General features: G+C 30.7%; 1 protein-coding gene across 1 annotated transcript; it reads right to left on the reverse strand.

Annotated features, from left to right (window-relative positions):
* Positions 1-30,385: 30,385 nt before the first annotated feature.
* Positions 30,386-60,229, reverse strand: LOC129961893 (gamma-aminobutyric acid receptor subunit rho-3-like). Its single transcript, XM_056075513.1, has 6 exons — positions 60,162-60,229; positions 56,422-56,642; positions 36,929-37,011; positions 35,294-35,455; positions 32,620-32,939; positions 30,386-30,650 (listed from the first exon to the last, which is right to left on the reverse strand). The coding sequence occupies exons 1-6, from the start codon at positions 60,192-60,194 to the stop codon at positions 30,393-30,395; spliced, it is 1,077 nt and encodes a 358-aa protein (XP_055931488.1). The 5' UTR covers positions 60,195-60,229; the 3' UTR covers positions 30,386-30,392.
* Positions 60,230-60,948: the final 719 nt, after the last annotated feature.

The raw sequence follows: 60,948 nt of genomic DNA on the forward strand, positions 1-60,948 counted from the left end.
TGGTCTCAAACCATTTATTGACGGAAGAAACACCTTCTGACGTATGCACAAAAGCGCGAAAAGTTTCCAAATTCGAGAATGAACAGTAGTAAAATAATTCTACGATTTCTTTACTGTACTTATATGTTTACTATCCACTGGAATCATTGCGTTACAATAGCATCCAAAAGAATTTAAATGACACTAGTTGAAATTATCTGCATAGTTTTGGTTTAAAAGGCTTTTCTGTATTATGTATTTAACGTAAAATATTATGACGTATAAAATATTTCATTTTTGACTAAAGATACTTTCACATATAAAATCCTTTTATGATCTGCTTTTAATTTAAATTAGAATATCAATTGAACCAGACCATATTTATATATCACCACTCACTAAATTTCCCCATATGTTATTAGCCTGTGTTACATTAATACGGCAAATTTTATTCACAAATGCTGATGAAAAAGAAAGATTGCCTCATTTGGGCAATTTATTAAAGTTTGGTAAACACCATTACAATAGTTGTTAAGTATAAATAGGTATCCATGGCATTTGTACCACAACAAACTACTTTTGTTTACTTTTGAGGTACAAATTTTAAAAGATAAAGCAAAATAACCAGGAAATCAAAATTATTCTCTTTTCAACAAAATAGGAATGGGAATGATGAGCAATCTTTTGCAGAAAGAAGTTATTTGCTTTATTCCCTTCAAAATGTTCAATATTTCAATTCTTTTCCCGCAAAGGAAAAAATGTGTTTTAAGTGAAGGTCCATTAATAAAATGCTTTCTAATTTTAATTCCTTTCATTCCATATTTAAAAAAATGAAATATACAAGTGCTTCAATCTGAAAAACAATTATTTTTTAATACCCATATTAAAAATTCTAGGAATGAACCAAATTTATAAATTATTAAAATATTCCAGACAATCCTATTGTGAGTAATATAAGAAATATAATTATGCAACGAAAGAAATTTCAAATCTAAATATGACCAATAGATTCAAACAACAAAGAATTTGTTTTCATCATCATAGCAAGCAATTACAAGATATAAAATAGGCAACAGATTTTGATTGGTTCTGGGCAATTTGTTTGCAATATTAAGTCAGCAAATATTGTCTACATTAAAAAAAAATTTTACTTCTAAAAAAAACATATAATTTTTGGAAAAAAATACAGCATTAGCTTTCTAAAGTAACATCAAACAATAAATATAATTTTAAAAATATTAAGTATCAGTTTTTGTTCAACTTTCCAATATAAATATCAATTAGTATGAAATATAAAGGATCTTTTATACTTTTAAAGCAAACATAGTTGAAAAAAGGTCTTTCACTCTAAACTATTAACCGATATTATTTTTAAATTCAAAAGTGCTCATTGATTCAAAATGTAAGAGTTCTTCTTGCTTTTCTTTTGAAATTTGAAGTGAATACTACATTTATTGTTGAATATCTTATTCTGTCTCTACTATTCTTTAGCTAGAAACTTGCAAATCCTGGAACCCATTTCAGGGCCTTTATTAATATTTTCAGTAATTGACCTCTTCGGCATCTATTCCTTTGATATTATTATCAGAAATGTTTTCGTTATAGATTTTTCTTTCAAAACATCAAATAAAGTTCCACAAAAGGAATAAAAAAATAGATGCAGAAAGAAACGCCTCCTAAAAATAAATTCTTGATCCATAAAAGATAAAACGATATTAAATTTATGAAACATTTTTGAAAACGCTTTTCGGCGTGAAATAAGACATAAGCCTTCAAATACAAGGAAACAAAGCATTGAATACACGAAACAAAAGTAATGAAGGCTTTCATTGAGAGATTGAAATCATTGTATCAGAAAATGTTGGAGGCATGAATTTAAAACCGCAGAAGACTTTTGTAAGTGAGTTCAATGAAGAATTTTATTTTAAGGTATCAATCATTAGAGTTTTGAAATTCGAAGCATACTTTGTACTCTCCTAAACATAGATTTCAATCCATTCTTCCCAAATGAATAAAATCGAAAACTTATTGTTTTTCGTCGGTTTGGATGTTAGAAAAAAACAAAATACAACTAACTTTAAAACAATACTCTCCTATGTATATCAAAGGTTTACGGTTCTTTAGTGGCTCGTTTTTATATTGCAGAAAATAATCAAAACAATATGGAGCCCTGGAAAAGGATTTGGAATTTCAAGACTGGATTTAATTCAATATTCCCAACAATTAATCTTTTTTGTGATCTGGTTTGTAATGACAAAGAGAAGAAAGAAGATCACCATTTTAATGCATTGCATGAAAAATCTAGCACGAAATTTCAATGGAAAAATTAACAGATCATGGATAAAATTTGCTACAATTGTTATAATATCTCTTTGTTTAATAGGTTCACTAGCAATCACACTGCCATTTAAAGAAAAAATTTGCCGAGAGATGTTAACATACTACAGTCTCAGTCTAACCAATATATCTGAAGGAACCAGTTGCAAGATCTGGTACATAGTGGGACCTTTTATTATTATTCCTAGGTATATTTTTTGTAGCGTGATAGGTATTTTTTACATAATTATCTGTCTTTTCTTTAGAAAACTTCTTCTGTCACATTCGAAAGTCGAGTTAAGGAAGCAACAACTAAACTTCAATGAATTCAGAGGCTACTTATTAAGGTACGAACAGATTATTAAAGGTCTAAAAGAGTTTGAAAATGCTATGTCTCTACCAATTTTTATCATTTTAATGAATGATTGTGTGCAAATGTTTCATGGTTTCATATATTTAGATCCTTTCAAAAAATTTCAAACTAATGAGAAGAAGGGAGCTTCATTTTGGATTAATGTGTTTATATTTTTAAGGGCACTGATTTCTTTGCTGTGCGTCTGTCAATTAGCTGCAAGCGTTGCAAGTGAAAGCAAAAATGCTAAAGACAATGAACAGGAAATTAGAAAACATGTTCACATTTCAACATTGCAAGAAAAAAGAGAACTCTTACTTTCAATCAAAATGCACAAATCGCCGGCTTTCGTTTTGTCCGCTGGGGATTTTTTTCTATTTCACCAAGGGCCTGTGCCTAGTAATTATTGGAAATGTCTTGACTTTCTCTCTACTAATATTACAATTAACAGTTTAAAGTGCCATTTTTTTCTAGTCATATTATGTTAAAATATTTTTAGGCTTGAAATTAGAATAAGAAAAGGGATTCATTTTGCTTACCAGATAAATTTAATTTGCTTAATTAATTAATTTGGTTAATTAATAATTAAGTAACAAATCAAGACACATCATTTTGTCTGAGATAAAGAACTGAAGCATCTAAGTTTCTGATTTACTAAAAAAATTTTTCAGAACTTAGGCCAACCTGCATAATTTCATATAAAGATTGATAAATTTGGTGGGAAGCATACTTCCTACGACCCTAGAAAGGGTTCATTTCAAAATAACCTATAAATGTCCTCATGATCCAGAGATGATCAAATGTGTTGAAAATAATGTTCAACTTCAGCTCCTTTTCTCTTTTAACATCAGCTACTTATCGATTTCAAATTAATTCCTTCAGACTACTATTGTCATTGCAAATTAAATTAAAGTTGTGTGTTTCAGGAATTTAATTTAATTTTTGTTTTGGTCTTTCGTTTAATTCATATACCCGACGTTGCTCGGGACAAAATACTTTCAATTATAACATTCTGTACGTAATAATTACTTTTGCATAAAATATTGTAATGTACAAAACCTTTTCCAAGACATGTACTGAAATAAAAAAGAAATTTTATTATAATAGTTAAAGATTAGTTGAAAGTCTTAACATTGCACAACAAAGGAGTATTTAGAAACTGCCTTATTTCAATATCAGACGTTAAATTTTCTGAAAAATTAATAATAATTCAATACAAAATTGCTCAAAAATGAAATTGACACTATTGAAAGGGTAAAATATTTAATTTTAAGATGATGTTAACTTTTTCCGAAATAATTTCCTACTTTTCTGAGAGAAAATTCAAAATATTTTTTTTTCATAGGCTGAAGTCGCTGCCGCCGTTGAACAGCTGTTTAAATTGCTATGACTATGAGCCAACAAAATTTTGACTTTTAAATATTAATAAAAACTTTTGTTTATATCTCTAAAAATAATATACTTATTGACCTCAACTCATATTGTCAATATAAGGTATCCAACGCATTTTGCACGCAAATTTATCATAAAAAAAATTAAAAATTATTAAAAATAATTTTTAATACACGAAAAATTCCAAAAGTAAATAAAAAAATTTTTAAATGGCAAAACATTTAAATTTGGGCATAGTTCGAAAAAAATCTTGCTTTTTTATGGGCGCATGCAAAATTTCTGCTCATTTTTACTATTTCTTATTCATTCCTCCACTACATTAACATTTCTGTTTTGATACTTAAGCAATCCACATAGGAGCGAGAAAGCATTAATATACAAATTTCAAAATGTCGATGGCATTTTATTTATCATTCAAATTCATACTGATCATGCATTTCTTGAATCAAATATGATTTTCCTCCATTGTTTTAATGAAAAAATATGTAAATAAATTTCATCAGTTTCAAATTATATGAACGAAAGTTTAAAAGAAAATGGTTTCCATTGCCATAATATTTTATTAATAATCGCTGCTTCTGATTTCGCTGCGCTGAGGATTGTCATCTCTGTCCTTGAGGTATACTTAAATTTTTGCTCTTCGTTTCATATAATGTAACTTACAAAATATAAGAATTTATTGAAATTTTATTTCCTAATAAGTGCTATACAGGATTATAATCATTTAATTTTACAAACATTCCGACGAAATTATTTCTTTTTATAATTAATATATAACGAACCACATATTCCGCAGCAATATACGTGTTAATTTTTTTTAATTTATTGAATAATATATGTCTGTTTACGTGCTCTATACTTCAGAAAAATATTAAAATTCATAAAATTAATCTACAATAATTGTAATTATCACATACAATCAAAAATGTAATTTTTAAAAATCGGATTTCAAAAATATATTATTAAATAACAGGTTTAGTTAGAGCTTAACAGAAGGTTAGCAGATGTAATTTTTTTTAAAGCAAAATATGTTTTTAATGTACTGCTTACACTCAAAATCCAATGATTTCAATGAATATCGAAATATAGTTAAGTTTAGCATTAATTTTCTAAGTATAAAATTACAGAGTTTTTGCTTAACATTTAAACAGAAGTAATCGGATTAAATGAAATTTTAAAACAATAAACTTCAGTTTACTTGAAAGACGAAATGAGTATACTTTTTAAAAAATAAATAATTTCTAAAATATTTTCCAGTTTCAAAGATTACAAATTCAAATATTTTACTTTTTTTAAATATTTATTTCCTTTTAAAAATGCTTGTTTTCGTACAATTTTATTATTTTTTTATCCAAATTTTTTTAAAGGGACATCACACTGTATTTAACAGAATTAGGGATCCTATTTTTGATATCTATATGTAATGATATTTTTATTAAATGATATTTTAATTTAAATTTAACTAAGCTTAATTTTAAGCTTAATTAAATTTTAAGCTTAATTTTGCCCATATTAACTTCATTCTAAAATATTCTCTTATATCATGATCCCATTCCACTTTTTCTATTTGCTAAATTCAGCATGAGTTCTAAAAATTCTGAATTGGCTAAAAGCCAACACGTTCCCGCACTCCGAGTGAAGGGATAAAATATTGCTGATATAAACAAATTCCCCTAAAAGATCCCTGTGTTTATCATACTTGTGTTTGACACATGTTAGAAATCTCTGTTAAAATCTCACATTATATATTCACAGGGATAAAATTTTCATTAGCTTTTCCTTATTTCGTTTTGTGTCGTTCTGTGTTGTGCTCGTCGCTTCTTCTTGCTTTAAATCATGTCTCCCGAGATGGAAATAAAACTAAGTTAAAAAATCTCTTCACTTTCTACGAAACAGCCTTCTGCTTCAAAAATTATGCTTAAATATATCAGTATCTAAAAAAAGTTGATCAAAATTTTTTGGAAAATATGAGATTTTTTCATTTTTGGACATTTTAAAAAAAAATTCTAATCAAAGGTTTTACAAATTATCCCTAATTCTATTAAGCATGTCATTTAAGAGTGAGCAGGAAAAAAAGTAATGCAATTGCAATAAAATGTGATTGACTTTTAACATTTTGTAGCAAACAGAATTTTATAAAAATGCAAACCGAGATAAACAGCTTTAAACTTTTCTACACAAAAAAATTATATTAAAATAAGCTGATATCAAGATGGGGGGTTTTCTCAGAGCTATAATGTGGCTTTTGTAAATATTTCTAAGATATCAGTTTTATTAACATATATTTTTATCATATTTATTAACGACCATTGTCATATATAGGGATTATTAGAAAAAAAAATTAGAAAATTCTCACTTTTTTTGTCCGATAAAAATTTTTTTATCAAAATATTTACTAAATGCTCTGCTGTTCTTTTTATCACATATCTATTAATGCACAGCAAAAATTAGAATGAAATTAGTAATATTGAAGAAAATTATAATACCCAATGAGAAATCTAATCGAAAAGAACAGTGGAAGCTGTAAAACTATAAAAAAAACAAAGATTTTATCGTTACAGTATAAAACCACTGGCCCGCTTTTTATTTGAAGGAGAAAATTAAGCGCCTTGGCTACTTGCACATGAAATATATTTGATGCAAACATTGGAAGTAGGCGTGGCACCTGATACCGAATTAGACAAAATTATTCCATATCACACTAAATACTTGTCCAATTTTTTTGAGATTTTCAGATTAATAAGTCAAAGGTTCAAACATCATTTTTCACTCAAAATTGGAAAATCGGTATAATCGTCGATTTTCCTACATTCTCAGGGTACCGAGTCCCCTGGTGTTCATATGATAATGGAGGGCAAAATGGGGCATTTTTCAATCGCCCTGCTTTTAATAGGGAAGTGTTCGCTGCCTATTCTATAATACTACCGCACTAAGCGTGCGCCATCAACGTGTTTAATGCTGTCGTTTCTTTTCCTTTATATATATTCTTTCAATATTCCAGAGAATTCATTTCCACTTTATACATTTTTCCAAAGCTATCCTTTAAATAATGAACAGTTATTTTCAATTAATATCATAGTCTTTAAGAATTTTTAATATTAATTCTTCATTTCAACATGCAAGTCCATCTTTCTAATTAATTTTTGAATATTCGAAATCTCAAAATTATGAATTACTTAATTGTTTTCGTTAGTTGAATACTTCTAAATTTTCGTCCTCAGTAATCAACAAGTAAATTACTTTTAAAACTCTTCGAATTTCTCTGTTGCGCAATTTGTTCAATAGGAAAGGTCATAAATATTAATCTCATTTTAAAAACTTTGATAACATTTATGTATATTCTATTGCTTATTTTAAGAAATTTTCTGTTTAATTTTAATTTTAAAAATATTATTATATTTACTGGAATATTTCTAATTAGAACTTCTTATCTATACTTATATAAAGCTCAATGTGTGTGTGTGTGTGTGTGTGTTGGCCCTCTACAGGCCGTTGACCTACAGCTACCAATTTTGGTACGTGTATACCTTGGAGGTCGGAAATGTGCACCTAAGGTCCTTTTTTTTTGAAATTTTATTTATTAATTAAAAACTAACTTTCCCGCCAAAAAAAATCATTTCTTTCCTCACCGCAAAATATGTAAGGCTTCAGCATTTTTTCCTAACAGTAGTGAGGCTTAGGCTTAACATTTTTCGGCCGATTATTTTCTTAACGTTTCAAACGATTCTGTTTATTTTCTTAACGTTTGATGCATTTAAAATTAAACGTTGTTAATTAATCGATCTCTCAGATTCATTCTGAACTACTTTTGAATTAAAATAAAACAGAATAAAGGAAATAAAAAATTTCCAATCTTCATAGCGTTATCCCAACTTGCGTAGAAAAATTCACGCATTTGCGTTACCATAACTGGCGTTAAAAATTCACGCACGCTCAATGTGTTCAGATTGTTTAAATCCATTTTCAACGGTAGCATACCACAGAGAGGAGATCTCTTTCTCTGTGAAGCGGACTTGATTTAAATTATTTTTAGGTTAGTTGTATGCTTTTGTAATTAAATTGTATTTATGTGAGTTTAAATTCCTCGTTTTGTAAGTAATTTTTTTTTACCTGTTTTCGACCGATTATTTGAAAAAAAAACTGTTTATTTTCTTAGTGTTTGATGCATTTAAAATTAAACATTGTTAATTAATAGACCTGCTCATGATGAATCTGAAAAAATTTTGTTGACAAATACTTGAGTTATTACATAAATTAAGAAAGATATTATTTACTGCCCATAAGATTTAAATGCTCAGTGACTCTGTTTTCAGTAATCATATTACAAAAAAATGCTTTGTTTCAGTAAAAAATATATTTATATTAATTGCAGAGTAATCCTTTCCACTTTAATTTAAAACATAAATTCTACGGGAGCTAACAGAAAATTAGAGAAATACAGATTACGTTATGACTAAAGGCCTTTATAATATTATGAGAGAATTGAAATTTTAAGTTTTAAAATATTTTAATGATGAAGCTATTAAAGTAGGAATTGCATAAAATATTTAATTATTAAAATTTTAACGAGTATTAAGATTGGCGAACCGGCTGGTAGCCAAAGGCGGCTAGTTTATAATAAACAAAGATTATTAAAATGAAATTTAGATTATTTTATCCAGAAATAACAACAGAGATTCATTAATGATAGTTATCATAAAAAGTCATTTATTATAAATAAAAAAATGGAATAAGTGTTATAAAAAATATTCAAATTATTAATCTTTTTTGAACTGAATATCTGATAACACATAACACGTCAATTCCCTAATGAGTGCGGAGATTGAGTTTTGTAGTCGAATTTATGGTAGAAATTCCTGAGTTTTAAGGTGACAGTTAATAATTGCCTTTTAATAAATAGACTAGAGGTAAGATCTTTTGATTGATTTGGTTACTTGTTTGAACGCCCAATTGTCAAGCTGGGTGTGTATATCTCCATCTTGATCCTATAGACTTTCGATATTGAACTAAATAGTTGAACGATTAAAAAGACGCATTTATACGGCTGCTTATATATTCCTTCGGGTATTAGATTGTCATATGATGTTATAATTTTTTATTTGCAAAATGGAGTCCATAAATCAAATAAATAAGAAATAGAGTTTTCGTTTTTTCCGTAGAGATAAACATTTCTATTCATTTATTCAAGAACACTTAGACAAGAACACAAAAACAATTTTTATCTTTCCAATATAAAATTAATTAATGGTGCATGAAGATTTGTGCAAGCAGGCGGGGAAAAACATCTATGATAATTTGATAAAATTTTATCATTATAAAATTTAAGATTTAGAATGAAAGCTCTAGAATTATAAAATAAAACTATATGCAGAAAAATCCGTTTATATTATGTCAAAGTCGTTCAAATATTGCTTGAGCAATATCTCTAATTTAACATTAAAATTACTTTTTCAGACAACTCATTTGGAAATGAATAATTTTTCAGAATCACTGATCGGTGAACTAAGTAATCCGTGGTTTTAGTTTGGATAGATCGATTTCTACCTTTGTTGTGCAAAACTTTATGTCATATTATTTGAAATTAATTCCTCACAGAAAATCTTAGCAAATGAACAGATTTCAAACAGCAATCTATATCCAAACAAACTGTTTTACATATTTTTCTAAATTTGTCATGTATCTAAAGAAATTTTTTCACATAAGTAATTTTTACTTATTGTTTTAAATAATAATTTTTAGAAAATCCTTAGGTGCCTAATGATTTTTACAAAATTTTCTCCATTATATATATGGAGAAAATAATAAGAAAATATTACAATAATAAATAATATAATAATAAGAAAAATAATCAAAATTATAAGAAACAATATAATAATAAGAAAATATCACAATAAAAATAAATAATAAGAGATAAAAATAAGAAAATATCAAAATAAAAATAAATAATAAGAGATAATTATAAGAAAATATCACAATATTTCTCTTTAAAACAATAAACTTAGAACTAAAGACATTTTTCAAAGCCTTATCATTGATCTCTTGCACACATAAGTTATTTCTCACGAACATTAGTGCAATGTAATTTGGAAACAAAATATTCTTTCCTTTTTCAGTGTATTTGTCATATTTACTTATCTGCTAAAGTATTTTTTTTTTTTTTTGAAAAATGCATTTATTCTAACATTTACATTTACGACTCAAATAAAAAATTGCGAGTCACTTTTTTTCAAGCGTATCATTATGTTTTTTCTTTATTCTTTAAATATTCAACTTCACTTATTGTTCAGACAGCAAATAACGTATCATAATGATGAATTTGAATACAAAATTTGTAAGTTTTAAGAATTTTCCATTCATTTATTATCATTTTGTTCAATTCATGAATTCAAACTTCTTTTCATTGTTAAATGCATATTTTACTTACCTCAGCTGTCATTGTTTACTTTTCCGTCCATATTTTATCGTGGTGACAAATAGAAAAACTTTGTAACTAAAATTTATACCGTCTTTCTTTTTAGATATACATGAAAAATCAATAAACAAACGCAGAATTGTCACGATATTTTCGGTATATTTACGTGGTCAAAACAGAAAGAATCTTAAATTTATTCCTCCCTTAAATCACTGGAAAGCATGTTTATAATTATATGTTTCAGAGCAATTTTTGTGATAAAAGAAAGTACACCGATGCTTTTTTTTATTAATGAAATTGGATTTTAGACGAAAACAAATAAATTTACATTCTGTAGGAATTTTCTGCAAAAACAAACTTTAAGGGTTTTTTAGTTTACTTATACTGCAGTTTTAGTATTTCATTAAACATTATTTTAAAATTTCATCAGATATTAGGCAATATGTATGAATAAAATGACATGAAAATAAATTAAAATTTCATTCACGCACTCCTATATGAATAGAATTTATCATTATGAAGATATGTTTTCCTCCCGCATATCGAATTATTATAGAACGTCGTCAGTTCATGGGTAATTATCGAATCAGTATAAAAGTCATGTTATAACTAGAAGAACAAATGCAGGAACAAATACTAAAAAATACAGGAATGGTGAAAAATTACGCAACAAAAAGTTGTAGTTTTATGGCAAAAGCTATAACTTTTCTACTATTCAAATTGTATTTTTTTTTTTTTTTTGCATATATTTATATGAAGTTACTGTTCGTTGCTGGTTTAGAAACTAGTACTTTTCATCGATTGCACATCACTAAGGGACGACAAATTTTGTTCACAAATGCTGATGAGAATGAAAAGTTGCCTCATTTAAGCAATTTATTAAAATTTGGTAAACATCATTACCATAGTTGTTTCGTAAAAATAGGTATCCATGGTATTTGAACCAGAACAAGCTACTTTTGTTTACTTTTTTTTAGATAAAACTTTTAAAAGACAAAGCAAAATAAACATGAATTCAAAATTATTCTCTTTTCAACAAAATAGGAATGAGAATGATGAGCAATCTTTTGCAGAAAAAAGTTGTTTGCTTTATTTCCCTTCAACTCCTTCAAAATGTTCAATATTTCAATACTTTTCTCACAGACGAATAAAGATGTTTTAAGTGAAGTTCCATTAATAAAACGCTTTCTAATTTTAATTCTTTTCATTCCATATTTAAAAAATTCAAATATACAAGGACATGCGCTTCAATCTGAAAAAAAAAATTATTTCTTAATACCCATATTAAAAATTCTAGGAATGAACCAAATTTATAAATTATTAAAATATTCCAAACAATCCTATTGCGAGTAATATAATAAATATAACTATACAAAGAAAGAAATTTCAAATATAAATATATTAAATCAGCAAATATTGTCTACATTAAAAACCAAGTTTGTTTTTTCAAAAAACTTATAATTTTTGGGAAAAGAATACAGAATAAGCTTTCTAAAGTAACATCAAAAAATAAATATAATTTTAAAAATATTAAACATCGATTTTTGTTCAGCTTTCCAATATAAATATCAATTAGTATGAAATATAAAGAATCTTTTATACTTTTAAAGGAAACATAGTTAAAAAAAAGTCTTTCACTTTAAATTATTAACCGATATTATTTTTAAATTCAAAAGTGCTCATTGATTCAAAATGTAAGAGTTCATCTTGCTTTTCTTTTGAAATTTGAAGACATTTATTGTTAATATTTTATTCTGTTTCTACTATTCTTTACCTATAACATTAGCAAATCTTGGAATCCATTTCAGGGCCTATATTAATATTTTCCGTAATTGACCTCTGAGGCATCTATTCATTCGACATTATTATGAGAAATGTTTTAGTTATAGATTTTTCTTTCAAAACATCAAATGCAATTTCATAAAGGAATAAAAAAAATTAATGCAGAAAGAAACGCCTCCTAAAAGTAAATTCGTGATAAATAAAGGATAAAACGATATTAAATTTATGCAACATTTTTTGAAAATGCTTTTCAGTGTGAAATAAAACACAAGCCTTGAAGTACATGGAAACAAAGCATTCAATACACTCAACAACAGTAATGAAGGCGTTCATTGAGAGATTGAAATCATTGTATCAGAAAAACGTAGAGGCGGGAATTTAAAACCCCAGAAGACTTTTGTAAGTGAGTTCAATGAAGAATTTTATTTTAAAGTATCAATCATTAGAGTTTTGTGATTTGAAGCATACTTTGTACTCTCCTAAACATAGATTTCAATCCATTCTTCCCCAAATGAATAAAATCGAAAACTTATTGTTTTTCGTAGGTTTGGATGTTAGAAAAAAACAAAATACAACTAACTTCAAAACAATACTCTCCTATGTATATCAAAAGTTTACAGTTCTTTGGTGGCTCGTTTTTATATTGTCCATAATAATCAAAACAATATGGAGCCCTGTAAAAGGATTCAGAATTTCAAAATTAAAATTATTTACATCCCATTTCATTTTCTTTGTGATCTGGTGTGTAATGATTAGAAGAAGAAAGAAAATTGCCATTTTAATGCATTGCATAAAAAATTTAGCACGAAATTTCAATGAACAAATTAACAGATCATGGATAAAATTTGCTTCAACTTTTATCGTAGGTCTTTATTTAATTGGTTCACTAGCAATCACATTGCCATATGAAGAAAAGTTTTGCGGAGATTTGCGAAGATCCTATAGTTCCAGTTTAATCAACATATCTCTAGGTTCCAGCTGTAAGATCTGGTACATACTGGGACCTTTTATTGTTATTCCGAAATATGTTTTTTGTAGCGCGATATGTATTTTTTACATAATTATATGTCTTTTCTTTAGAAATCTTCTTCTGTCACATTCGAAAGTCGAGTTAAGGAAGCAACAACTAAACTTCAATGAATTCAGAGGCTACTTATTAAGGTACGAACAGATTATTAAAGGTCTAAAAGAGTTTGAAAATGTTATGTCTCTACCAATTTTTATCATTTTAATGAATGATTGTATACAAATGTTTCATGGAAAAATTTGTTCACATTTTTAAGGGCACTGATTTCTTTGCTGTGCGTCTGTCTAGTAGCTGCAAGCGTTGCTAGCGCAAGCAAAAATGCTAAAGACAATGAACAGGAAATTAGAAAACATGTTCACATTTCAACATTGCAAGAAAAAACAGAACTCTTACTTTCAATCAAAATGCACGAATCGCCTGCTTTCGTTTTGTCCGCTGGTGATTTTTTCTATTTCACCAAGGGCCTGTGCCTCGTAATTATTGGAAATGTCTTGACTTTCTCTCTACTAATATTACAATTAACAGTTTAAAGTGCCATTTTTTTCTAGTCATATTATGTTAAAATATTTTTAGGCTTGAAATTAGAATAGGAAAAGGGAATCATTTAGCTTATTAGATAAATTTAATTTGATTGATTAATTAATTTGGTTAATTAATAATTAAGTAACAAACCAAGACACATCATTTTGTATGAGATAAAGAACTGAAGCATCTAAGTTTATGACTTACTAAAAAAATTTTGTCAGAAAGTAGGCCAACCTACATAATTTCATACAAAGATTGATAAATTTATTGGGAAGCATACTTACCACGGCCCTTGAAAGGGTTCATTTCAAAATATCCTATAAATGTCCTCATGATCCAGAGATGATCAAATGTGTTCAAAATGATTTTCAACTTCTGCTCCTTTTCTCTTTTAACTTCAGCTACTTATCGATTTCAAATTAATTCTTTCAGACTTTTATTGTCATTGCAAATTAAATAAAAGTTGTGTGTTACAGAAATTTAATTTAATTTTTGTTTGGGTCTGTCGTTTAGTATTAAATTACTCAGTTTTTGTTTAATATTTAACAGAAGAAAATGGATCAAACGAAATTTTAAAACAATAAATTTCAATTTACTTGAAAGTCGAAATGAGTGTACTTCTTTAAAAAAATAAAGTTTTGCAAGCCTTTATCTTGATAATTAAATATTATTACAAAATTTTATATAATTAATTTTGTGAAAAAATATTTACATAAAAATTTAAATGAAACTACCTTTTAGGTTAATTAAGGACTCCTTTTTAGGTTAATTAGATTTTTTTAAGGATTTGATGATTATAAAAAAGTAAAGAGATTATAAATGGCCTTTTTATAAAAAAAATTCATGACATTTTTTTATTTATTTCAATTATATAAAAAAAAAATTCTAATTTGTCGAATGATTGCATTAAAGCGTTAAGCGTGAAGATATTTAAAATTTGTAAGACGAATGCAAAAATTACACACATATTACACAAACAATACACATTCTAATAGAAAATTTTTATTATTAAATTGCACACTTCTTATAGACATCCTATAAAATAACCACTCATAAAATTATATAAATATAATAATTATTCCTACATCTACTTTTAGATTTCTATTCATATCAAAAGCAGCAAAATATCGGATGAATAATAGATTTAAAAAGTGAAACAATTTTGGACATTAAATATATGTAGAATTAATGACTGAACATTCAGAATGGGGTTCTGCGATTTGAGTTCCACGTCTGTAAGAACCATACATCCTGTAAACATGCTTTCAAATAATGAATTCTTCTGCAATCAAAACGCTTTGGTATAGATTTAGTTTAGTTATATTAACGTCCTGTTGTAAAGCAACACGAGGGCTATTTTGGGACGGACCTCGTGCGGTCAGATGACGAGGATGACACCTGAGCTGGCACCCCCTCTCCACACCACACCAGCGGGAGGACGTTTGGCATGACGGATTTAACGTGCAACAGACCCCCTTACATGACGGTTCTTCGGTGGAATCGGGGCTCGAACCTTCACAAGCTGAGACCTTACCACCAGGCCACCGCGGTCCTCTTTGGTATAGAAGGCTAAGTTGTCGGCAAACTACGGAAGAAAACTGATTGATATCTGTCAACGAATAATACCATTACTTTTTTATAACTTCTGCAGTAAAATGGTATATCATTTAAATTCTATTTATAAATAATAACAGATGACGATGAGAGTTAATAAAAGGTGTCCAAAAATTAACGCAAGATTTGAATTTGCTACCATTGGCGCAAGAAAGTGTTGGCAACCCTATTTTTAAAAATTGACGATTGACAGTTTAGTGTTGGTAAAAATGGAGTGTTACTCGATAAAACAACGTGTTTTCATTGCAGAGCAATATTTAAATAATAAGGAAAATCTGCCGCCCAGAGTTCGTTTCATAATTGGCCCCCTAGATCGTAAGATTTAAAACCTTTGCATTTCTTTTTATGAAGTCAAAGGTCTATGTCAATAAGCCAAGAGCACGAGTGCATTGAAGGAGCAAATTCAGCACTTCCTCAACGAAATTAGGTCACTTTTATGCAAAATGGTCATGGAAAATTTCGAAAAAAGAGTGCGTGTGTGTAAGAAAAACCATGGAGGTCATTTTCCTTATATGTTATTCCTTGCATAACCTTACCTAATGTTCTTTTTAATTCAATAAAAGCATAATAACTTAAAAAGGAAGAAAACTGTGATTTTTTAATTTAATTCTAACCTTGAACTAACACTTTGTTCTATCTTGTACCGCTCCATCTTTTCTAACTCTAAACTATCAGCTGTGAAACTGTTTTTTAATGTGGTTGCAAACACTTTACTGCACGGATGGTGGAAAATTCAAATCTTATTTTAATTTTGGGATAAAATTCTTGGACATCCTGCATCTCTGATAATGAAATGCAGGAATAAAGCTCAAAACGAATAAAAGTTAATTAATTTTTATCTATATAAGCAGCAATCAGAATCTGGAAACCTATATTAAATTTATATATTATAATATAATAAAAAAAATCCATGGCTATCTTTCAAAGAGAAGATTTCATCGTTTTCATAACCAAAATTCAGAGTTTAAGAGCATTAAATGAAATTACTTCCACTAGTTTTTCTTTTTAAATATAAAATCAATTTTATTCCATAATATCTTATTTTTAAACATCTTTTGATATATGGAAATTTCATAAAGCTTTGAAGTCAACGACACTCTACACTTCCAAATATTTACTGAAACTGTCTTCTTCAAATTTTTCTGAAATAAAATATGGACAATTTTCATTATAGATTATTTTTCCAATACGTACAATGGAACTGTACAAAAGAGGCAAAAAAATCGATGATTAAAGATAAATCACTTGCAAATGTTGATCTTCAATAATTGTTTCGAGTTATTTGAAATTCTACTGTTATTTTATTAAGGTTTTATACAGACGAGCATCATTACATATATAAAGACCTGATATATGCAAGTGTATATACTAGTTACTATGTCGAACAAGAAAGGAGCTCGCATTTGTTTTTTAAAAATAAGATAATAAAAAAAGTAGACATTCAAACTTTGTGGCACAAAAGCGTTTTGTGCAAAAATTATCAGAATAATTCATACCTTTAAGGTATAAAGTGCTTTTATTTTAAGGTTATTGAACTCTCATTAGTTCAATAACCTTCGATTTTATCCTATTTCGCGGCCAAATATATACAGCAGAAATAATTTTATTTCTTGTTGGCTTGGATGGTGAGAAAGGGATAAATATATATAGATTTATATCAGAGCTATCCTATTACCAGAAATTTACAGTTCTATGTTGGGCGGTTTCTACTATATTAGGCACAATCACTGTACGAATATCGATCCCAAAAATTAATAACTTGATTGCAGAAGACGAATTAATTAGAAATTTGTTCACAAACTCTTTCTTCGCGAAATGGTACGCTATAATGAAAGGAAAAACGTCATTCTCTGTTTTAAAGCATGATAGTTTAGTTTAGTTATATTAACGTCCCGTTGTAAAGCAACACTAAGGCTATTTTAGGACAGACCTCGTAACTTTGAACCGCGGTCAGATGACGAGGACGACACCTGAGCTGGCACCCCCCTCTCTACACCACACCAGTGGGAGGACGTTTAGCATGCAACAGACCCCTTTACACGACGGTTCTTCGGTGGAATCGGGTCTCGAACCTGAAACTCTACGGTTCACAAGCCGAGACCTAACCACCAGGCTACCGCGGTCTCTTTAAAGCCTGATGTAAAATAACAAGCACAAAACAGAGGGGAAGGCTCAGTAAGTCACTGATGACAAATACTATGACTGTCTTCATTGCTCTTACCTTATAAGATTGGTTTATTATCAATCACATTATCATTTCAAGAGATGTTTTGCAAAGGGAGGCTAATATCTAAGAGTACCAGTCTAATAGATGCATTTGAAGGACACGGCTGCAAAATCTGGTACATATCTGGTACCTTTCTTATTTGTTCCTAAATATATATTTTTTACTACAAAATATATCATTTAGATATATATCTACAGAAATCTTCTAATTATGCACTAATGAAGGAACAGTTATGTTGCAAAGATTTTTAATGGCTGTTTATTAATACAAAAATTAATTGTGGCCAGGATAGCCTGGTTGATAGAGCGTCGGATTCGCGTCACTTCGGCTGCGAGTTCGAACCCCGCCGGCCGAAACTTCCCCGCATGCTTGGTGGCTGACGCACGTTAAATCTGTCGTGGCCACAAAGGCCTTCATGTCGAGAGTAATACCACTGGGGGTACTGGATCAGGGGTGATCGTTCTCTGATTCAGGTCTAAATTACGATCTGTGAATGAAACGCGTGAATGAAGTCAGCCTTGCAAAAAGGGTTGTGTCGTGTGTGTAGCTAAGTCGTTCTCTTGGCCCTAGATGGCTCTAATATAGAAACAAGAAGCGCTCCCGCTCAGGCTTAAATCGGCTGTCTTCGAACAGCGGGCTTATCCATGGCAAGTGTCATAAGAAACAACAACAGAATTAATTGTTAAAGTTATGCCATTCATTGAAAAAGTTATGTCCTAACCAATTTTTTTGTCATTTCAATGAATAATTTTATGATGATACTTTTTGGTAACATGGCTCTAAATCCTTCCGATTAGTCCTCCATTATTCTGTCGAAGTGAAATTCCATATGGATATATTTATTCACATCTCTGAAGGCATTGATTTCTTTTTTATATGCTTCTTTGGTAGATTGAAGCATCGCTGAAGCAATAAAAAATGCTCAAGAAATTCTGGAACAAGTCCCTGCTATAATAATGCAGGACAAAATGGAATTACTATTTATTCTAGAGACGAACGAGTCTCTTCCTTTTACGCCATGGGCGGGCGGTTGTTTTTAATTTACCAAGGGTTTTATGATTATAACTAACAGCATTGTTTATCTGTACTAATCTGTACTACATTATCTGTACTAATATTACAATTAACATCGAAATAAAATCCATGGTCTATCAATGTGGACAACCAAGCCGACCTATCTCACCTAAAATGGGTTTAGGGAAAAGATGGCAGGCCAGGAAAGGATTGCTCAAACAGCACTCCGGAAGTCCGCCAGCCCAGCCTCTAGGGCAGAGCAACACACACCCTCTAACAACCAGCCAGCGAGTGAGGGGCACTAGCGCCCAGAGGAAACCCGGACCCACCGTCACTCCTCCCGTGCGGGTTTCTTGAAAATTCCTTTCTTTACAAGCATTGCCAGGACAGTGGCAATTTTTAACTACATTGACATGGCTGCAAGATTCAACCCACGACCGGGAGGAGAGGATAAATATATTTAGCTCGACCCTCGGTGGGAAGATATTCACATATGTATTTGATCCCATATAATAAATCGACACTATCATTTTCATTTCGCGCATGGTATGGTTTGTTATTCATTACAGAAGTCCTTTAAACTAATGAGGGGAAGATTTTCGTAAATTTCGTCAAGGTCGTCTCAATAAACTAATGGGGCAGTAATTGGGAATTTAAGAGGCTTGTCCAGAGTTTTCTTAACATATGAATGCGTGCTATTTTCCATGAATGGGAGGGTAGTGTTGCTGTTGGTATTCATTGCATATTTTGGTGATACAAGTTTTCACAATTATAGGTAGTGTTTTGAGTGCTTTATTGGGAATGACATCTGGTAAAGTTGATTTTTTTTTCTTGACCTGTTTGAGAAGGCGAAGATTTCATGAAGGGATGCGAGCTTAATATTTCTGTTCGTTTCCAACTTTTAATGAATTGCTGACAGCGTGATTTATTTTTTAGACATAGTTGGCTTTGGAAGAATCTGGAATAAGCTGAAAGCAATTTTCAAAGGAGAACTCGGAAACAATAGCTCTACATACGGATATATATCTCAGAGGTCTGTATCAATAATATGAAATTTTATCAAAAATCTTTTGGTATCTTCTTAAATCTTCCTTGTTTTGAAATTAATTAAATACAAGTGGATCAAGTTTTAATAATTTAAGGGAATCGTTTAAATAATCAGCAAGCTTGATCCACTCGAAACTTTCTCGCATACTCTCTAATAGAGTTTGTAGTGAATAGCTTATAAGACAGTTAACAGCTACGCTACCCTCGCAATTGCTTTTGTATCGTGGTCATGTTACTGGACTGTGAACCACAAAGTCCCAGATTCTATCCTCATCATCTCAATTCGCCACATTGGTGACCTCGGAAGATGAAACTTCAACCTTCGTACAGCTGTTGTGACGCTATCTACCCGCAACCAAAGTCGTCAGGCTCACTTGACGCAGCAACATCAAACACTCACTCACACAAGCTCGTCATAATGCTTGGTCCCTATTCAAATGGGTACAGGCACATTAGAATCAACAGCTAATACATAAACAGTCACATCGTTCGACTCACTGGAGGGAGAGTTTGTAGTAAATAGCTTATAAGCCAGTTAACAGCTACACTACCCGAGCAATTGCTTTTGTATCGTGGTCATGTTACTGGACTGCTAACCACAAGGTCACAGATTCTATCCTCCCTCATCCCAATCCGCCACAAGTTATTATCCTTGAGAATAACTTGCATGGTATTGGAGTATAATTGTCCCGAAATATTAAGCTTTGGCATGAATTTAGCATTTTTGTTGAGTCAATCGTGTGATCCTTTGCGAGTTTCGTTTGTTGATAAATCCCTTGAAAGTGATTAATGCTATCCGAATATCAAATTTGTGTTTTAGAATCTTTTAACCAAACGATTGAAAAAAGTTGACACAAAACCACATTTGTAATCCCAAATTAGATATGCTTAAATCAATAAATTTTTGAATTATCGCTCATACATGTTTCTGAGAGCGAAGATCAACATATCCCTGTTGGAAATGGTTCAAAATCTGACATGTTTCTGGACTGTTGTTGTTGTTTCTGATGGCACTTGCCATGGACAAGCCCACTGTTTCGAAGTCAGCGATTTAAGCCAATAGAAAGCGTCATTTGTTTTTAGTAGCGCCAACTAGGGCCAAGAGTACGATTTTGCTACTCACGCATCACTCATTCGCTTGCACAACCCATTTTTACATGGGGGGGGGCACAATCACACATCTCACAGATAGAACAAAGGAAGGCCAAGCCCGATGCGCGGACCGGGACTTGAACGCAGAAAGCCCAGATCAGAGGGAAGACGCGCTACCCCTATGCCAGGACGCCGGCGTTTCTAGGTCACAAATGTTAAATCTGTGTACCGAATTTTATTCATCTAGCTCTCTTCGTTTTGTAATTATTGTGTTAACTTATATTCGGACAGACAGAAAGGATTTTGTTCAAAATTTGACAGGAATCCACAATTTTGATGCAAAGACGGCAAATTTCATCGGGAAAGCTCAATACGTTTATGAGTCATTTTTCTCACAGGCAGGCATACATTTTCCAAAAATGTGCTTTTTTAACTCAAAACGGTATAAAACCTGGAGATTTATCAAAATATCAAGTTCGAATTTTTTAATTATTTCTATACTTTCACTATGCTTCTTATACGAGAAAGTAAAATTTCTTTAAGTAATTGTAAGTAAGTTTCTTTAAGTAAGTGATTGTTTCTTTGGTCTCCAGTGGCAGGTAGAACTCCAAAAATGACCATTTTTAATGTTTCTCGTAGATATAATAAGAAAGCTTCATCAGAACATCGAGGTCGATTTTTTTTTTTCATCTTTATTAATCGAAATAATTTTTTGCGGTTTGATTGTGTGTAGTATAAAAATTTTTAAAATTTCCACCTACTTAAAAAATCAGTTTTACAAGTGCTGTTGATAGTTCTGATTTATTTTTATCGTTATTGATAATTCGTTACTACCAATTATTATTAGTTGCAATTGAACAAATAACGAATTGTTGCTGAAATGAGTAAAAAAATCCATAATTTATTTGAAGGAATGAAACTATATTAAATGACTAGTAAATTTTATTAGTATGTTTATGTTTTGTAATATTGTTATATCTGATATATTTATATTTATACAATTGCTGACTGAATTTGTTTATACAGAGACATAACTTAAAAGAGTTACTTAAAATGTTACAATTGTAGAATCTTTGCATGCTACTTCTATATATAATGTTCTTGTTAAACGTAGGATACGGATTTATTTTTCTATAAATCTTATGCAATACTTGCAATACTGCCGTGTTCATTTTCCAATGTCACTGTGAAACTACAATTTACTGTTTGAAACACTTTACTATTTTTTTCATGCCGTGCAATAACAGTTGACATTGAACATGAATAAATTATGATTGTTGTTTAGTTCAAAATATCAAAGTTACAGAATCCAGTTTTAAATCAAGCGTTATCAAACTAGTATATGTCTCTAACAAAGGATGTTTTACATAAAATAAAAGTGAAAATAAATGCTACATATTAGAGAAGAATACATTTTCCTTTCTAAATCTTTAGCATTTTAGAAAAAAGAAACGTGTGCAACAGTTTGAAATATTCATTTCTTGTGTGCCTACCTTTTAAAACTTTATTCATTGCATCAAAAAACGTTTCATTTTTCTTTTCATTTTTCGATGACATTTATGTATGTTTTTTTCCTTAACTTAATAAAAGTGAACTTAATATTATTAAAATTCTAGAGACCCGTTATTTTATAGATGAATATATATTGTAATTACTGGATAATTTCGTGTATGATCAAGTGTAATCAGTTGAACCAATATATCGATGAAGAATACAGAAAGAAAATATTTAAAAAAGTTAACAAGCAGAATAATTGGAGGGAAAAACTTGCGAATAAAAAGATAACCTCTGAAGTGAAAAGCGAAGATGGAAAGTATCAATCAAATCTTCTAATTTGAAAGAAATTAAATTTAAAAACTCTTTATTAACATACTTCCTGCAATCATTATTATTCCTTTCCTGTTAAGAAAAATGTTTGTTACAAATATTCATATTAAAATTTTGTTTGAAAAATAACGAAAATAAATTAATCTGGAATTTAGATTTAAAATCATAATTGTATTGTTAAAATTGTTATTCATTGTACCACTTTCATATAATCACTGCTTACCCCTTGAGAGGTATTGTAATTTAAAAAATTTACTTCACAAAACGCATGAATGACGCTGCATACCCTGATAATAAAATATTTCACAGCAAAAAAATAATCCTGCCTTTCGTTTCCTCACTAAGGAGTGGAAAAATATGTCCCACTTGCCTTCAAGAGACTTGGGTATTCTCCGAAGTCCTTCCGTGACTCGTGTTGCCATTTGTTACCTCTCATTTATGCATGGAACATGAAACTTATTTCCTGGTCCATTATCTTCAAATACTTAAAATGTATTTGTTACTTTGATTATTGTAGAAAACTTTTCCCACAATCAACTCTCCAATGATATACTTTGCTAGAGAATTTTGACTGATGTCATCTTCTTTGAAAGCTTCAGAAAAAACTGGCCATCTGCATTCTATAAATAAAATCTTATGAACTTCTATGCTTCATTCTTGCCATTATATATGTTTGTAATTATTTAGTTCCAGAAAAGAAAAGAATCCAGATTCATTCCATTCAAAAAAAATCAATTCCATTGGTCGATGCTACGTTCAACGGAAACTATCGCTTGAAATAACTCCCCACCCACGCACATACACACTTGTAAATCATCTACTACAAAAAAAGACACAGCTGACTTTTCCGTGAATGGCATTCAGCAACTCGCATATGTTATGTTCAATAGGTAATGTCACGAGAAAGATGGGAGTAGGTTTTCAAAAGCAACAGGAAATGGAAAGTGAAAGGGACATTCTGATATTTCGTGAAACGAAATAAGTTTTGTTTAAAAAAAAGAGAATGAAAAACTAAAAGCGTACTTTGTAATCAATGTTAAATCAGAAAATGAATTGTGAAATTTCAGTAGTGAGGCCAAATATATATTATTTTTGAAGAGTATACTCACAGCAAACATACTCTTCTGTAAAAACGTTTTTAAAAACTTATTAATTTATTATTATAAAAAATAAATTTATTGTGTATGAGGATTTAGCAGTTTTTGCAATAAATGACCTTTCAGCTAAGTTGCTGAATTACTCCAACATTCACGTAAAAAAATTTATATGTGAATATGATAAATAATATTAAGCGAATAGATTTTAAGATAACAATTTACTTTCCTTCATTATAAATGTTTTATTGCAATTAGAGTTTAATAGACACTTTTTACTGTTTTTGAAATGGCTATAAACTTTTCATTAACTAACGATATTGCTTTAAAAGCGGCCATTTTGTCAGTTAGAAATAATTGAAAATTTTTTTCACTTCTTGAGTTTTATAAATCCAACATTTGAAATATTTTTATTACACTAAGAGTGCTTGTTATTCTTTTAGCATAACGTGAAGCCATTTTTGTAATTTAGAGAAAAAATCACATTATATTGATTTTCGTAATTCCTTTAAATCGACTTACCAAATTTTATTTTCATATTTACAATCGACTTGTAGTCAGAATAATTCTTCAACCCATTAAGTTAACACTCTAAAAACGTTTTAAGAATCATCCATATAAAAATTAATAGCGTGAGATTAAAAATGAAATCCCAAGAAAAACAGTTTAGAGGAGTAAAATATAAGCACAGCATTTATCTAAATAACATATTTATTTAATTTAGTTTCAAGACTACAAGTTAAAATATGAAAACAAGTTAAAACAAAATGAGACTTTTATAAAGTAAAATGTTGATAACAGATGTACTCTTCTTGATTTTGAATACAAGCATGCACAGCTTTACGCACTATGGTATATTTGTCAAGTGCATTTTGTATATCCCCAGTTTTGTTGGATGGAATTCTATATCTTTGTAATACATTAGTGAAACCGTCAATTGCCCATGCTAATTTTGTATGGTGCAAGATTTACCCACCCCTAAACATTCCAAAGGCACTTGATGGAGAAAAGATCTCGTCAACGTGTCGACACTCTCTGGATTATTCATAACAGCGTTATAAGAACGATTGTTAGCCTATTTGGAGAGATCCCCAGGAATAATGATCAAAGATTGCAGCGCAACCAGTTTAGTCACTAGTCTGATGTAAAAAAATTGATGTTAGCATGCGTAGAATAACTACGAGAATACTTTAAAAAATTCCACCCAAGAATATAATTACTGCTGTAGCCCAGAGTATTTTCATCGCATGCAACTTCATTCCATTGCTTATCACACTTTTTTCTAACCAACATATAGCCATCATTGGCACCAAAATAGATAGGAATCTTATCTTAGAGAATAAGAGGAAGATCTTGTCAATATGTCGACTCTGTAGAACAAGTTGGATGATAAGAGCGGTATAAGGAGAGTGTTATCCTATTTAGAAAGAATCCCTGGAATAACAATCAAAGATAGCAGCAGAACCAGTTAATTCACCAGTATGACGTACAACTTTGCTGTCAAGGTGTACAATATACCGACAAGAATGCTTTTTTATTTCCCTAAGAAATTGCTCACAAGAATATAACTATTGATGTGCGTCCAGTTTGTTTTCATCGCATGCAGTTTTGTTCCATTATCTTATAAACAACAGATGGCCAGCATTGGCACCAAGATAGATAGTATTTATAACTTAGAGAAAGTAGGAAAATTTGATGATCTCGCCAATGTATCGACATTCTCTAGAGTACATTGTTTCATAAGAATGGTAAAGGGGTGAGCATTATCTTATTCGAAAATATTCCCTGGAATAATGATCAAAGATGACAACACAACCAGTTTAGTCATCAGCTTGATGTACAAATTCGCAGTCAAGCTGCTTATGATAATGAAGATAGTTCTTTTCTGGTCTCAAGAAATTGCTCCCAAGAATATAACTACTGCTATAGGTCCAGAGCATTGTTGTTGTTGTTTATAATGGTACTTGCCATGCTTAAGCTCACTGACGAAGTCAGCGATTTTAAGCCAAGGGAGCGTCTCTTGTTTCAGTAGGGCCAAGAGTACGTCTTAGCTACTCACGTATCACATTCGCTTGCACAGCCCCTTTTTACAGGGGGTACATTCACACATCTCACAGATAGAACGGATGAAGAATAACCATGCCCGAACCGAGTCTCGAACCCAGGACGCCCAGATCGCGGGGAAGACGCGCTACCCCTATGCCAGGACGCCGGCTGTCCAGAGTATTTATCGCAAGTATCTTGATTTCATTTCTAACCAGATATTTTTGTTACCAGCATATGGCCATCATTGGCACCAAGGCAGATAGGATCTTAGAGAATACCACAATTCTCCATTCCGCTGACAAATGAGTATAGGATAACGACACGAGTGCTTTTATTATAATAAGAAATTTCACGCAAGAATATAATTACTTCCGTAAGTACAGTGTGTTTTTATCGCGTGAATTGTGGTTTCATTTTTTATCAGACTTTATTCTAACCAATATAAAGCCATCATTGGCACCAAGGCATATAAGATTCTTACTTTACATAGTACCACAGCTCTCTACTGCTCTCACCATTTAGCGCTAAGACCACATGAAGCTTTTAAATTATTTTATTAATTTAAGTGGGTCAAGTTTCTGTTATAAGTTTATACATACAAATATCAGATAGAAAAATAAAATGATAATATAAAATAAGTGTAAAAAATCTAAGATTATGTTAAAGTTGTTCAAGAACTAAATCGGGGGAAAATATCTATAATTTTGCTTAAAATTATATTTTCTGAAATCTGATTTAAAAACGATTTATTTCTTAGAATTTCTTATGAGCTGTAAGCTCAACGCAGTAGAAAGTAAACTATGCTTTTAGGTTGATTAAACTTAAATATACTTTAAACGTTCAAAGTACATGAAAGAAATTCAGTATAAAGACTTTTAATGAATGAAAAACTTCATTTACAACCTTTCGCAGTTTACATTCCCTTATAGATAAGCCATGGATCCAAATAACTTTCAAAAAAACATAATTTTAGGTTACTATCATAAATTATCAAGTTTCTTTTAAAAAAACAATATATAAAGAATTTTACAGAATTTTTCTATCATATATATTTAATGAATTGTAAAAAATATCGCCCTATTCCTCGTTATAATGATACCATCGGTGCTAAAGACATGTTCAAGGTCATGTCATTGATCTCTTACAGAGATCGTTATTCGCATATACATTCATGGAATGTAATTTAAATATAAAATATATTTTATTTTAGTTTATCTGAATATTTACTTCCTTGGTAAAGTAATTTTTAAAAGAATGTATTTACTCTTGCATTTACGTTCATATTTCAAATAAAAACTGGTGAATTGCCTTTTTTTATTTTTTATTTTTGATAAAAATTGCTATGTTGTTATTTCTATTCTTTAAATATTTAACTTGATTTTTTGTATAGGTAGCAAATGACGGGTCATAATGTAGAATTTAAATACAAAATCGTAAGTGTTAAGTTTTTCATTCACTATCTTGTTTTCATTTGAAAAAATTCACTTCTGAATTCAAAAACCTTTTTGTTGTTGAAAGTTTACTTTTTCTGTCAATATTTTGCAGTTGAAATAAATAAAACTCCCTTGGAAAGTAAGGAAGAAAGGCCTTTCTTTCCGCGATTATTAAAAAGTCGATAAACAGAGGTCGAATTTCCATGATGTTATCGATATGTTTGCATTACCAAAACAGAAAGAATCCTATATTAACTTCTCCTTTAAAACAGTGAAAAACATGCTTTCTTGTTTACGCCTGAAAGCAATTTTCGAGTAAAATAAAAACGTCAAAGCCTTTTCTTTATTAATGAAACTAAATTTGGGATGCAAGGAGCATATAGTTGCGGTGAAAGCTTATAAACCAGTTAACAACTGCGTTACCAAAGCAATTGCTTTTGTATTGTTACTGGGCTACGAACCACAAGGTGCCAGGTTCTATCCTCGCTCATACCAATCCGCCACGTTGGTGACCTCAGATGATGAACCTTCGTACAGCTGTTGTGGCGCCATCTACCCTCAGCAGCCCAAAGCCGTCAGACTCACTTGACGCAACAGCAACCATTCACCCACACACGCTCGCCATAATGCTTGGCGCTACTGAAATGGATACAGGTGCATTAGACTCAACAGCTAATAAATACAACAGCCATAGCGTTCGTCTCACCTCTGATTCACTGGAGGGAGAGTATGTGGTGAAAGCTTATAAGCCAGTTAACAACTACGCTACCCAAGCAGTTCCTTTTGTATTGTGGTCATGTTACTGGGCTGTGAACCACAAGGTTCCAGGTTGTATTCTCACTCATACCAATCCGCTACAGAGTTAAGCCTTTTGAATTTCATTATATGTGAAATTTATGCGAACAACAAGCCTTAAATATTTTTTAGTTTAGTTGTACACCATTTTTAATATTTTGTAGATATGCATGTGTTAAATAAAATGTATAGAATGAAATAAGATTAGAATATATACAAACTCTATCTACGTGAACTAATACTAATAACATCTTATACAATATAGATTATGAACACCATAAGTTATGGGTTAGAATAGTATTTATCGTTATGAACATTTAATGTTTATATTTTTTTTTATTTTCTCGTATAAAGTATTGTAACTGTCAAACAATTCGAACTCTATAATTAGTGTTTAGATAATCCCCCTGCGTTTTAGACCTTCCTAAGTTGGAGAAACACATTTTTGGCATTATGTCAAAATCTATCTGCCTGTGACAATGATATTCAAAAATGCCTTCAACTACAAGCATACAATTTAGTATATAATCTTTACATCAGAGTTTTGGATTTCAGCAAAATTTTTAGCAAAATCCGTTCCGAGGAAGTTTGTCTGTCCGGCAATTCGAATATAAGTTTACCAGAAAATGAAGAAAGTTAGACAGATACAATTATGTATGCAGATTCAGCATATGTCTGTAGTGTCTGTCAAATTTTAAGTTATATCCAAGTAGTGGTCGGCCGTCTGTTGGCCATTACTTTCAGAAACATGTAAACCCGATACCTTAAAAATGCAACCACTTAAATATATTAAATTTTGTATGTGATTTCTGCGATTGCAGGTCTAGTTTTGTGTCATTTATTTTTCAATCTGTTGTGTACTACAAGTCTACAACACAAATTCGATTTTCGGATACTATTAACTGAATCGATCGCCAATAATTCAGTAAAAATGTTGAATGCTGAATGCGACAGATTCAGTAAAAATGCTAAATTCACACCAAAGATTAATATTTCGTAATTATTGTACGACAATGCCATGCAAAGTGTTCTCTGGAACGATACTTTTATTATGGAGTATGCGAGAAAGTTTCGCGGAGACTAATTTCTCTGATTTCTTCTTAAAAATAAGCCAGCGTGATTAACTAAAGCTCGTAATCACAGTAAGTCATTGTTTCTTTTTAAAACGTTGAAACCTTTCTCCCCTTTCACGCAATACTCTTTGTTTACATATGCTTATAAAAATATTGATGAAATATTTTTGGCAATCTATGCCATGTGGAACACTTTTTCAGCACATATGTTTATTTATATCCTGGAACACTCCATCATTACGTTCGCAAAAAGTCCACAAAAGTTTTTATAGAACATAATTCCATATTTGGGGCAATGAGATACAGTTGATGTAATAGATAGTATATTTGCGTAATGCGAGGATGTAATGGTAAAGCTCACGAATTGGTTGTTTATTGATCTGTAGGGTTGTTGCTGTTTTTTTTTTTTTTTTTTTTTTTTTCAGAAACATGGAAAATTTTCAAGGGAAATAGATACAAAATAACGATGCGCACTTCTTTTGTAGAGGATATCGATTCTATTACCACACGAACCTCAAAAATTTCATCCGTAACAAAACACTTTAATAAAATAATAATATTTAAATTACTGTGCAGCTTCTCAATGACAATTTGCAATCAAAAATTTGACAGTCAACAATTTTCAGAGCATCCTTGACAAATTTTTGCTGGTTTTTTTCCCATTGTGAAAGTTATATATATGGTTTTTGCGCACATTATTCATTTTATACCACAATATGATATATTTTCAGAAGTAAATATTATTTCTCACATAAAGAAATTAAAAGAGTTTGTTACTTAAAATTTCTAACACAAACTGCACGCAATATCAATTATTGCACTAATTTTAATCATATTTTGAGCAGAGATTCATTTAACTTTTCTCTTATAGCAGCTAATAAGTGATTATTTACTTATTATATTTTTATTAGAAGAATAAAATAATTCTCTTTTAAATTATTAATGTTTTCCTTAATAAATTTCAAAATTAAACTCAAAATTATATTATTTTTCTGCAATTCTCTCACACAACTAAATACTATTTATATTACTTTACTAGAAAATGTGTAGGTTTCAGAAAATAAAATGTGATAGTAATTTCCAGAATCAGATTGCTTTGATAAAAGAAATTTAATGAGACTATCATACACAATTTAATGAAATAAAATTATTCTATAAAATCATGAAAATGAATGCGTATTTATAAAAACGACATTATAATATATTTTTAAAATTCAAAATACTCTACAGAAACTTTTTCAAAATGCAAAATGAATCCAGAGGAATATTATAATATACACTTCATTTTTTTTATTGTGAATTCACAACATTTCTTTAAAAAGTCACATGATAGACATTTTAGATTTCAAGATCTCTTTAAATAACTGGCCCAATAAGCTATTGAAAATACAAGAAATCCCAAAGGGAAGATGAGACGGCTGGCCTTGTCTAAGTATTGCACGTCCTCGTCGAAGTCTTGCCCTAGAGGCTTTTTTGGAGACATCTCTCGCTTCCGCTTCCCCGTTCTGGTTTCGTGTCCAGCCATTGACAACTCTGATGCAATATTACCTCTAGTACCTGCCGCCGACCATGCATTACTGGAGTTAGATCTTTGGTTGCGCACCTACAAAATTCGAAGCTGTAATTGCAATGGAACTCCCAAAAGTCGAATATATGGAAAGAATTTTATGTATTGAACGATTTTTGCAACTCCTGAATTTCCATAAGAAGAAAAATTTTGTATATCTAATAAAATTTCTGTGCATCGAACAGAAATCCTCACTTGAAAATTTTCGAATACTTAATGCAGTCAAAAAGTGATTACAGATTTTGTCCATAAGAAGGAAAAGAAATTAAATCATAAAAAAAAAAAGAAATTTGTTGATTATTTTTTTTCCTGCATTAGCAATTCTTTTACGGAAAACAATAAATGCCTGTCAGGAAATAAGATTGTTTTAGTTCCTCTTTTTAAAATCTCAGTTTTAATTTAAAACAAGATTTTTTCTTCAAATTCAGTTTAAATTTGGAATTCTCATAGTCAGTATTAATAAATAAGAAGTGAAAAAAAACCGAACCAAAATCACGAACTAAAAATCAAAATCTGAAACAAAATCACGAACTAAAAATCAAAATCTGAAACAAAATCACGAACTAAAAATCAAAATCTGAAATTAAATGTAAGAAATTTTGTTTTTTTCCTTCATTATGGAGAAGTATTGTTATCAGTTAACAATTTTTTTTTACTTAGCGTATTCAGTCTTGTATTATAAAATAAATAAAACCATTGAATCAAAGAGTTAAAATTTGAAATAAAAAAAATGTTTAAACTTATTTTCAGTCCGTTTATTTAATATCTCGTAAAAACTTCCGATAAATGTTCAAGTCTCACATTTCATACAAAACAAAAATAATGGGCTAATTTTTAATAAAGTTCTATAAATATCCATCATTTTTAACCTACTAAAAATAAACTGAAAAATATATACAAAGCATTTTGATGTCACTTAAAACTTCTGAACAAGGTTTATTTTATTTAATTCTTGAAAATAAGTAATTGAATTAACTCAGGTGCGAGAAACTGATATAATCTGAAACTGAGCAAATAAAACTTCAATACCATCAACACTTTTCTGTCATCCGGTAATTATAATTATTTTTTTCTGTATACCCTAACCAAAACAATAGGATTAAACAATTCCAATCCCTTAGTTTTAAGAATAATTTAAATGCCCCGCTTCGTTGACAAGGCATTTGGCGATAAACATAGGAATCTTTCAATTGCTCATTTAATGTTGTTCAAAATTTTGGATTTTTTTTAGAAATATTTAATTTTATAGTCAGTGATGGTGGATTTGTTATGTATCACTTGTTATAGATTTCTGAGGAAATTGGTATCAAAGACATGCATATTAATTGAAAGCTCATGTGGAACAAGAGCATGTATTTCGGCAAATTTTTCTTTAATTTTTAATTTAACCTAAGAAAACAAAAATATTCCTTTTAATTATTCAGAGAATAATTTTCCTCAACAATGCATTCCGATTTCATTTTCCTCTTCTTTTCTAATAACAGTGGATATATGAACACGTAATTTTAAAACAAGAATTTTTAAGCAAATAAAAAAAAACTATATAAAAATGAAATTATTTACTCAAATATCATATGTTGATAGCTTAAATGTTCAGGTTTTATTAACGGATATGGAATCCAATGCGTTCTTTTTAGAAACATAATTATCGGAATACCGTGAAAAATCTATATTTCAACAGTAAATACATATTGTAAAATTGCTAATGATGTATGATAATGCAATTATGTTACAAAACAATTACTTTATTTGATGGATTAAAAATTAGTTTAGAATTACACAATGAGAGCTAATGCAAGCACACGTTATCGCATTCTATAATGTTATTGAAATCAGAAATTGATTGGTTCATAAGCAAAGATTTTAACACTAAACAATTACAATTTCTTTTATAAATAACGATTGTATCAAATAATTCATAATAATTCACTTTTGTTTATTTATTTAACCTCGGGATCATTTATTAAACCACAAATCTTAAGGGTAAAAACGGAAATTAAATTACCTTGACGCTGTAGCAACTGTAGACGGTTGCGTACTGTATGAGCGAAAGAAAGACCTGTAGTATGCAGGCGAACAACCACACGTCCAGGGCGGTCAAGTAGTTAATGGGAGGGAGGCGACTTCTCACTTGTGACGCTTGGGTGGACAAGGTGAGCAGGGAGGTCAGTCCCAGCGCTACCCGAGCAGGAACAGAACGTACATTCAGCCAGAAGGACAAAAAGGACAGCAACACAACCAGTCCGCTAGGGATATATACATTAAAGATGTGGCTGCTTAGATGGCGATCGAAAGTGAAATTGGCCCGCAACGACGTGTAGAGTCCTGTAAAGGCAAAATAAATTTTAATGCTTATTTTTGTATGTGAAATTCATTAAGGATTTTTTTTTTCCTTCTATTCAGAGATGTTTAAAGTCTAACTAGTTTGAGCATAATTTTAAATTTACTCAGTTTCTGATTGGACTTGGAAACTGTAAACCTGAAACGCTTCAATTTTTTGCCTGCTGTCATGTGTCCTTGATATAGTGGTGAAATCCAGAATGCCAAGCACTTCTTACTTGATATGCACCAAATTCACTTCCGAAGGACGTACCTTTATGTATTGCCTACTAAAGAAGTACTATATAGCATGGCACTATCCTTTATCTGCTTTTGTTCAGAGCAAATCATTTTTTATATCTTTTTATGCATATATTAGCATTATTCTTCCCTTATTATTTAGACTGTAGTTATGTGTATTTGTTTACATACATCCTTGTATGTATTCGTGTTTTAAATATTTTATGTTAATCATGCTATAGGACTTTTCGTAATGTATAATTTCGTTGTTGTTTCTTATCGCACTTGTCACGGACAATGCCGCTGTTCAAAGACAGCCGATTTAAGCCTAAGGGGGAGCGCCTCTTGTTTTTATCGTAGAGCCAACTAAGGCCAAGAGTACGACTTTGCTACTCACGCATCACTCATTCGCTTGCACAACCCCTTTTTACAGGAGGGCACATTCACACTACTCACAGATAGAACAGGAAAAACAACCATGCCCATACTGGGACTCGAACCCGGGACGCCCAGATCACGGGGAAGATGCTCTACCCCTATGCCAGGACGCCGGCATTGTATAATTTTAAATACTGAATGTTTCTATTTACATGTGAGCATCTTTGTTTTGTTCTGGCAAATATTATTGTATTTGTAATTCTTCTTATTATTTTTTTCCTTATGATTTGCATTTGTGCCGATATATTTTCCATTTGAAACATTCTTCCACTCTCGATTGAGCATTGGCAAAAGTAAGCATTGTATTATATTTGTTAGCAATGGAGCAATTTATACCTAAAGCCCCCCCCCAAAAAAAATATTTTTTTTTTCTTTTTTCATTTCTGTAATTTTTCACTAAACATATATAAGATAAATGTTATATAAATAAAATTCAATGTTGCTGCAAACAACCTTCAAAAAGTGTCAAACTTAGCACAAAACAATACTTCGAAACAAGCTATCAAATGTGATATAAATAAAATTCAATGTTACTGCAGACAACCTTCAAAAAGTATCAAACTTAGCACAAAACAATACTTCGAAACAAGCTATCAAATGTGATATAAATAAAATTCAATGTTACTGCAGACAACCTTCAAAAAGTATCAAACTTAGCACAAAACAATACTTCGAAACAAGCTATCAAATTAAAAAGGCTTCAAAAGATAGGGAGGTTATATTGTAAGAATGAAGATGTTATTATTAAGAACGTTTAGCGATTCCTTATCTTATTTTGGTCTTTATTTCAAAATGAAATGTATGCCATGGGCATTTTTTATCATTTAATGTTTCTCTTATACATATAAAATATCTATGAATCCTCCTAAATATTACATAATATAGTTATGAATATAAATATTATATAAAAATATTTATGAATGCTAATATTTTATATTCAAAAGTTGCATTACTTTAAATTTAACGAAACTGTCATTTATTCTCTTTCAATAAATTTGTATTTGTTTAATTGTTCAAACTTTAGTTAATATTTTCTGTGCCATAAGATTGCTTTCCAGATTTATTTATTCTGAATGAACTGTGCTAAAATAACTTTCAAGTGTTTATTAATGTTTTGAATCAATTGAATTCTCGCTGCACAACTCGGTGTTTTTTATGGTATGAAAATAACTGCATTTAGTTGGATTGATCAAAATTCAATTCTTGGATACAGCATAAGAATTACTAAATGGATTTTAAAAGTTTTAATAGGGCATCTAAATGGAATGTATATTTATTATGTGGTAAAATATAAATCTGTACTTTAATACATTTCTTCTGATTTATAACCTTATAAAAATTTGGGAACAATGGTTTAGGATGTATGATTTTGTAGAAAACTTCTTTAAATATCCAATATATCAAGGTCCTATTAGTGTTTTGAATATAAACTTATGCAATTTGATTAAATGTTTTGTATTTTTCTATTTTAAACTTCTCACAGTAATTTTTTGTTATTTTCTTATGTAAACCTTTATTGGTGCTCAATAAATCTTTTACTGGACGTCTCAAGAAAAAAAACTACTGAAACTATTTCTGTATATAATCGATCGCATTAAGTTTATTTATCATCAACAGTGTAACTGAATTTCTATTTTCAGCATAATATTCATATATAACTGATTTCAAGCTCTGGAACATACCTGTTGGCCACTCGATTTGATACTTGCTCGTCGTAGCATTGGTGACTTGATACTTTAGAGGATGAACGTTGGCAAGGTACAAGTCAGACAGATTATCGACTCTTTCTTCCTTTTTACGTTCATGTATCCATTTCAAGATCATCCTGGAATCATCATTCGCTACTGAAACAAAGATTAATCAGAATTTGATCAAATAAAATTTTGGTAATGAAAGAAAGGAAGAAAAGTAATATGAAAACCAGTTTGTAACCTGTCATTAACTCTACATTTTTTTACAATCTAATAATTTTCCTAAAAATTTTAAATCATTCGTGCATTTTTTTGAAACTGGGATACATTTCTTGCCTAGTTTAAATTTATGTAATGTATGCAATTCCTATTACAAACATTCAAAATAATTCAAGTTCAAAATAAACAAAACATAAGATGATAAGCTGAAGTAGTGTGTTTTGCTATTAGTTTCATAATGGGGATATAATTCCGGGAAACTAAGAAATCTCCGACTCAAAACTACTATTGCCTTTTTAATTCCTGTGATTCAATTTAACATATCTACATACTGATTTCATTTTTGTGAAAATTTAACTATTAAAATTTATTTTGAATGAATAAGATAGAAACTGGAAGATAATTTTTGCACTTTTTTTGTTTTAATATAATTTTTTTAATTTCTTTAAGCACTGATAATGGTAAATATTTTATTCATAAATCGATGAGTCGATTTTCACTTCCTTCCCACCCTCCTTTCGATTAATCTTGTTTTTTTCTTTTACTTTCTTTTTTTCATCTACTATCTTTGAAAATCCGTTAAAGAAAAAGCATCTTTCTTGAATTATTTGCTAAATAACTGAAAGTGACATGAAAGCGTTTTAAAAAAATTATCATCTTAATTTAATTTTATTTAAGGGAAGGAAGAAATTGGATTTGCATATCCGGGGCAAGAAAAAGCTGTGTATCTGCCGATTTACATGTTAATCACTTAAACTACAGGGATGAAAATTAAATGAAAAAATATTTTCTATCAATTTGAAAAAAATATTCATTCCTAAGAAAAATCTTCTTAATTTTATAGCGAAAAATTTATAATATTTTCAGAAACATTTTTTTAATACATTAAAACTGTTTGGATTGATTTAAAAGTTATTCGAGAAAGATGAAATTTTCTCATTTTTACCCAGACTGATAGCTTTTTGTCTTTACCGTCAAAGCAATTCGGATATCGATTTTTTGCGATCGCCTCAGTTTCAACTTTTCCAAGCAATCTGAGGGCGTAATACATCGATTTATTTCTTCCTACAATATTATAATATTTTGGGAATACTCTTCTAAATGCGCGAGAGTTACATATAAAACATTCCATAATTTTATACAATCAACCAAAATTACGGTGCTTAAAAGTCCATTTCTTTCACCTAATAGCGTCACGCGATACCTTCAAATTCATCGCGCAATGTTCATGGCGCATCTTACAGTAATAAATATCGTGACATCACAAAATAGTATAAAACAACTTGCATACGCTCAACGCCTTTTTATGATATATGCGGTTATGTTTATTACTGACCAAGTGAATTGCCTTCACTAACTGCAAGCACTCACTGCAGGCAATTTTGAGAGAAACTGCAAAGTACTCACGTGATGTAATACTCAAGAAGCATTTCTGCGTATCCATCGGGTAATTTTGAAGGTACATCGAACAGCTAATCTTCATATTATACCTGAAATCAACTAAAACATTATGCATCACGAACATGTATTAGCATTCGAGGTATCACATGTAAAATTTATAATACAAATTTTATTAGTAAATCAACTAAAATAATTTTTTTTTCTTCTTCTTCTTCTTCTCAGATCTTTCCCTTTTCTTTTTTTTTTTTTTTTTTTTTTTCCTTTTTGAAAAATGCAATATTATTTATAATTAACTCGTGTATAAATTTTGAATTAAAATTAAACAACATATCAAATTAATAGTACAATGTATTAATTTTTTCTTAATTTTATAAAAAAATCATAAAAAGTATGTTATTACAATTAAGGGATTTATAATTTGCAGCATTAGGTTAATCTAGAAAGTAATTGCACAAGTCTCCGTATCCTAAATCTTACAAAGAATTTAAATACTTTCTTCAAAATAATCTGTTTTCAATGATTTAAATTATTTTTAGGTTCGTTGCATGCTTTTGTAATTAAATTGTATTTATGTTAGTTATATATATTTTTTGTATATGCTTATAGTTTTAAGCACATCGTTTTTTAAGTAGTTTTTTAAAACCCGTTTTCGACCGATTATTTTAAACGATTCATTTTATTTTCTTAGCGTTTGATGCATTTAAAATGAAACATTGTTAAAGAATCAATCTGTTCATGAGGAATCTGAGAAAATTTTGTTGACAAATTCTTGAGATATTACATAAATTAAGAAAGATATACTTTAGTGCCCATAAAGTTTAAACGCTCAGTGACTCTGTTATCAGTAATAGTATTATTAAAAAAAATTCTCTGTTTCAGTAAAAAATATTATTATATTAATTGCAGATTAATCATTAACACTTTAATTTAAACCATAAATTCGACGAGGGGTAACAGAAAATTAGAGAGATGCATATCACGCTATGACTGAAGGCCTTTATAATATTATGAGTGAATTATATGATTATCAAAATTTGAAGTTTTAAAATATTTTGCTGAAGAATCTATTAAAGTTGGAATTGCATAAAATATTTAATGGTACGACCGGAGTTTAATAACCTGCTTGGCGCAATTTTTAAAAATCGCCAACAACGGCCTTGCGTAATGTTCAAAAGCAAAGGAGCAGATGTTCAATTATAGTGCATAATAAAGATTGCCAGCTTTGGCGCGTTATCGCAACTTGGCGAAGAAGGGGGTTAAACTCCGGCTCAACCTATTTAATTATTAAAATTTAAACGAACATTAAGATTGGCGAACCGGCTGGTCGCCAAAGGCGGCTAGTCATAAATAAATTAAAAACAGTTTTCTTTTATATATCAGATGTGAGTTAAATCCAATCTCGGCCCGTTTCAATGTCTGAAATCGTATCGTTTATAAGAAACTAAAAATAAGGAGAATTGTAAATAAAAGAATGAAATCGAATTTTTTAATTTTTTTTTCTTATAATCTTATATCTGAAACAAACAGTTCAGTAATAAAGAGAAAACTGAAACTGAAATTTCTTGATTGAGGAGGATTTCTCAGGAGATAAATTTTTAACTAAAATCCTTAAACTCTTTCCTCAGAAGTTATACTGCATCTTTATATCTTGAATTCTTCATTTACTCTAACTTTAAAAACCAACACTCTTCAACATCATACATTTACTCGCCAACCTAGGCACCAATACAGTTTATCTTGCTTGACTTGTCTTTTATTCCTGAAAACGTTTCATTTTCAAAAATAAGTAACACGAATGCCGGCGTACTGGCATAGGGGTAGCGCGTCCTTACCGTGATCTGGGATCGAGGCCCGGTTTGGGCATGGTTGTTCTTCCGTTGTTCTATCTGTGAGTTGTGTTAATGTGCCCTCCTGTAAAAAGGGGTTGTGCAAGCGAATGAGTGATGCGTGAGTAGCAAAATCGTACTCTTGGCCCTAGTTGGCGCTACTATAAAAACAAGCGACGCTCCTCCACCAGCTTAAAATCGCTGCCTTCGTAACAGCGGACTTGTCCATGGCAAGTGCCATAAGAAACAACAACAACAGTAACATGAATATAATTTTTAATTTAGAAAGGCTGAAAAGACTCTTACTAGGAAGAGCTGAAGAAAATATAGGAAAGTGTGTTTTCTTTATACCTCTTTCTTTCCTGACATCTTTCTTTTCAAATAAATAAAAATTAGTTCTGCAGTTTCTCCCCAGCACTCATGATATTAGTTTTCTTATGACACAACAGAAAACTAGCAGGAGTAGTCCCTTCAAAATTTTCTCGCATAATCTCTAATGGAGGTGTTATTTTAGAAAACGCCTTGTATGGTTGTGGCGCATAATAGTTACGAAATATTAGCTTTTATCGTGAATTTAACATTTTTTATGAATCATCGTGTCATTCTTGGCGAGTATTTTGGCGATGAATCCCTAGTATGCGTTTAATAGCATCCAAAATTCGAATATGGATTTCGAACGCGGTCTTCCCAAACCAATTGAAGCAACATTTTGACACAAAACTACAGTTATAGTAACAAAATTTGATCTATTTAAGTCATTGCTCTTTTGAGCTATCGCGTTTCCATGTTTCTGAAAGTACAGACCGACAGACGGTCAACCCCTTGTTAGATATGGCTCAAAATTTGATAGTTGTCTGCAACATAGATATTAAATTTATGTACCGAATTTCACTCATTTAGCCCTCTTCATTTTGTAGTTATTGTGTTAACTTACATTCGAACAGCCTGACAGGCAGACTTCTTCTGAACGGAGTTTGCTCAGAATTTGACAGAAATCTTTGGGGGTAAATACCATTTGCCAAATTTCATTAGTCTAGCTCAAAGTATTTTTGAGTTATCTTTGTTACAGACAGACAGACAGATGCATATTCTTCAAAAATATGCTTCTCGAATTCAGGGCAGTCTAAAACGTGGAGATTCGTCAAAATCTCGAGTTCGAAGTTTATGACAATTATTATATTTTCTCTCTACTTCGTATTCGAAAGTAAAAATATCCAATTTTTTTAAGTCGGAGGAGGGTGAGAGGTCATAATTTACATTGCCTAATACTCCTTATAGGATTTCATCCAATCCAATTGTGAGCATGTTCTTTTTCCTACACTAATATAACATGGTGTGTTTTATGCTTCTTAGTACCGAGGAAAATGAATCTTGGATTTTTATTTTCATCATTTATATCCAAAATTTGACACAGATATATAATTTCCAATGGCAAGTTTAGTTGTATTAACGTCCCGTTTGAAGGAACACTAGGGCTATTTTGGGACCGACCACGTAATTTTGAATCGCGGTCGAATGACACCTGTGCTGGCACCCTCTCACCAAGCTTCCGCACATCACCAACAGGAGCACGTTTGACCCCCCCCCCGGATGTAACGTGCATCAGACCCGTTTACACGACGGTCGAGGATGATGTCGTAACCGTGTTACCACGTAAGAGGGATGCAGTAGCTTCTGAGAGTAAAGACCCCTGAGCACCCGAGGGCAGAAGTCTGACTTCTAGTTCATATGAAAATGAAACTCACACATTCGCTTGCACAACCCCTTTTTAAGGAGGGGCACATTCACACACCTCACAGGTAGAACACAGATGAAGAACAACCATGCCCGAACAATGACTCGAACCCGGGACGCCCAGATCTCGGGGAAGACGCGCTACCCCTATGCCAGGATGCCGGCTACACGAAGTTCTTCGGTAAAATCGGGTCTTGAACCTGAAATCCTGTGGTTTCCGAAGAATAGACCTTACCTCTCTCCAGGCCACCGCTAAGGGAGATTTGAAACATGGAGATGTGTCATTTTGAAAATTAAAATGTCAAAAGAACACTTTTTGACGAGTGCAATATTTTCTCATTTTATATTTCGTATAAGTTAAAGTGCCGGCGTCCTGGCATAGGGGTAGCGCGTCTTCCCGTGATCTGGGCGTCCCGGGTTCGAGTCCCGGTTTGGGCATGGTTGTTCTTCTGTTGTTCTATCTGTGAGATGTGTGAATGTGCCCTCCTGTAAAAAGGGGTTGTGCAAGCGAATGAGTGATGCGTGAGTGGCAAAGTCGTACTCTTGGCCCTAGTTGGCGCTGCTATAAAAAATAAGAGACGTTCCCCCTCAGGCTTAAATCGCTGTCTTCGTAACAGTGGGCTTGTCAGTGGCAAGTGCCATAAGAAACAAACAAACAACAAAACAATAAGTTAAAGTAACAAACAAGCAAAGTGAACTTGAGTTCAAATTCAGTTCTATGATTTTTTTTACTATCCTCTACGCTTCTGAACCAGTATCTTCTGTTTCTGACATAGAACTCTAGGATAACATTTCACATCACCATTATGTATGTTATTTCAATGACAAATTATACATTCTTCCATTTTATTTCTCTTCGAAATAATGTACGCTTTATTTGTTTTTTGCACAAAAATATTTTTAAACATTCTGTTTGTTTGTTTTCTTCACTGTCGAAATAATTTTGACCTTTCAGCACGATGGAGTACGCTCTGGAATCGAATCTGGATGTTCAGTTGTTTGAGAATTTTATTTTCTGTCTGTACACTTTCCAAATGCACAATTCTTTGGAAGAAGAAACTGGAGGGGTTTGACTGAAGGGATGCAAGCTTATAAAAAGAATTCCATTAAGCAGAGCTTTTTCCTTTTAATGTTCTTTACATAGCTTGGACGATACTTAATACATCTTCAATTTAAACTCCGTTTTAATTGCTACTTATTATCGCTAACTAAGTTTAGCGATAATTTTGTATTGGCTATTGACAGCTTTTAAGGCAAAAGAAATTTATCCACTTTCATTTCAAGTTTGCGATAATAATTGGGTAAGTTATTTTGTTTGTCCATACTAATTTTAATACAATGATAAATTTTAGAAAATTTCGTTTGTTGAATTAAAAGCGGGGGTAATTTTTTTCCAAAAAGTTTTATTGTTTAGTAACATATTAAACTTGAAGTTTCTAAAGAATATATAAACTTTGTGGAACCTCGTTAATTCTTCGGTAATTATCTCTTGATGCTTGAATTTTTTATCAGCATAATATTAAAATATTGTCTAATTCCAGTGTTTGTTCACAGTCGAATCTAAAACTATTTTTTTAAATAACTTTTCGTTCATTAACCTTCGTTTGCATCTAGGAAGAAATGACGAGTAAATAATATTTTCACTTAACAGGATATTTTTTAAATAGGTTTTAATGTTAATTTCATATTTGCTGAAATCCTTAATTTGTGTGCTAGTATCTGAAATACCTCATTTGCAATATTTGGTCAAATGGTTTAATATTGCTCTAATCAAAATTATATTAACGAAATTCCGCGTTCTTTTATTTGTTAAGAACTCGTGATAATGCAAATGTGATTGTAGTAGTTTGACCCTCTGATTACTTAATTTTTAAATCTTCATTTAAATGCGGTGTTCTTTCAGAACAAGAATATTTCAAATATTGCATGTCTTGAGACACCAGAAGAAGTTTTCTGATTTCTTGTTGCTTTATACAAATCTCATAAAAAAATATACTTCCATTCCTAATATCTTTGCAATTCTTAATGTTTTTTTTTCAGCTCTGTTCTCCCTCTGAAAGTTTGAGAAGTATCTCAGTACTATACTTTTGCTCGACACACCTCAAACCATGGGATATGTATATCATAAAAAGCCTTCTCTGCTGTCTGTCCAGAATGCAAAATTGGATGCAAGTGAATTGCTTATGGTCCCATGAAGCTGCCCATCTATCAACGATGCAACAGAACATTTCATAAATCTGTCTTCATTCACTTTGGACTATATCAAGTAAGACCATATAATTTTTGCAACGTCTGCGGAGTAGAACTTTTTCTGGAATATTTTAAAATTATTTGAAATAAGGTAGGACTAAATCCAAATGCTTTATAGAAACATTTGCATGCTTCAAAATAACTGAAATGTTGGGTTGACTTTTGGAAATAACGAGAAAGACAATTTTAAAATGGAGGGGGGAATATCCGTGGATAAAGAATGAATTCTTTTGCAGCTGGTACAGATATCTTTCCTTTCTATTAAACTAGCTTCGTGGATATTCCAAAAATTTTTAATTTCATTATAAACTGCAGTTTAATGATTAAATTCCTTTTCAGTTTCAAAAGGTTTAGGCTGATATTCCTTTAATTCATTTTTTTTTGTTCTGTCCATATTTTTTTAGTTAAGTGTTAAGTACGAATCGTTTCAAAATTATGAAAGAATACTTCTATCTCGAGTGTTCTATACGATGCATCTACAGTTCCAGGAGCTTCTTCGGGGTTCCGTTTTTAAGCAAAATTCTTCGTTCAATAAACTTAAACATTTAGACTAAGGTATGCACATTCAGTGTATGTAGTATTTCATACTTCCACCACAACTGAATGATAAATTTAAAAATTCTTTCTGAAGAATTAATGCTTATAGGGTTCTCAGTAATGTCAACTGTTTAGATTTAATTTTCAATAAAGTGAACCATAAACAAAGCAAAAATAAACATTCGTTATAGATATTTGCGATAGCTCCGATACACTAGATTAGTTTTTTCAGTGACGGTTGTGGATACTTAATTTTAAAGAAATAGGAGGAAAGTATGGTATTCTCGGTTGAATTTAATTAGCAGATTGTAAAAAGGACTTAACAACAATCTAGTCAACTGCCTAAAACGCCTGTTTAATCACTTTTCTCGGATGATGAAACAGGCAGATATTTTGCCATCTAAATAATAGATAAATATAATACAAAAAGAACTTAACATTTCTAGAAATAATTTAATTTTTTATGGAATACTTTGAGCTAGTAATTTTTTTCTGTATTGGTTATATAACAATATTTAAAAAATCAAACGATTTCTTTTTGTTAGTCTTTTCAGTCTGTCCAGCATTATACCGTAAACTGCCAAATATCAAATATTTTAACAATATTGAAAGTCTGTCCGGATATCTCTTAAACTGAGTAAACCTTTTAACTATAAAAATCCAAATCAAGCAAAATCCATGAACTGAATCTTGATATTACAGATCTTTCTTTAGCATCGCAGTTTTGAAACAAAATTTTTGTACATTCTAAAATGACTTTCAAAACTCTGCATGTTAACCTCTTTAAATTTTTAAAAATGCATTTGTTTTTATAATCATATAACATTATCAGCGTTTTTAATACTGTATCATACATCACATAATTGTTGCGCTTTTTCATGTCATCGTAGTTTTACGCTTTTAGACATTTCGATTTTGTAGACATTCCATGTTTTAATCTTACTATAAAATATTTTAATTCCGTGAATGTAGCGCGGCTTAACCAAAAATGGCTTTTGTGCCATAAAACACAAACTCAAACTTAAGTGGCTTTATTTTTATAGCCTTGAAACTTCTTGTACCCAATTCGAAAATGATAAAACCTGGGAAAACGAGTCTTCAAATCGTAGTAGTATTTCATTTGACTGAAGCAACAATTTTTTCGCGTGTAAGGTGATTTTTTAGGTATTTATTTTAAAAGGGATGCAAAAGATACTTTCTAGCACTTATTAGACAATTAAATATGAAATTTTTAAGGATCTGATAGTTTTAATGGCATCGTCTCAGTGAGTTGGACCATTTGTCACATCCATGCAACAGTTTTGGAATATCAAGGGATGAATCGCCTTTGAAATATCTAAATTTATAGTTTCTTCAGAATATGCATTTCGTAGAGGGTTCAGATATTCGGATATTCTAAGAATTTCGTCCAATTTAATATTAAAAAAATAGAGTAATGTCTCGTTTCTTCATTCATTTTCTTTAAATAAACTGTCGGAAAATGAATTATTTAAATTGCACTAGCTAATTACTATGCGTGAAATTGTAGAATTCCTAATCCTTAATATTAAATTTTCCGTCGGTACATTTTAGGAAAATGCTGGATCTCAATTCATATATAACGTATTCCAGTGGATAGCAGAGCAGTGTCGGAGGGGTGGGGAGGCTGGAAGTGAGATAATTATGGGTTATTTCTACAATATTTTTTAAATCTTGTAATAAACAGCCCCTAGAAATGTGTGATGTCGGAAAAGTTTGTCAAATTCTTCGCTCATTCGTGGAAATGAGAACTGAGGTGTAGAGATGGGTATTTTAAGAATGTGGTTTATGATGGGTTTGTGAGAATTGGAAGAGTGGGGATGAGCGAGGACTGCGTGTTCAGAATGGGAAGAGTGGGGAGTGCATGGATGTGCGAGGACTGTGGGGTTTGCTGGAGTGGGGAGTGCATGGATGTGCGAGGACTGTGGGGTTTGCTGGAGTGGGGAGTGCATGGATGTGCGAGGACTGTGGGGTTTGCTGGAGTAGGGAGTGCATGGATGTGCGAGGACTGTGGGGTTTGCTGGAGTAGGGAGTGCATGGATGTGCGAGGACTGGATTTGTTGGAATGGGAAATGCGTGAATGTGTGTTGGGAGCTGCCGGTTTGACGGAATGGGAAATGCGTGAATGTGTGTTGGGAGCTGCCGGTTTGACGGAATGGGAAATGCGTGAATGTGTGTTGGGAGCTGTCGGTTTGACGGAATGGGAAATGCGTGAATGTGTGTTGGGAGCTGCCGGTTTGACGGAATGGGAAATGCGTGAATGTGTGTTGGGAGCTGCCGGTTTGACGGAATGGGAAATGCGTGAATGTGTGTTGGGAGCTGCCGGTTTGACGGAATGGGAAATGCGTGAATGTGTGTTGGGAGCTGCCGGTTTGACGGAATGGGAAATGCGTGAATGTGTGTTGGGAGCTGCCGGTTTGTCGGAATGGGAAATGCGTGAATGTGTGGTGGAAGCTGTCGGTTTGCCGGAATGGGAAATGTGTTGTAAAGGCTGTCGGTTTTTTGGAACTATAAATATTTAGAGATGTAAATCTTGAAATACTTTTGGGCACAAGGTACAAAGAAACCCTTCCATAGTTTTTAGATTCCAGAAAATTATATGAAGTTATTTCAGAGCAATTATCATAAAATGAACTTTCTATTCCAGATATCTGTGCTTTTGGATGCAGTCCTGAATAGTATCTTCAACTGATATGTTTCGCTATATATGAACTTACGAATTTAAACTTATAGTTAAGCACATCGTAAACTCATCAAAAACCCATTTTAGCATCGAAGTCCTATTTCATGGTATTAATAGGCGGAAGTCTGCTATAAACTTTCCTCATTGTTTTGCGCGTTTAAATTTCTAAGTAATGGAGGAACATAATGTGATGTCCATTCAGAAATCTGATCGTGGGACCCTCAAAGTTTTTCCGAAGGTACGGGCACAAGAGGAGGAAATAAATGTAGCAATTCAATCGATGCGCTTTAGAATAGTAGATTTGTAGTACTGGATTATGGCTTCACAGGACTTTCATATCGGGAAACATTACCAGCATACCTAATAATAATTTGTTTCTGACAATACATTTAAAGAAAATGAGTGAAGAGACAATGTGTTACTCTACCTTTTATGCCAAATGGAATGAAATTCTTCGATTACTCGAATATATCCCTTCTCTGAGATGCTTGTTTCGAAAAAATATACATTTGATAAATGTTTTTAATCTTAGATTCGCATTTTTTGATGCTTCAAAACTATTGCTCGGATGTAACAATTGGTTTTTCGTATTGAAACGCTGGCATTTATTTTTAACTTTCGAATCCTTAATAATGAAACGATGTATATTTGATTGTCTGGTAAATGCTGGAAAGTTTCTTTTTAGTTTCACATTTCGCATACATTCTAGTGCAGTGGTTTTCTATCCATCGCCTTGCATGTTTTCGGAAATCTCACCCTGAATTGGGCGAAAAGCTTTCCAAAACCCCGCATGTTGGCCTTTTTAGTTTTTTAAAAAAAAATATTGGTTTTTATAACCTATATATAAGCATTTACCACGCTTTTTAGCGCAGTACCATACTTTACATTATTGTTCCGCTTTTTCATGACTCGCAGATTTACGCTTTTAGACATTTGGAATTTAACTTTCCATGTTTTGATTTTATTATAAATTGATACAAATATTTTAATTTCAAGAATGTGGCGCAGCTTAGCCAAAGATGGCTTTTGTGCCATAATAAACTCAATTCATTTCGTTTACTCATTTCTTGCAATTGTAACATTTAAACCTCGTATTTTTTACCAACCTCCCATATGTTGTTTCTTGAGCACAAGAATGTGTGGATGAATATCTCCAAATAATTTTCTTATCACAAAACGAATGCATACTTTTATTTATGGAATTTTTAAATTTTTTTTTATGGAAGATACGAGAATAGTTGCTTAGCCAGCTGATAGCCTAAAATTTCTTTTCACCATTTTTAGAATAAAGTATGAATGGCAATATTTACTGAATGTTTGAGTTATGTTAGAATAAAATCTTAAAATTTCAACAAATGTGAGGCTCCTTGTAGTGTTAAAGCATCAGATAGAACATTCAAGATGCATTTGAATATTTTTTGTGAATTTGTTATCTGGCTTAATCAAAAGTGGATTGGCTCGACAGGCATCAATATTAATGTTATGTATTAATTCATCAATAAGTTTTCAGTTTAGAAAATCAGTAGCGTTGGACAGAAAATGCAAAAGCGAAATTATTAACATCTGTTGAATAAATTAAAATTTTGGAACATTTATGGAACCGATTTGATTCCGAATTGTATGGAATATTCAGCTTATTTTAAAAACTAAAATACTTTGCACTTTGATATTCTACGTAGTAATTTACGATTGTTTTCCTGATATTTCAGTAAACATATTTCTTTTTAAATTGTTTTGGATCTCGCAAATGTTTTAAATGCATTGTGACCGTGTGTAAATTATTCTGAAGTAAGATTAGTATTCAGTAGGAAACACAGTTCAAATATAACAAGATTATGTGGTCTTGTTTGATTTTAATCGAAGAAACTATATGAACTTCCCTTGAGTCATTGGAGATATCTAAACAGAAAGAATATTTGGTACAAATTCATGGCGATTTCCAGTCAAAATGAAATGTAAAACACAACGTACAACTGCCATCAATCTTCAAATAATCTGGAGGTATGTATACCAATTAATAATCGACTGTTCCTTACTAATATTTCACCAAAATTTGTATTTGTAGAATAATACAAGAATTGGTTATGTTTTTGGCTCTTAATATTTTGCAACTATCTACACGAATATCCTTCGTGGCGAAGACAAAATACTATGTCATGTAAGCGAGTTCACTCGCCTTAAGTTTTGAAATTCATGCATCAAGTGTGTGTGTGTGTGTGTGTGTGTGTGTGTGTGTGTGTGTGTGTGTGTGTGTTAACATAGATATTGCCAATCGTTTTTAGTAACTTCAATATCTCCCAGACACATCATAAAAATAAGCAATTGTTTAATAATGCTAGGTAAGAGAACTTCTAGGAAGAAAGACGAATGTGGTTTTTCATTGACCCTTCTTCATTTATTCAGGCATGCTGCAATTAAATACTGTCATGTGTCCTCAACTCCCAATCGAAAATATGGCTACCCCCCAAAAAAAATTTATAGCTTCAGAGCAAGATGCCAATCTAACTAATTTAGAAATGTAAGAGATTGGTAGGATTTAATTCGATTATTCTATTAAACCTTCCGTTTTGGAAAACAAATCATGCTTTGCATTCTCAACCTGTAGAATTGAAGTGCTCTCAAATTATATAATTTTCGTATCGAACTGCAGCATTTTCGAATGGTTTAATAAACTTGAGTGAAAATTCGATGCATGATAAAAGGATAAGTTTAAAGTTTACACGCAAACAGAAATATAATAGCATCAAATTAAACCATAAAATAAATTCCCAACAATTTGAAGTATTTATCGTTATTAAATGAAATCCTAATTTGAAGTTGCAAAAATGAAACGATTCTATATTTAGAAATAGTAAATAGTTTGTCAAATATTATATTTCATGCTTCTTTTTAATTATTTTTACTAAATGTAAAAATCGTAATAAACTTGCATCGGTCAAAACGATAAATAGTGAGGCAAGCTTTGAAACTTCTAGTTACAAATACCAGTTGCTGTAGTAGATACTAAAAACGAAATAATTGATTTAAACTCGGGAAATGTTGTATTAATTGCTTGATTATTAATAACGTACGTAAGAAATTCTTATTCCCTCAACTGCCAAAAATCCATGGCTCTTTCACATTCTATCACTTTGAAACTTTGACTTAATCTGATTTAACATTTTATTCCCTTTTGCAGAATTTCGGAATCCAAACGAAAACATGAACTGCAATTCTGTTGGTGATAATGAGCTTCTGGCTCCTTTCGGACACTACAGATAAAACTCATTGGATGAGTAATGAAAATTCTTCACTTTATGGTTTCGAAAGATAAATGTCGAGCAAGTTATATATATTGGAGTTGCAGATATTGGATCAGTACAGTAAAGGAGGAAGTCATCTGTATGGAGAATATCATGATGCCATTTTCCATCTACGAAATATTTCACACTTCAGTTCCAGACCGATTTTTTGACGAGAGCAATTGTATAGTTGCAAAAAGATATTTTCTCCGGATCATTAAACTGCTTGCAATATAAAGTGGTAAGTGCTAGAATCATAATTCCAGTTATATTGTGTTTAGAGACGATATTCTATTTAACATTAATCATTTTCATTTTGTAAAATATAATTGATGGCAACAGTAATTTCTACGTATTTCAGATGTTCCTTCCTCGAAAAGATTCTAAATTAAACTCGGTAGGATTTTAATTATGATTATAAAAATGGATTTCCTGTGCTTATTAAACATTTTATTTCAGATTATTTAATCTTTTATGGGAGAAGGACTAAATTTATTGGTGCATTGGCACACATTTTACAGCTCAAAAGGCAAATTTCTATTTTGAATCAAAAGTTAGTCTAAAATTGTACATTTAGGTTCCCCTTAAATTCGTGAAATGCATGTCTAATTTTATTTTAGATTCTATTACTTGGAAGAAAAATGTCATAGCACTGGTTCAAACAGTCTACTGTTAGATAATATACGTAGTTATGTTTGCCACATTAGATTTGACATAATCATTAACCATTCCGTCAAACAAATATATGATCATTCTTAATATTTGAGTATTTGAATTCTTTTTTTAGCTTTAATATTGTGTTAATATTCTCAATCTCAAATCAAGAATTGAGGGATACTACTTACGGTATGTATACAAAATTGCTTGCCATGAAATCGCAGGAATAGTTTCCATTCTTGTCTGAAATATTCACTATATACTACTAGATAATTTATTCCTAGTAAAATTAAGTGTTCAATTCTTCGGCTCACTTAAAACTGGCGATATACTATTATAACTTTCCTTAAATTTTTTTACAGTTTTACAGATGATGGTATTAAATTCAGTCTTTGGTGAATCTTTCAACCTTTACCGAGCACTTCTCTGAATTCCCGAGTAAGACGCAACATGACGAGAATACAGCTGTCCTTGCAACTGTAATCATAAAAGCTCTACAAAATTTGCAAGTTGAAAACAAGCAAGATTAAGACGCTTTGATGCTTAGAAGACTCAAGACACAAGAGTTACTCGTATAGTGGAAATCTTATCGTATGAAATCTTTTCAAGTGCACTTTCTATATATTTTGAGAATGTATACTGCCTATTGAATATCAATTGAAAGGCAAACGATAACTTTTCTTGATCTAATTGCGCAAACGTACATGATCTGTTGCGCAAACGTGCATTTCAAAATTTTTGAACTCTATTTTAAGATTTCGTTTTGAACTTTTGACTAGCATGAATATTTGCAGTTGTTTCAGTTAAAATTATTGTTGAAATGTTTACCGATTTAATTTGGATATAAATTTAATTTCTGAAAAATTTAGCTTGTTCATGAAACATTGAGACGGTGTCAGTCTGTTTTTAAAATGTGATAGCGGTGTTCTTTAATTATATCTTATACAAGTTAAATGGATGCGCAATTTGTTATGGCTGCATAAATTACATCTTGCACTTATAACTGTTGAATAACAGAGCTCTCATTCATGATTCATACTGAAAGCTTCTTTTTCCGATATCTTAGACTTGGTTTAAATTGGAGCCAAGGAGGATAAACGACATATTGTGTACAAAAGAGAATGGCAGGCAGCGTTAAAACATAATTGTTTTCACAATGTTAACAAAAATATTAATCTGTATGTTTTAAGTTTAGTTTCATATTCCAGTATATTTTTAATTTAAATTGGCCAGTTCATTAAAAAAAGGGTTTCATGACACGCCCTGCCCTAGACCACAAAATGTCAAACTACAACACTGTTCACTCTGTGCATAGTATTGCTCCCTTGTTCAATTGTATCACAGCTCAAATAATATATAAACATTTTGTTGATACAGGAGATGAGAATAAGCAATTCCTCAAATGGTGTATCAGAATAACTGCTCTTTAAAAAAATCGTACTTGCATCTGTACTAAAAAATCTTGATATTTTAAATTGTAGATTTCTTTTATGTAATCCAATGATAAAAGGAAAATTAACAAAATGCAAGACTTAAAACGACTCGTTCATTTATATTTAACATTTTGTAAATTTATAAAATCAGAAATGTAATTATGTTTTTAATGTTTCTATTTTATGAGTTTTCACATATCGCGAATTAAAATGCCTAGCAAAATTATTTGTTTGAAACTTAAAAATGTTTTAAATATTTAATTCGGATTGTTGCAGAAAATATCTAATTCGAGCAATTTTTGAAATGTGTTTTCTAGACTATTTAAATCTTAAAATTAATGCCCATTCATTGCATCCATTGTACTCAAATTTTATGTTTAAACTACCATTTAAATTGCCAATAATCTTAAAAGTAAGATTAATTTTTATATTTCGGCCTATCGGTTTGTTTAGAAAAAGATACTGATTGGTTCGGCCGGCCAACCAATCAGGAATCGTAGAACATTAGCAATCATTATTTGATTATCATGCCTGATCAACATGGTGATCGATATGCTTTTAAATTCTCTAATGCAATTAAGAGCAAAAATATTAACTAAAACGTCTATTCTTTTTTCAAAAACTTTTATAAATGGATGCGGTGAATGACAATGGCATACATGCACAGATATCATTTAATTTATTTTTAATTTTTAACTTTTGATATTTGTTACAGTGGAATTTTGCAATCAATTGCCCGCTTATCTTTTAAAATGTTTTTTGGATACTAAAAATTTGTTAACGCATCTCAATGGCAGTATGTTTGGTACCATAATGTGGAATTGCTTAGTAGCATATTGGTAAAAAAAATTAAGTCAACTTTTCAGGATATTTATATTTTGTTAATTAAAGAAGTGATTAAAAAATTAATGTATGTTAAATAATTAAATGTTAATGAAGTAGGAAATAAAGGAAATATTTACTAGATAATATTTAAATTTTTATTAACTTTAATTCTTTTTTAAAATAACATTTGGGGTTGATTCACTTTCAGATTATTTCCAGTTATATAATCAATTATGTATTCCTTTGTTCATGAAATAAAGTTAATGAGAATTGGATTATTTTATATTCATTTTACTCTTTACAAAATGTATTCTTGGGTTTAGTTAATTTATTGGAAGTCAATTTTTTGAGACTATATAATCTGCCTATAAATATGAATGTTTAGATGTGTGCAGTTAAAATAATACATTTGGAAGAAAAAGGAAGGAGTGATTTGTATTATGGAAAAAGTTTTTATATTTTACCTCTCTTATCTTTGTAAAGTTTAATTTGGACTAATTATGCATTTTTTTTTAGTATAGTAGCTTGTGATTTAAATATTGTATTTTAATGATATCTAGAAACAAGGGAGCTGGTAGAATAGCTCAAGTACGGTAGAATCAACCTCATTGCTTAAATTTCTCTTAATTACTTTTAATTGTTGACATCGCGATATGTCGATAAATGTTCGAAACTTTTGATGAGATTTTTTTCTAAGGTCATTAAATTTGTAAATGTTTTTTCAAATAGTTTATTTAATAAAGCTTTTATGCATACGCAGGATTTTCTATGTCAAAAGTCTTAAAAATCTTTTGAATAGTCTGTTTTGAAAATCTTATTTTCCTATTGTTTTAAAATCTATTGCCAAATATCCAAATATGTTGTCGACTAGATTTCTTTAAATGATTACCTTTTGTTATATCTTATTTCAACTATACTTTCTGATTTCATTTATTTTAAATGAAATGTAAAAGATTTTGATAATACTTAATTACCTGCATAGAATATTAGTTTGTATGTAGTACTGTTGTATATGTATACTGTTCTTATAGTATATGTATATAGTTACTATAAATTCTATAATGACATCGAAATCATGTTTCAATATTTCTAGAGTTAACCTGTAAATAAAATATTATAATTCAAAATAATGTTGCATTTAATTTCTTTTATTGATCAGCAAGTTTCATTATTTTGGACTTCTGAAATTTAACAGCTTGAAAAGTTTTCTTGTATTTAAAACGCCAGGAAAAAACTTCTTAAACTTTTTCCACTAATTAATTTTTTGCTAGCCCATTCAGGAATTTTTCTGAAAAGAAACCTGGACAATGGAATAATTACTGACAATTGTTCCAGGCTTCCTTTTAATCAGCGAATTTCAATAAAATTTTTAGGATTAGCTTATTTTCTTCAGTATTTTTCACCGCTATAAAGAATGATTCTGAAGATGAATATTACCTGAAAATTATTGAAGTCGAGCTTATTCAAAAATCAATTTTACACAGAAATTTATTGTAATATTTATTTCAAAATATAGGATATACTGCTACAGGGATGGCTGTATTGTCAAAAGCAAAATAGGACGCCCATAACTTTGGAGGCTGCGAGATTTAACTTGCAGAATTTTTAGGGTAATATAATCGTTTGCATTGATTGGTTTGCAACGGCTATGTACTTGAATTTATTGAAATTAAAATTATAAATTTCAGAACTTTAAAAACATGAGATTCTAATAATATCACTGCAAATCGGTGTTACTAAAACGTTTTTGCTGTTTCACTAATAAGTCAACAATTCTGTTCAAGAGTATTAGATTCACAATTTTTTTTACCAAACTTAATATATGCTTTATATATTTTTTAAAGTACGAGTAAAGTTTACGAATGAGACCCGCCTTGTTCCATTTGTCTGCCTTAATATTTTTTGCTTAAAGCTTGTATAGAGATTAATAATAGGGTAAAATCCTAGATGGGCCCACCTCTTGGCGAGATTTCAAATAAGTCTCCAAGTTGACTATTAATTAAATACTTGTTATTATTTTTCAATTAAAAAAACGATACTTGAAGGCCAGAAATAATAAATATAATAATAATAAAAAAATGAAATAAAAAAAATCCTAGGTTGATTATTTATTAATAAAATAATAAATAATAAAATAAAATAATTAATAAATAAAATAAAATATGAAAAATTTAAAATAAATTTAAAAATAAGTCTAGGTAGGGACATTTGCGACGTTATTGCCACTCGTTTGGCGATAATTAAAAAAAAAAAGCCAAGAAGTGGGCTGTGCTAGGATCCACCCAATAAGTTTTAATCTAGCCTTGGAGATAAGGAGGAGAGATTATTGGCAAAACTTGCATTGTCTAAGATTCTACAAGACTTAATCCAACCCTGGGTGGATGTCTAACTCCAATCAAAGCAGTAGAATCAGAGGAGGATTTAATCATTTTGCGCCCTAGGAAATGCACATTATGAAGCTTCATTTCAACAATTGATCAATTTAGTTCCACATTTTCAACATCACCATGCTAATAATTTATTTCGCTTAATAGGTTAATGTTAATAAATTAGTGACAATAAGTTTTATGCATTTATTTTAAAACTATTTGTTTAGCTACTCCAAAAAATTCCTCGCATACGAAAACGTTATCCCAATGCTATGTATGCCGGCGTCCTGGCGCGTCTTCCCCGTTATCTAGGCGTCTCGGGTTCGAGTCCTGACTCGAGCATGGTTGTTCTTCTGTGTCCCATTTGTGAGGTGTGTGAATGTGCCCTCCTGTAAAAAGGGGTTGTGCAAGTGAATGTGACGCATGAAATAGTTAAGTCGTACTCTTGCCCCCTAGTTGGCGCTACTAAAAAAACAAGAGACGCTCACTCGGATTAAATAGCTGACAGATAACTGTCAGCTGGCTTGTAAAGTACCATAAATCCCTACACAGTACATGCTATGCATGGCATTGGCAAAATATTGACCTTTGGCGTGAATTTAACATTTTTACTGAATAGATCGTGTGATCTTTGGCGTGTTTAACATTGCATTTTTGAGTTATAGCGTTTATACGTTTCTGAAAGTACAGACCGACAGATGGTCAACTTCTCACTGGTTTAGACTCAAAATTTTTACGATATAATTATTAAATATTTGTACTGAATTTTATCCATCTAGCTCTTTGTTTTGTAGTTGTCGTGTTAACTTATATTCGAAAAGCCAGACAGAGACAGATTTCCTCTAAACGGATTTTGCTTAAAATTTGATAAAAATATACAAATTTCGTGTCAAGACCGTATGCCAAATTTCATTCTTCAAGATCAAATATTTGTCACAGACGGACATTTTTCAAAAATGTTTTTCTCGAACCCAAGGGGGTCTAAAACATGGAGATTCATCGAAATATCGAATTCCATTTTGTTTACGATTACTATACTTTCTCTATACTACATATATGAGAATGTAAAAAGGATTGATTAGAATAGATACAAATTATTCAAATACGATTCAGAAATTAAAATTCTAATTTTTACTGATACCGAATTTATCAAAACCCGCGGATAAAAATAAAAATTCTCTTGGTAAAGCATGTGTACTGCCGTAGGGAAACTTTTCATAAAAACTTTGGCATTAATGCCATGTTTAGGATAGAAACAGTAAATTTTCAAAAGGATGTTTGCAAACTGACAGTATTTAAACTTTAAAATGCATGATAAATACAAAATTGTGGAAAAACTTCCAAAGACTTTATTCCTATAATCAGACTTGTAAAAAGGCGCCCTTCTACAAATCGGTTTGATATGGACAGTTTGAAATTTTATTTTGGTATGCAAAGATAAAATGTCTCCGTCCATTTAGTTTTCTAGATAATCCATAATTAATATAAATTCTCGCTTGGATACATATGGCAGTAATTCAGCGGTTTCCAATGGATAAATCACAGGGCATATCATGACCAAGATCTTTAACTGTTTGACATTCTACGAATCTTTTCAGTAAAAGTACATAAACAAAAAATGTTTTTTTTTCAATTATTCTTATCTCAAAATAGTACAATTCTAATCATTTAAACTATAACATCAGACTAGCTATGAGGAGAGTGAAATGGGATCGGACACCATGTAGATATCACTCTTTTTTCAGCAAAGGATTAAACTGAATATTTATTGATAATAAAATCAGTAATAATTATGATAATTCAACCAAGGTTGTACTTTTCGTTTTGTACATTGGTTTCTCAAAGTTTGGATACGCATTCATATTCATAACTGTATAATAGCTCACCTTGTGAAGCGATGTAGGTAGCCGTAGAGATGAGTTTGCACAATAATATTAGGAACAGCCAATTGATAAACCCAACCTCCTTTTGAATTTTCAAAAATAAGATCAGGAGTCCACATTTCTTCAACGATATCTGTCGAAATATGAAAATGTTCTCTGCGATGTGTGAGGTTGAGGCGAGGATCCTTCCAATATTCGTTCACGTAAAACTGCATAGAGTACTCCTATTGGGAAAAAAAACTGTTTGTGAATTATAATCATAATGTTCGAAATCAATACGTCGAAATTCATAATCGTAATATTGCTAATATATTCATATATAACTTTATTATTGCTTGCTACAGATGTGAAAAAAACGAAGTGATTCGAAGCTTTCTTCCCAGTTACGAATTCCAATATTACTTTAGATATCACAATGAAATGAATTTTTAATTTAGAATAGATATTTTGTTTTAATAAGAAAATAAATAAAATGATTATAAAAGAAATGATGAGCAAGAGGAAATTTTAAAATCTCCACATAAAATGATTGAATTATAGTTTTACCAACATAAAAGCCGTTTTGATACTTATGCAACAAGTATATGATTAATATTAAAATATTTGCACAAATTTAAACAAAATAGGATAGGAATTAATTTATAAAAGAATGCATGAAGTAAAATGCATTTACATTATAATAAAAGCATTTCTGCTCAGTCAAAAAATAAGTTATATTGTGAATGTAAAATTGATTTAAAATCCAAAATGCAGTCAAGAAAATCTTTCTAAAGAAAAATAAATTATAAATAGATTTTTAAAAAAAGATAAATAGTAAGTGCTAAATTAAAAGTATGGTCATTTTCCATCTCATATAAGAATCAATTTTTTTACATAGAAAATGCGATGATTTCACCGCACCATGATTAACATCAATTTTCGGTTATCAACTAATATCAAAATCATTATATGAATTATTTTCTCATTTCTATTTGAAAAGTATATTTGAACAAAGATTTATCGAAATCTGTATCATTAATATTTTTCATTGTATTTTTGATATGCTGCTATCTATTATCTTATCTGATTATTCTTAATTTCGTTTAATATTTTTATATTAAAATATCAAATTTAAATATTAAAAAATCCAGGTCTCGTTGTAAATTTCTGTTTGTAGAGTATCTCATTTTAATCTTATTTGAAGATATTTTATATGAAAGCTACCGATCATTTGATTTAAACATATCATATCACACAATGTTAAATATATTAACGAAAGATCTGAAAATTTTTACAATGTTTACAGGCTTCTTACTATTTTTAAAACGCAATCCAATAATTAAAAATTGCGTAAGGCGACCAGCATGATATAAAAAGCGTGCTAAGCCCTCTAAAGGATAGACTATTGATTTCAGAATCACCGAATTTGCCACGTAATTACTTCTTAAGTAGCAAACACTCATTAAGAAAGAGCTTTTCAAAATTTTTATTTTAAATAAAATCAATCAAAACTCTTAAAATTAATCGACATTTTATCATTTTTCTCAATATTTCAACAGCATATTATCGTGCGAAGAAATTCTTTAAATCATTTTAATTTCTAAAAAATTAGCTTTTCACTGTTAGGAATTTTTTCCACTTAAATTTGTGTCCAATTTTAATAATTTTTTCAAAATGTTTTATATACAGTTGACAAAATGTTTATTTGTACACTTCAATTTTGGAATATTATAGCAAAATAAAATAAGGTAACTAAGTTAAAATTGCAGAAATATATTCTAGTGAGGTAACCAACATACCAACAAAAAACAATCGCATAAACTTTAGTTGATTAATGAATAAAACTTTAGAAAAACTATACAAAAAGAGTATTTGTACACTTTCTTAGTGACAAATTTTAAACATAATTATAATTATTTTATAGAAATTTAATACTTTGTATGTATTTCATTGGCTTTTACAATCGCTTCAAGACGTCTTGGCATTGATTCTATTAATTTTTTGGTGGTTTCTTGATCTATTTCTTCCCAAGCTTTCATGAGTGCTTCTTTCAAACTATTTTTACTTGTAATATTTTTTTTTGGACTTGAGCATCCAATAGCATCCACAAATTTTCAATTGGATTTATATCCGAGGATTGTGGTGGAGTTTCAAGGCGTCTTGGCGCATTATAAAGCAACCATGTTTTAGTAACTATCGCAGTATGTTTTGGATCGTTATCTTGTTGGAATAAGAAAGTGTCACCGATACCCAATTTTCTAGCACTGTCTAATAAGTTATGCCGCAATACATCAATGTAACCTAAAGCTGTCATTTTTGTGTAAATAAAGTGTAATTTTCCAACACCGCCATGAGCTACACAGCCCCAAACCATCACATTTCCAATACCATGTTTCAGGGTCTGAAGTAAATTTTTACTATCAAGGGCTCTTTTATTTTTTTCCTAGATTTTTCGGATACTAGGGGGTGAAAAAATTTCAAACTTACTCTCATCTGAAAAAATAACCTTTTTCCAGAAGTCCATCGGTTTGTTTTTGTATTTCATAGCAAATTCTAGACGCTTCTTTTTATTTACTTCAGAGATCATTGGTTTTTTTTCTCGGAGTTCTGCCTTTTAAACCAGCACTATGCAACACATTTCTTATTGTTTGAGCGGTCACTCTAATGTTAGAAGATGCGAGAAGGCCATCTGAAATTTTCTGAGCAGAAATTTGTGGTTTTCTAATAGCTGCTTTAACAATACTTCGTTTATTTCTTTAAGTTAATTTACTCGGGCCGCCTGGCCTGCGTTCATTTTCAACGCTTCCAGTATTTTTATATTTTCTTACGATGTAACCAATAGTTGTAAAGGGTAACTTAACCATCTTTTGAATTCCGCGATAAGATTTTCCACTTTTATTAAGATTAACAATATGAGTTCTCATGTCTAAAGAGACTTCTTTTGATTTCGTGGCCATTTCTCAACTTTTCTCTGAGAGTGACCTTCACTGTTAAAAAAGATAACCTTCAATGTTTAAAAAATACAGACTATCCAAAAAATTAACTAAAATGTGAAAAATTACATGAAATCATAGTAATACTTATCTGAGATATAGGTGTACAAATATACATTTTGCAAGAAATTTTCCAAATTTGTTAGATTTAGATTTTATTTTTAACTATTTCAAAATATTTTTTTCGTTTACTTAGAAATAAACAACAAACTCACGCTCACACGTCGCAATGAATAAAATAGCTGCTTATATGTTTCTAAAACTTTAAAAAAAAGTGGTGTACAAATAATCATTTTGCCTACTGTATATATCACAACAATACTTTTCATTATCACGTTTATGTACACGTACATTGTAACAATATTAAACTCATTTCGATGTGTATGTTTATATAATTAAGAATAATTACTCCATTTGGCATTTAAGTTTCAAATAATAATCAACTGATAATTTAAAAACATAAAAGAAAGTTATTTTCGTGTACTTATCATTTTATATAAATTTTTAAGAAATTTAATTGAAGCTCGTGCAAGTACGCCCTTATTGCCAGCGAGAATTAACCCTAATAATATTATGAATTACATGCAATGCAAAAAAACTAGCTGATATTAAATGCTTATTGAATGGATTTGAAAATCATTTGTTTTCAAATGAGCTGGTTACAAAATAAGTAATTATACACTGACATAAATTTATTGTTATTCAATGAGACATTGAAGCCCTGTTAAAGTTCTTTTTTACAGATTTTTTAAAGCATGTATTTTAACTTACCATCTTTTCTTCTGTAATCTGATCGATATCCATTATATCAATATTCACAAATACCTCAGTTGGCTTATTTTCTGTAATGAAACAAGCTACAAATGAATAATTTCAAAATATTTAGCTTTCAGATAACGTTGTTTTCTCAATATCATATTAGTCTTTCGTTTCTTATACAGTCAACTCTCTTATATGAGGGCATTCTGATAACAATGTTTTTTATACAGCACGGTGCACACATTGTGACACTCTGCAATGATATCGCATGCTGATAATATGGTTTATATGCAACTTATAAAACTTATTTTTTACGAATTCGTCATTTAAACATGTTTTATTTAGTAGAAGCAAATTTTACTATCGTATCTGTCTTACGCGCCTTCATGTAACACTGTTTGCACATCCTCAGCACAACGTATGATCATTAAAAGTATTGAAGAAGAGTATACGCTAAAAGGAATCTAAGCATTCGCGTGTTTTATGACATTTTAAACTCCCACTGAGGGGGAAGGGGGGCACATCAGAAAAAAGGATGAGAAGCTTCCAGTATGGTGATTGGTTTTGCCACCCTGGTAGATATAGTCAGTTACCACCGATCGATGACGGAACGTGCTACCCACGGGAAGGACCGTACCGTGGCCGGTAATGGCCCTTAGAACTCAACAAAAGTTCTCACTAGTGTTACGGTCGCCGCGGTCCGGTGAATCAGATTTATCCAAGTGTCTTCGGGCGGGTCGGAGTAACCTGTTAAAGTTACCACTTTTTAGTAACTCTTCATAAATTTATATGCCCTTAA

This window comes from Argiope bruennichi, chromosome 2, assembly GCF_947563725.1.
Source record: "Argiope bruennichi chromosome 2, qqArgBrue1.1, whole genome shotgun sequence".
In the NCBI taxonomy this organism is placed as follows: domain Eukaryota; kingdom Metazoa; phylum Arthropoda; class Arachnida; order Araneae; family Araneidae; genus Argiope; species Argiope bruennichi.

Coding starts and splice junctions, on each gene's coding strand:
- LOC129961893 (XM_056075513.1), bottom strand. CDS start 60,194: ATGGATATCGATCAGATTACAGAAGAAAAGATG. Junction 56,643..60,161: donor AGATTACAGAAGAAAAGATG/GTAAGTTAAAAT, acceptor TTTTCCCAATAG/GAGTACTCTATGCAGTTTTA. Junction 32,940..35,293: donor TCAAATCGAGTGGCCAACAG/GTATGTTCCAGA, acceptor TTGCCTTTACAG/GACTCTACACGTCGTTGCGG.